This window comes from Nelumbo lutea, chromosome 4, assembly GCF_056320005.1.
Source record: "Nelumbo lutea isolate HS-2025 chromosome 4, American lotus-T2T, whole genome shotgun sequence".
In the NCBI taxonomy this organism is placed as follows: Eukaryota; Viridiplantae; Streptophyta; class Magnoliopsida; order Proteales; family Nelumbonaceae; genus Nelumbo; species Nelumbo lutea.
The window spans coordinates 38,416,442-38,482,768 of NC_142687.1; the positions used below are offsets into that span (position 1 = coordinate 38,416,442).

The 66,327-nt window shown below is 41.8% G+C and overlaps 2 protein-coding genes and 2 long non-coding RNA genes across 5 annotated transcripts; 1 reads left to right on the forward strand and 3 right to left on the reverse strand.

Moving 5' to 3' along the window:
• Window positions 1-1,262: 1,262 nt before the first annotated feature.
• On the reverse strand, window positions 1,263-1,874 carry LOC148855298 (uncharacterized). The gene is made up of 2 exons (XR_016095112.1): window positions 1,498-1,874; window positions 1,263-1,355 (listed from the first exon to the last, which is right to left on the reverse strand). It is a non-coding gene; the product is annotated as an uncharacterized LOC148855298 (long non-coding RNA).
• An 8,562-nt stretch (window positions 1,875-10,436) lies between these two features.
• Window positions 10,437-15,475, reverse strand: LOC148855299 (uncharacterized). The gene is made up of 5 exons (XR_016112268.1): window positions 15,078-15,475; window positions 12,979-13,043; window positions 12,830-12,891; window positions 11,757-12,077; window positions 10,437-10,873 (listed from the first exon to the last, which is right to left on the reverse strand). It is a non-coding gene; the product is annotated as an uncharacterized LOC148855299 (long non-coding RNA).
• A 12,280-nt stretch (window positions 15,476-27,755) lies between these two features.
• On the forward strand, window positions 27,756-33,800 carry SDS (Cyclin family protein). The gene is given in 9 exon segments (XM_088986702.1): window positions 27,756-28,259; window positions 28,261-28,947; window positions 28,949-29,182; window positions 29,276-29,443; window positions 31,146-31,312; window positions 32,043-32,171; window positions 32,668-32,848; window positions 33,351-33,395; window positions 33,591-33,800. Coding segments are annotated over 9 exon segments (2,022 nt in total). The 5' UTR covers window positions 27,756-27,881; the 3' UTR covers window positions 33,624-33,800.
• A 2,265-nt stretch (window positions 33,801-36,065) lies between these two features.
• Window positions 36,066-45,258, reverse strand: LOC148855301 (binding partner of ACD11 1-like). 2 transcript variants are annotated; one of them, XM_088982325.1, is made up of 5 exons: window positions 44,922-45,258; window positions 42,877-42,980; window positions 42,710-42,785; window positions 42,498-42,581; window positions 36,066-36,881 (listed from the first exon to the last, which is right to left on the reverse strand). In XM_088982325.1, the coding sequence occupies exons 1-5, from the start codon at window positions 44,925-44,927 to the stop codon at window positions 36,309-36,311; spliced, it is 843 nt and encodes a 280-aa protein (XP_088838451.1). In that variant the 5' UTR covers window positions 44,928-45,258; the 3' UTR covers window positions 36,066-36,308. The 2 variants fall into 2 exon arrangements, with proteins under 2 accessions (XP_088838451.1, XP_088838450.1); XM_088982324.1 differs by lacking the exon at window positions 44,922-45,258 and having other exon boundaries at window positions 42,877-42,989.
• Between the last annotated feature and the right edge of the window lie 21,069 nt (window positions 45,259-66,327).

Below are 66,327 nucleotides of genomic sequence, written 5' to 3' on the forward strand. Positions count from 1 at the left end.
AAGTCCTTCAAGTATTCTCTGGTTGCATAGATATTTGTTTTATTATTTATTCAATTTTGACAATTATTTAATTTAATGACTTATCTATACTATAAAAAGAAGCACCTGAAGGTAATAAAAGTTAAATTTTACAATTGCACACGTGAATGTGAATAGCAGGAGTACATGATAAGTCAAAATTTTAAATAAATGTCACAAGCTATAGAAATGGTTTAGTACTTCCTCTTGAGGAAGTACTTGGGAATTTCTTTATATACAAGTGCGGGTATGAGGCATAGGTAAGAAAATAGTAGGTACAGCCCATTGAGCCCAAGCCCAGCTTAGGCTATTGGCCGGGCTCTTGGATTGCCGTCAATTATTTACATATGGGCATCCAATGGTCCATGATAGAATTCGGTGTATGAGACTCTAATGTAATGTTGTAAATAACCTCTTCCATTTCTTTTTTTGGGAAAAGTTATAAAGCCTATAATCAAGCATCAAATTATTGGTATCGGGTATTGCATTAGATAAATTGAATACGGATATACTTTGGAAATATGCGGATACAAACGAAAAATATAGAAACACTTAGATATGCTAGGAAAATGCATACAAATTATATAAATAGATTAATAATATTAAACCAAAGTTAAATTATCTATGAATAAAATATAAACACATGATAATTGTAAAATAAAACAAATAAATCATTTAACGTAGATAAAATAAATTACTTTTAATTTCCAATTTTTATTAATTTTTTGGGGAAATTAAATATTAAATTACTCATTTCAGTTTTTATAATTATAATTTTCTGTTTTCCATTAATTTTGTTGGGAAAGTTTATTTATTTAGTATTTTATATAATAACTCTATTTTAACAAATAATAACTTTGTTTTCATTTTTAACATATAATTATGTGTAAAATAAAATATATAAATCATCTAAGGTAGATGAAATATATTATTTTTATTATTTTTAGTTTTTATTAATTTTTGGAAAAATTAAATCTTAAATTATTTATTTCAATTTTCATAGTACAATTTTTAATTTTTATTAAAGATTAAAAACAATCCAAAAGTAATCAGTATACAGTTTTGTCAAACTAGGCACTGATACGCCTCTATATCAATGTGTATCGGGCCGTATTCACCAATACAGTGCGATAAGACTGGATATAGAGGCGTATTGTGCCAATACACACGACTTATAGAATACGTATTCAATCGTGACACATCCTATATCCATGACCATGGATACGAATATGATACACCCCATATCGGGAAATACAATCGTATCGATACCTTAATCCTTAGTAATAATCCATTCCTCTGTCTTCTACCTCTGATGGTTTTCTTGATGTAGCTAAAACCTTGTAAAGGATGCAAACCAAAGCGTTCTGATCAATAATTCTAGTAGAAGAAACCAAGTACTAATTACCCATCAAACTATTGTCTAATCCTGCTGAACCGATTTCTACTATACTACTACTACAACAACAGTAATAAGCGTACCAAGACACTGTCAGGCTCGGAAGGCAGCATCAACAGAAACAACAGAGCTTGAATCAATCGACTGTGAAAGTGTGAAAGTACACTCAAGGTCCACGAATATGTTGAACTTGCCGGAATTGTTTCTGGGCAGCAATAATTCCTTCAATTGCAGCATCGTTTCCAGACCTGTCACTGGCATCTACATCTGAATCCAATTGAGAAGAACAAGGCAAAAGCCAACCCAAGATACGCTCTAAAAGGGGACAAGAGATACATCTAGCATCAGCCTCTTCCATCTCCATGGATGCTTCATGTAAAGGTTGCTTGACCATGGATACGTTTTGGCAACGAAGCTCTGTGTGCATGATGAGTATCAAGACTGAATTTCATGTGAAGACAGATGAGAAGTGGAGCTTATTTAATTACTTGTACAGAAAGACTTAATGGGTAATGGGCTGGTGGCCACGGTCATGGAGGACAAAAGGCAAAAGTTGGGAATACGTCAGATCCACTAATTAAAACTACTAAAGTTACCACATTGTGCTTCATTCTGCATGGTCTAACGGGGTAATGTTGCTGGGCCTTGACGTTTACTTAGTTATACCATTTACAACCATGATGGTGATTGGTGAGTCTTTATTTCTTCCTTTATAATATTTAGGACCATTATATATAAAAGGATGGATGGGAAATCGAGAAGGTGCCAGCTGTCCCAACACAGTCTTAACATGATTTATATCCGCACATCTCACTGAAATCATCATGAAAAAAATCTTTGTACTAAGGGGTTATTTGACAACAGCTGAAATGATTGAAATGAATGACATTGCCTTTGTCATTTATTCAATAAATTTATTAAGGAGGTTGTAAGCTCCTTGGTAGCTAAAAACTGAAATTAATTGGGTTTATCAAACACAAATATTTTCTTTTATTTAATTATTTTATCCATTGAAAATAGAACAATAAATTGTTCAATTCAGCAATTCAGCCACTTCAGCAATTATCAAATGACGCCTCACATGAATCCAATCCGCATCTGTTGAACTTGTCCAGTGCAAAAAAAGTGCAAAATTATAATACATTGGCTCTACTTATTTGCACTATGAATTTGAACCAAATCCGAATTTTGCACCCAAAAATCCAATTTTGCATCCATTTATTTATAATTATGATTTGTATTCATACTTTTTGCAAAATGTACACTTTTTATCTCATTTGCACTCATTAGCAGTGCAAATTTTACATCCTAAAACTGATGGCAAAATTTAGACCACTTTATTCTTGCCTCATTTCTCTCTCATATATAGTGAGAACTACATCATCTTGCTTTCTACCTCCCATCCAAACAAATAACCCTACTCACCTTCATTCTCTCTTTCATATAAGATGAGGGCTACATCATTTTACTTCTTACAAATAAATATGAATTCAGCCTATTTGCACCATTGCACTGCTAATTATCAAACTGAACCATGTCCCATGGTTTATTGCAACCACTGTTGTTATACATGGGTTCTACTGTTGTTGTGGGACTTTTCTTCTTTTGAGATAAAGAGGGTTTTTCTTTCTCTTCTTTCAATTTCAGGCATCACAGGCCAAGATAAAGAGGGTTTCATTGTTAATTGGAGTAAACTTTCCGGTGCAAAAATAAAAAAAACTAGAAGTGTCATTTTTCAACAGATGGACCAATCAGAAAAGAGAATTCAAAACCCTACTTTTATCCACTTCAAATAACCAAAGAAAACCCAACACGATGGAATGTAACATCAGTAGTGGATGTGCATGGCAAGTTCCGCTGGAATCAATTCGGTTCTCTGAATTGAGGTCAATTTGAGGAGGCGTGACTTTTCACTAATTTTAACGAGGCTTCTTGGGCACTGTTCTTGCTAGATAGATGTCATATAGCCCAACTCTCAGCATAAAATATGCCATATTCCTCTCTCATAAAATTTGGGCAACAGCATATATACTATGGAGCTGGAGGAAAAGCTTGATGCTTTATGTAGCGTTTATCCTCTTCTGGGTTGTGTCTGGGATTTTCTTGTGCTCCTTCGCTCCTTTCAATTTGATCCAATAGTGAACTCCGGCGAGACGCCGGGGAAGACTGAAGTGGATGCTAGCACTGAAGACCTTGTCGTCGCCGAAAATCATTTTCGGCAAGTTCAACATATCCGTGGGCCTTGATACGGTTCTCGTCGTCCCCTTTTATTGAAGCCCTTAATTGTGATGATGATGATGATGAATATGGTATTTATACTTAAAAGTTTTGTGCTTTTGTTCTGATTGGATTTTGTGTAGAAATTGGATTAGAATTGGTCTAGCACTGAACTGATCAGTACGATTTGCTATAGCTTTTACTTGGAGCGGTAATTCTCTTGTACAAGCTTTGGAACTGTTGAGAGTTAGAATTGTACTTTTGTTTCCAAGATCATTGTAGTTTATATCACAATCCTAGTGTTCTCAATTAGCTGGTAGTTTGTTGAAAATTTCTTATTGCAAAGACTAATACTTGTTAATTTGTTTGGATGCTTGCACTTGTTTGTCTTTATAAGTCAAATTGCCGCTTAATAGTAAATTGTTTTAATTGTTTTATACAAGAATGGTGAGTGATTCATTTTCTTCCAAACGAGGCACAGAAGTCAAGGATCCTTACTATCGTTTAGGCTCAGTTTGGAAGGAGTATAAATGCAAATATGTACAACATAAATATATATAAAATAATACAAAATATAAGGCTTTGTATTCTATATATTTGCATTTGTATTCCTTCCAAACTGAGCCTTAGGTCTTCGACTCTCTTCTACGAAAAAATAGAAAAGGTCATGGATTTGCTCCTGATCTTGGAACTGTTACCAAGGCCTAATTTGTTTGCAGTGCAATTTATTTGCCCTGGTGCAAAAGTGTGGGAGTAAATGATTCTAGTGCAAATTTCGATATGTTCTTATTTCAACTTTTACCTTATTTTGTTTGGCATCTTGGGCGAAGAAATGAAAGCCGGAGCAAGATAAAGTAAGAACAAAGCAAAAGTGGGTCAAATTTTGCATTTTTTTTATTTGCTCCCTCATACATTTGTACTCGTGTAAATGAAGTTCCACATCAAACAGAGTTAAGGATGTTTTTTTTTTTTTTTCACAAATAGATCAGTACCAGAAAACATAGTGGGTGTTTAGTACAATGGTGTTGGATTGCCATTGTGTTTTGAGTTGATCAATATAAATTTGTGAGAGATACCTGAAATGTTTTAAAAACCTTTTGAGTTGATAACTACAAATATGATTTTAATATAAATTTGTGAGAGATTTTAATATAATCATGAAATTTAGAAATTGAAAAAAAAGGAATTGTTTAAGATAATATTCTAACTCATGAATCAAATATCTTCCCTTGATTAATCTGGAACTGGAAAGATCCCTTTTTGCAAGGTTAGTTGTGTTTATGTATGGTCATATTTTGGAACATTGGTGAAGGTGTACACATATTTTTGAGAGAACGCCCAAAATGATATGAACCGAGAGAGATCGGATATGTTTGGCATCGATGCTGCAGATACAGCATGTGTGGGTTGGAAGTATCGTTTTATAAGAAAACGGTCTCTTTTTTTGGTTTGGAAATGTTGCTGCCAGGTAGGATATTTTTTGGAGCAACAATAATACTTTATGTTTGGTACCAGTGCTCCATGTTTGTTTTCAACATTGGTACCCATTATAAGAAGTCCACGTTACTGTCACATCACGTCCTTATTGGCAGCAATGAATTGTAATATGAGAGAATGTCAAATTTAGCGTTGCTCTAAACCATGCATTTTCGATTTCTAAGGCATGGCTTGGAGCACAATTTTTTATGGAAAAATGGTTCCAAACAAACAGGCGTTTCCTAGAGCACCATTTTTTTCTACATGGCGCTAATGTGTCATCATTTTTTGGAACAATGTCATCAATGCCAAACAGACGCCTAGTATATGTTTGGCATCGATGATGCATATACAACACCGTTTCCACTGTTTTCTGAGGAAATTGTATCTATTTTTTTGTTTGGAAATGTTGCTACCAAGTAGGACATTTCCTGGAGAAATAACAACACCTTCTGTTTGGTATCCAGTGCTCTGTATCAGTCTGGATTTCCTACTAACTTCTCTCTACTCTCCTCTCTACTAATCCAACAAAATGATTCCAGCTATTTTTAACATGGTTTTCAAAACCGGACTGGACCGGACGGTCAGACTGAAAAAATCGGGAACCAGTCAAGTGACCGGTTTTGATTTTCCCCAAAACTAGAAATTTTTCCAAAATTAGAAACTTTTCCAAAATTGTTGATTTTGGTTAGCAAACCGCTGACCCAGGCATTTAACCGTTTGAAACGTTCGAACGATTTTGACCATTTTTTATTTTTTTGAATTTTTTGTTAGAATGGATTGATCATTCGGTTCGAACAATCAAGCCGTTCAACCCAATAACTGAACCCCTGACCGCTTCTCCGAGTCATTTTTAAAAACCATGATTTTTAATCATGTTAGAGTCCAACTTTAGTGTAACAACTAACCAATAGCTTAACCCCTCCATTAAATACTCTTTTTAAAATATTTCGATTCTTCAAATATTAATTAAACCTTTTTAAAAAAAATAGATATTTTCATTTAAGCCCAAATTCTTCTTCCCCGTTCTCTTTTCTCTTCATCTCTTCTCAAAAATCTTTTGTTTTGTGCTTGATCATTAATATACAAAAAGCCCCTTTCAGATTTCTTCAAGGATCAAGAAAAAAATCTCTGTAGGCTTTGGCCACACTCCACACCAATAGATAGAAAAAGTTAGACAAATTCTCTCATGCTACCTATCAATATTTGAATCTTCTATCTCAATTGTTTGCCTTGCCTCTAGAAACTATCTACGTAGAACTTAAGATTTTCTATTTTATCACAAGTAATTCAAAATTTTCTCACAATCCAAAAACCTTCTTAATAAAGTTATACTCCTCCCAACATCTTCAACGACAACAAGAAAAAAAGTTCCAATGTATAGGTAGAAATTGAATGTGTACAGTGTCCTTTGCAAAAGAACTCAGCTTGATCTTTATATGTTTTAAACCCACAAATTGAAAGCTGAGCCAGTTAAAAATTATTTATTGATCTTGGAGAAATCGAAAACAAGCTTTCTTTTTTAAGCCTAGACAAATTCATGCATGGCAAAAGAGTTATAGATCACCGAAGATTTTTTTTTTTTTTTTATAAATAGCTAATGAATGCATAAAAAATAGGTATTTCTTTAAAAGAATATCTAACGGAGGGATTAAGGTGTTGGTCAATCGTTACACCAGGGGTAAGACTTTTTATTGGGTTAGTAGGGAGGTGAGTAGAGGGAAGTTAGTAGGAAATTCGGACTGGCTCCATATATTTTTTCAGCACTAGTACTCATTATAGGAAGTCCACATCACTACCACATCATGTCTTCATTGGCAGCAACGATCTTTAAATTGAAAAAATGTCAAATTTAGCATTTTCCCAGACCATGCCTTCTCGATTTCCAAGGCATGATTTAGAGTACCGTTTTTTATGAAAAAACGATTCTAAACATGTTACCACTTTCTAAAACACCAATTTTTTCAATGTAGTATTAATGTATCACCATTTTCTGGAGCAACAACATCGATGCCAAACACCACCCTAATCAGTTGATAGATAATGAAAGATAGAGGCAGGAGATCTAGTGGGGTTTACCTATGAATCGGATGGAGGGAAGTTGAGGTAGTAGTTGGGTAAGTCCTCCATTGCTTTCACTCTCTTTTTTCATTTTACAGACTAAGGGGGTGTTGTATAGCATAGATGAGAAATTGAGTAGTGTGTTTTCATCTACACCACGGGTGTAGTGTGGATGAAAACAAACCACACTCCAACAAGGTAGTTGTTCTACACCATGGACAAAAATGTGTGGACTAATCCACACCACACTTCCATGAGCGTTCTGCAAGGTGTGGCATATTTCAATCTACACATTGCATTTGATTCCATGCTTCTCAACTACAACATTTGAGATAATTTATGTCGTTAATCATTAAAAAACAATATATCATTTTTTGTAATATATACGATAAAAAATATTAGTAAATTGCTAAGGATTTTAATAGTTAATAAAAATAATATTTGTAATAATTAATAATATTAAATAACAAATAATGATATTAATATTAATTAAAAATGAGTAGTAATATTAATGATAATTGATAATATTAACAATAATTTTATTAATATTTAATAATAATTAATAATATCAATAACAATTAATATTAATAAAAGTAATATTTGAAACTTAATAATTAATAAAATAATATTAATATTAATTAATAAACATGAGTAGTAGTGGCATTCAAATAGAGAAGAGTAATATAGCATGAGAATAAACAAAGGATGAATACTTACTAGTTACCATTGATGATCCGATGCAACAGTGGTCGGAGGAGGAGTCGCAAGTAGTTCAAACTAGGTTTGTTAGTAATACCTGAAAATTCAAGCCTGGTGTCCAAACCAATTATCTCATATTCAAATGATGTATTTATGTAATCGGATCGAATTCGGATGTTACAATCTACATTCGATTAATAATCGGATTAGATTTGAATTTGACCACACCCGATCTGATTAAAATATGAAACCAATTATTATAATATTTATTAATTTTAATATATAAAATTTATATAATTGTATTTAAAATTATAAAAATATATACTATATATTATATTATATATGAATTTATATATAATAATTTAGTATGTTATATTTACATTAATTTATTATTTATAAAAGTTGAAAAATAAATAAATTTTATTTTTCTAGTATTTTAGAAAATTTATAGTAGAGTCGAATTAAATTTGGATCTGATCCGAGTCCGTTAGGATTTGAATTCAAATCCAAGCCAATTGGATTCAGATGTGGGTTATCAATAATCGGATTAAATGTGGATTTTGTTGCATCCAATCCAATTACAGTCATAGTTCAAATAAAGAAGAATAGCAATCACGAGTAGAGAAGAATAGGGGTGCTCGAGCTTTTTCTTGGACCGAACTGGTACTATCGATTTTTTGAAAATTGGTAACTGAAACCAATTGGTTAACTAGTTGGCTAGTTCGGTTAACTGTCGGTTTGATTCGTCGGTTTTTTGGTTTTTTAATTTTTATAATATATATTATAAAAATATATATATAATATTATATTTTATATTTATTTATTTATTTAATGCATATTTATTAATTTATAATATCTAAAATATATATAATATATAGAAATATATGTATACCGGTCAGTCCAGTTAACCGATTTTTCGGTTTGGTTTCGGTCCCTTCAATTTTTTCATTTTTTTTGCTCATCCCTAGAGAAGAATAACAACGGCAAACTCACAAAAAAGTGTTGCAGCAGTAAAAAGAAAAGAGGTCTTATACTAGGGTTAAACATCCATGCGAAGTATGGAATCGTTATTTCATATGCAAAATAGTGTAGTGTAGATGCTTCCACGAGATAAACCCGTGGATGAGAAAATGAACTATGGTGTAGACCAATCCATGAGATAGTATGGATCAATTCACACTACAGCCAATCGAATGCATGGCATAGGGGTGGGGTGGATTGAGACTAAATATATCGTGACCAATACACACCACCGAACACCACCTAAATAATCAAAAGATAAAGTCATAAGATACTTAAGCTTAACCTTATATTCTCATCTTATGGTCAATTTGAAACACCACTTGTACCATGATGGTAAATGACATTCCTACAGTTGTACCCCGTGTTTTTTTTTGTCTTTTTGCATATTGACCTGATCAGAATTTTTTTTTTTTTGATATTAATCACACGCCTTGTGCCTTCATAGGGACAGTAATTTTTTTTTTTTTTTTTTTGGGGGGGGGGGGGGGGGCATATTACAACACTTTTCTTTTCACAACAATTTAAATACTATTTTCCAAAAGGAAAATTGTCTAAAACTCACTATGAGTTTTCAACCTTTCCCTTAAACTCACCACAACTTTTCAAAGTGTCTAACACTCACCATGTTAGTAAGTTTTTATTTTCCAAAACTCACCTTCAGTTAGTGCATCATTAATACTTCTTAACAGAGGTGTCTATATCAACATAAATAACAATTTTCATGACCAAGTTGCCCTTGAATGGCAAGTTAAGAGGAAAAATGGTCTTTTCAGTTTTCAATTTTTTTCTTTTTTTTTTTGCATTTTTAGTGTTTTGCTATAATTTCCAATGTTTTTTATAATTTCTGTTTTTTTACATTTTCTATTTTCTACAATCTATAAATTTTCTTGTATTTTTTGTTATTTATTTGTAATTTCTGTTTTTCTATAATTTTTGGTGTTTTTTCTACAATTTTTATTTTTTGATTTTGTTTTTCAATTTCTATAGTTTCTATAGTTTGAAAAATAATTTTTTATTTTGTTTGCAATTTCTATAAGTTTTTTTATTTTTTGTTTCTATGTTTTTATGTGTTTTATATTTGAAAATATTTTTTAAACTTTTTTCCTTTTTTCATGTCTAAATATCAAAATAGTAATATATTAACACCCGTTAATTTATTTGTATATATTTTATATTTTTTTATGAAGGTTACACTACAACAAAAATGACTTTTACTGCCATAAAAGTCTTAAAAACTGCCGCTAGTTATAGTTTTAGCAGCAGTCGTGACTGCCGCTATAGAGATGCACCGACTGCCGCTAAATCTATTATATATATATATATATATATATATATATATATATATATATATATATATATATATATATATATTTTTTTTTTTTTTTTTTTTTTTTTTTTTTTTTTTTCGCACCTACCCAAATAACCTGAAATCCATTCAAAATAACCTGTAATTATTTTTAATTACTAAACAAGATTTTAATTTGCTTCAAATAACCCATTTTATATTCAATCATCCAAATTGAAATGAAATACAAAAAAACAAAGAAAAAAAAAACAAATTCTATTAATTCATTCATTCATTCTCACAAATACAAATTTCGTCCATTTATTCTTAAAAATGGACCCTCTGATGCTAATTGTTCTCATTCTCAATGATTCTATCATTGTACAAATACAATGTTTCAGATCACAAATACAAATTTCGCTCATTCAAAAGACTTTAACTCCAAGTAGGATTTCAGATCATCCTCAGTTTCAATGTTTCAATCTTTGTACTCTTGCAGCTTGGAGAACCTCCAGTAGTTTGACATCATAAGCAATCAATAGCCTGCAATCAATAGCCAGACCAAATTACTTAGACTGGTGCCTCCCGAGCTTCCTCCTCTTCCACTGCTTGGGGCTTGATCATGCAAATCTGGGCCTCCTTACTTTTGCCCCACAAGAGAATAGAGACCAATAATCACAAGAACAGATCCCAATACGCTGTCCATTGCAGTTGCAAAAAAACAAGATTAGAATAAAGATAAATATGGAATCAGTAATTTCACTGGAATTGTTGATCACTTATTTAGGGCCCCATTGGGAGGGCTAAAGCCTGAAGCCTTTGATAGAACGGGTTTGGACTTTAGAGAAGCCACTCAAAGAAGCTTAAATGCAAAGCCGTTTTCTCAGCTGTAGGACAGCAAAATTGGGTTTCCCGGAATTTTCACCAAACACTGTTTATACTTTATAGGCTGTCCTGGTGGGGCCCTCGCCCTACCTTGTGAAGCCAAAAGCCTCCCTATGACTTCCTAAAAATCTGCAGTTGCCTCCTTTCCATCTTTGTTCAAGTAAAGCAGCCTTCAAAGTTAGGAAATTACACTTACAAACTTATTAGGATACCTCTCAATATAATTCAAAATATCAGATTTATCCTTTTAAACTTCACCAGACCTAACGTATTTTTAGAGTAAAATCACTTTATTCTTTGAGAGTTTTGAACTGCCATCTAACTTAGAGATTTTTTTAATTAAAGGTGAAAAAAATCTTTTGGAGGTATTTTAGTAAATATCTATCACACAAGATTCTTTTTAATCCATCCATGACAATAAAAAAAAGGGAAATAACTGTAGGTTTTTTTCAATACTACAGAGGAGGTTTTTATGATTGTTAGAAACCTCAAGGGTGGTTTTTACCCATATGGGCCCCTGAACTAGCACAGCCCAGCCAAAGTCTGCCCTCAACTGACAAACCAATACCCGACTAGAGCCCACTTCATGTGGTTTGTCATCTATTGTATTGTTCTATATATGTTCATTTCTTCAAAAAGAGCCTTAAACTGAACTGCATTATTCAGATACTGTAGATGGGGATAAAGGGTACTTACAGCATACAAGACAGTTAAGATCGCAGCTTTCCCTCTCAGAACCCACAAGGAAATGTCTCTTTCAATGACCAAGCTCATTACAGCCGATTGAATTGCTCTGAAGAATGACATAATTGTGGTGCTAGAGTACTGACAGGGGTATTGCTTGCTAATCCGTGCTTGAATGAGGAACCATGAAGACCAGAAGCATCTCCTTAGTCAAACATTTCCATGAAGACCAGAGTACTGACATAATTGTCTTGGATGGGATGCCCCTTCCTCAAAAGCATCTCCTTAGTCAAACATTTTTCTAGTGCAACCACCCATGTGAAAGAATTTCACCTAGAAAGGGGCAGATTAACCCCATGATTAAATTACTTGACAACAATAATATCCCAGTCCACCTCAAGTGCCATGATTAAATTACTTGACAACAAGGGGTAAACAGGATCCTCCTTCCTAGGTACATCTCTGTTGTCCCATAGGCCAATTTGGCAAGCTGTGGTTATATCAAGGCTTCCATGTCAAGCCATATCAGCTCTTACAGCTTCCTGCATGGGATGACAGACTGCCATCTCAGGCTGGGCAGACCCCAGATCTGATGTAACAAGGGTGTGATAACACTAGTCCTTTAGTTCCATACTACTACAATAGCTGACCTACATTATTGTGTCTGAATTTTTCTATTTCTGCATGTATCTTTCCATCCAATAGCTGACCTACAGTGCTTGTATGTGACCAAACTATAAGAAGAACCAATGCACATAGACATTCACAGGAAAACAAACAAGGACCCCCAAGTCCCAAAATTTATTATCAATTCATTGATGCTGAACCCAACCCCCAATAAAGAAACATAACAAACGCGAACCAGAGGTCCATTCCTATTGTTAATGTTAATGTAAATGGACATAGAGCTGCAAACTGTAGCTGTTTGTTCAGGTTTTAAGTGGAATCTGATTAAGGCAATCTGAATTTGATCCCAAAATGGATCCACTCCAATATTGAAATACGTGTTTATATTAATATATATACATAAGGAAAATATATATGTCCTACAGAAATATGTATGTAAGACAAAGAAGAGAGCTCACGGGACAGTAGTAGAAGGGTAGCTGTGACAGGGGTATGTGCAGGTAAAGGAACTGATGGTGACCTGCCAAATGAAGAAAGTTAACCAACATATAAAGTACAATGGTCCAAAGGCCACTCAAATGCAATAGAAAGTAAATGAAAAACTCACGAAGCTGATGTTGCTGGCATAACTTGGGGAGTTGCTGTAGGAGGGGAAGAACTTGTTTGTGGAGCCTGCATATGGAAGGCATTATATTAAACCAGTTTAGAAAATGACTAACTTTAAACAAGATCATTCCCAACTTTTTTCCTTCCTTTTACCAAATCTAACAGCTTTCTTTTTGTGTTGTTTCTTAAAAGCTAATCCTCTTTCCTTTATCATGACCTCCAAAAGAGGCCAACCCATTGACTTTCCTATATTTTTTTTTCACCAAGTTATTCTGAACTTCAAGATGTCCAAGCTTTTAAATACTGTTTCTATTGGTCATAAATCTTGTTTCTAGATTTTTTTACCCAGCTATTCTGAACTTCAATATGTCCAAGCTTTAAAAGCTAACCTCTTTCCTAGATTTTTTTACCCAGCCATTGGTCGAAAATACTGTTTCTATTGCTACTTTCTTTCCTTAAGCGAGTATATTATTTCTATTCTTGTAGCTACTGAACAATCTAACAATCAGCTTCTTAAAACCAAAAGAAATGTTTAATTATGTCCTTATGACATGACTGTAGGGTGAACCAAGCTTCCACCTATTTAAACTTTGTTGTATGATGTCCACTGGTTCAGGCACTGATGCATTTGGTTCATTAAAGCTTTTGCATTTGTTGGTTGTAGGTTGCTACTCTTGAATTGGCTGGAGAAAGCTGGTGAATGGTGAATGCGTTATGGGCCAGAGTGGACCCATTTGAAATATAATGCTAAATCAAGCAAACCCAGAACAGGCGGGGAGCTTTGAATAATTCACAATCCACCATTACCCATCAAGGACTATTCTAGTAAAGCTACAGACTATGACATGAAAATCCCTGTCTATATATGCTCTTAACTTAAGTCTTAACAAGTGTTTTGGTTGATCCCTCACCCTCATAAGCATCAAAACCTGGGGCCCTGGCAAACTGCCTCTGCTTGGGTCACTATCAACAGTGGTTTGAAAACACTGCTCTTCTCTAAGTATGTAATTATCTTGAAAAAAACAAAAAGACACTTAACATTGGGCGATAAAGGCCTGTTTGGGAGTTCTTCAACATTGATTGAGCTGCGTTGACTGAAGGTCCCAGAAGCTACAGAAAATAGTTTTTCTAGCTCATGTAAATCTATTTTTGATTTTCTGTGTGAGGCCTACTTTATAATGCTAAAAGCCACTGCATGAAAGCCCTCCCAAACGGGCATTCCAAATGTGATGCAGCGACAGTAATTAGATGTTAATTAGCATTCCATGACCAAGATCAAAGTCATCAGACAATAATGCGCTGTTGTTATTAGGAGTGGAACCCAATTTCTAATTCCCAATTTATTCAACTTTTGTGACTCACCAATATCAATTAGCATTCCAAACCTGTATAGGCATAAATATTTTTCTAGTATTTTTTATGATCTCCATGAGACAATAACATGTTTTTTTGATAGACTCATGAGACAATAACATCCAGCTGCGCACTGAAACAGTGAAATTCAGAGATTTCTGCTTGGTAAATAGTTTATCCCAACCTTTCCACATGGTATGCTAACATAATCATTTAAAAGAGTCAAGATCTATAAAGTACATCAAACTATAAGAGTAGTTAATCACGTCAAATGGCTTAGAAAAATAAACAAAGAAAACGTAGAGGCTATAACAGATATCTCAAGTTATTTCAACTAAAAAATCAGCAGATCTACATCAAAAGATTTAGAGTCGAATAGAGTCTAAGCAAGAACCAAAATATTCATATGTACGCTGCTTAAATATCAGAACTAGAACAAATATTCTTAACTTCCTATAAGTGAAAGTATCGAATGAACGACACAAACCCTAAATCTATATGTTAAGGAAATGAGCTCGATTCTATCATGCTAAGAAAACAAACAGTAAATTGGAAAAAAAAATCAAAATATTGATAAAGGTTGGAAAAGGCAAATGACCGGCGTTCAGGGCCAACCCAGAGGTAAAAAAAAAACGAAACAAAAACAAAAACAAAAACAAAAACAAAAAACAAAAAACAAAAAACAAAAAAACAAAACAATAGAAATAAAACCTAGAATGCATATATTTTTCGAAGAACCGACCTTACCTCAAGTTAGGCTTTACCTAGGAATAAAACCTAGAATTCCAATCCGAGAAAAAGGCCTGAAGAAGCATCGACTTTACCTCAGAACACTATTTTGACAGAGACATCACTCCCTTGACAAAGCAAGAGAGAGAGCGAAAGAGGGACAACTGAGAGAGAAAGAGCGCGAAAGAGGGACAACTGAGAGAGAAAGAGCGCGAGAGAGGAGCGACTGTCAGAGAAAGGGGGAGAGAGAGAGAGACAGAGAGAGCGCGAGACAGAAAGCGATAGACGATTGAGCAAGAGTGGAGAGAAACGGCGGGAAGAGGCGTGAGGAAGGCAAAAATGAAACTTGCGCCTTTTTATGTAGCGGCAGCCATTTGTTGTGTTGGGGCAGTTTTAATCTACATATTAATATTTCTAGCGGCAGTCGTTAAACAGTCAAGTTTAAAACTGCCGCTAGAAATATATTTTCTTGCAGTGTTAAAATGGTTTTATATTAATAACCGTCGGTTTATTCAACGTCAAATTAGTGATGTGATGAGTTTTATACATTTAAAAAGTGTGATGAACATAATATAAATATTGAAAATTCACGGTGAATTTTAGACGATTTTTTATTTCAAAATCAGTGAGAGCGGTAAAGTGACTTAGACAAATCCATTTATATAATGATGGTGTGCAATCCGGTCGGTCCTAGCTGTCAACGGCCTTGTCTCTGAGTGAAGCTACAGGGAATTTGAAACGGAGAAGATGAGGGAAATCCGGGAGAAACCCAGTGAGATTGCTCCGAATCTCAAGTTAATATTCTTTCAAAAGCAAGATAAAACCAGATGGCGCAAAGTTCACATACTTTGTTCTTGGGGGGTAGGGAACCTTTTATAACCACTTCGCACACTCACTCCGAGGCTTCTGTCAGGTCGGGTATGATTATTTCTGTGCTTCTGCCAGTTCGGGTGTCATCCCCTCTACTAGGACAGAACCGCCACTGCTCCTTGTCGGAGTCGTCTCTGTAACTAGAGATGGCTGGGTCAGGTAGCGGTGGCAGGTGGCCGTTGGAATGCGACTGTCAAGCGTCAGATCCCAAGTCAGTCAGGTGCGCCACCCCTGGATATGGACTCCTTCGATGTCATGTACGGTTTGTTCAGTTCGGTGTCCTAGGCGAAGTGCTGGAGTGGTGTGCGGGGCGAAGTCTTGAGTTCGGAGAGAGGTGTGGCCCGAATTGCCATGGGGCAGGCCTGTTCGGGTTGTTGCCCTTTGTGTTCATAAGGCTCGGGGCCTAAGGGAGAGCTCGGGCTTCGTACTGGGAGTTTGGGCTCCTTGCAAAGAGTTCGGACCGCTAGTTCCTCCCTTCGGAGCTCGCGCCTTGGCGAGTTGTTATGCCGAGCTATTGCTTTTGCCACGTGTTGAGTGATTACAAGGTCGGGCCAAATCTTCCTTCATCAATTGCCCCCCACTCCTCGTGCTAAGGGTCTTGCCCTGGCGCAGGGAGTTCGCGAGGTGGCGGGTGGATTTGTCTCGTACTTCGAATTGGTTGAGTGATAGCGTGAGGTGCGTTGCCAGGATTCTTTTGGGTTTCTCGAGCGCCCAAAAGACGGGAGACGTGCCGATCTTCCTACAAATGCTGACTAATGTGACAGCACGCGCCTTATTTCAAAATTCAAAAAATGCGCCACTGGGAGACGTGACAGCGGCTCAGACGGTTCTTCAAGTGGGTCAGATGCAGGTTCTACGAACCGAGTTGCATCCCCTAGTGGTCTTAGCGAACCGGAGGTAGAGCTCGAGGAAGAGTTTGAACCCGTAGGCTGAGTCGCCTCGGGTAGTTTTGCGTCCACCTCTCGTCGAGGTCGGACGTTAGACAAGTTTGGTCCCTCAACCATAACGCCTGAGGGGCTCCAATCCCTTATTACCTATTACAACTTGCATGGGGAGTACGCCTACTTCATACCTTCGGGTAGCTTTCCTTGGGAACACGGTCCTGAAGAGATCGTGATATTCCGGGAGCAGCTCGCTGCGGGGATGCGACTGCCTTTCCACCCCCTTCTTGTCGAGGTCATGAACCACTTCGGCGTTACTATCGGCCAGCTTCACCCGAACTCCATTCGTAACTTGGTGGGGACAATCTCCCTATTTTGCGAATAGGGCTTTCCTTTAGACTTGGAGATATTCTCTTCTATTTTAATGCTTAAGAAGCAAGCGGGTCCCCTTCCCGGGCGTAGGCAGGCGTATTACCTGTCTCCTCGCCTGGGTTTTAAGCTCTTACATGAACTTCCCAACAAGGTCCCGACGTGTAAGCGGGACTACTTCAGGGTGTGAAGTGTACTGGGGTGGCTGTTTCAAACCGGGTGGAGGATGGCCGCCCCTAACTCCGATGTTACGCTTGATAAAGAGATGGTGAAGGGCCTCCAGCAATGGGCACGGCTTGGGCTAAAATGCCATTAGTATCTGACAGAGGGCAAGCTCATTGCGGTCGGCCTGAGTTCGGGTAGGTTTCTTACTCAGAGGTTTCTTGTTTTGCTTTGTTCTTTTGTTTTTTCTAATGTCAAACTCTTTTTTGCAGGTGTGATGGACTTAGAAAGGACTCGTGGTGGGCACCTATTTCAAGGCATGAAGAGGAGGAAGCGAGTCGCCAAGCGAACTCGTGCCGAGCTGCCCCAAGATGCAGAGCCCGAGGTACCAGACTACTCGTCAGAGGATCTGCCCAGGGAGCCCGAGCTGGCTCCTCCAATGCAAGAAGCGGCAAGGGCCCCTTATGCCGAGACTACTTACACGGGGGCTCCTGCCTACTCTGGTGCTCCCGCTTACTCTAGGTCCGCTTTCACGCGAGCTAGGCCCTCAGGCTCGGGAGCCCAAGGGGAATTCAGGAGCGTGTTGTCGCCGAACTACGCTCTTCAGAAGTCACCCGAACTCCATTCGTAACTTGGTGGGGACAATCTCCCTATTTTGCGAATAGGGCTTTCCTTTAGACTTGGAGATATTCTCTTCTATTTTAATGCTTAAGAAGCAAGCGGGTTCCCTTCCCAGGCGTAGGCAGGCGTATTACCTGTCTCCTCGCCTGGGTTTTAAGCTCTTACATGAACTTCCCAACAAGGTCCCGACGTGTAAGCGGGACTACTTCAGGGTGTGAAGTGTACTGGGGTGGCTGTTTCAAACCGGGTGGGGGATGGCCGCCCCTAACTCCGATGTTACGCTTGATAAAGAGATGGTGAAGGGCCTCCAGCAATGGGCACGGCTTGGGCTAAAATGCCATTAGTATCTGACAGAGGGCAAGCTCATTGCGGTCGGCCTGAGTTCGGGTAGGTTTCTTACTCAGAGGTTTCTTGTTTTGCTTTGTTCTTTTGTTTTTTCTAATGTCACTCTTTTTTGCAGGTGTGATGGACTTAGAAAGGACTCGTGGTGGGCACCTATTTCAAGGCATGAAGAGGAGGAAGCGAGTCGCCAAGCGAACTCGTGCCGAGCTGCCCCAAGATGCAGAGCCCGAGGTACCAGACTACTCGTCAGAGGATCTGCCCAGGGAGCCCGAGCTGGCTCCTCCAATGCAAGAAGCGGCAAGGGCCCCTTATGCCGAGACTACTTACACGGGGGCTCCTGCCTACTCTGGTGCTCCCGCTTACTCTAGGTCCGCTTTCACGCGAGCTAGGCCCTCAGGCTCGGGAGCCCAAGGGGAATTCAGGAGCGTGTTGTCGCCGAACTACGCTCTTCAGAAGTCACCCGAACTCCATTCGTAACTTGGTGGGGACAATCTCCCTATTTTGCGAATAGGGCTTTCCTTTAGACTTGGAGATATTCTCTTCTATTTTAATGCTTAAGAAGCAAGCGGGTCCCCTTCCCGGGCGTAGGCAGGCGTATTACCTGTCTCCTCGCCTGGGTTTTAAGCTCTTACATGAACTTCCCAACAAGGTCCCGACGTGTAAGCGGGACTACTTCAGGGTGTGAAGTGTACTGGGGTGGCTGTTTCAAACCGGGTGGGGGATGGCCGCCCCTAACTCCGATGTTACGCTTGATAAAGAGATGGTGAAGGGCCTCCAGCAATGGGCACGGCTTGGGCTAAAATGCCATTAGTATCTGACAGAGGGCAAGCTCATTGCGGTCGGCCTGAGTTCGGGTAGGTTTCTTACTCAGAGGTTTCTTGTTTTGCTTTGTTCTTTTGTTTTTTCTAATGTCAAACTCTTTTTTGCAGGTGTGATGGACTTAGAAAGGACTCGTGGTGGGCACCTATTTCAAGGCATGAAGAGGAGGAAGCGAGTCGCCAAGCGAACTCGTGCCGAGCTGCCCCAAGATGCAGAGCCCGAGGTACCAGACTACTCGTCAGAGGATCTGCCCAGGGAGCCCGAGCTGGCTCCTCCAATGCAAGAAGCGGCAAGGGCCCCTTATGCCGAGACTACTTACACGGGGGCTCCTGCCTACTCTGGTGCTCCCGCTTACTCTAGGTCCGCTTTCACGCGAGCTAGGCCCTCAGGCTCGGGAGCCCAAGGGGAATTCAGGAGCGTGTTGTCGCCAAACTACGCTCTTCAGAAGTCACCCGAACTCCATTCGTAACTTGGTGGGGACAATCTCTCTATTTTGCGAATAGGGCTTTCCTTTAGACTTGGAGATATTCTCTTCTATTTTAATGCTTAAGAAGCAAGCGGGTCCCCTTCCCGGGCGTAGGCAGGCGTATTACCTGTCTCCTCGCCTGGGTTTTAAGCTCTTACATGAACTTCCCAACAAGGTCCCGACGTGTAAGCGGGACTACTTCAGGGTGTGAAGTGTACTGGGGTGGCTGTTTCAAACCGGGTGGGGGATGGCCGCCCCTAACTCCGATGTTACGCTTGATAAAGAGATGGTGAAGGGCCTCCAGCAATGGGCACGGCTTGGGCTAAAATGCCATTAGTATCTGACAGAGGGCAAGCTCATTGCGGTCGGCCTGAGTTCGGGTAGGTTTCTTACTCAGAGGTTTCTTGTTTTGCTTTGTTCTTTTGTTTTTTCTAATGTCAAACTCTTTTTTGCATGTGTGATGGACTTAGAAAGGACTCGTGGTGGGCACCTATTTCAAGGCATGAAGAGGAGGAAGCGAGTCGCCAAGCGAACTCGTGCCGAGCTGCCCCAAGATGCAGAGCCCGAGGTACCAGACTACTCGTCAGAGGATCTGCCCAGGGAGCCCGAGCTGGCTCCTCCAATGCAAGAAGCGGCAAGGGCCCCTTATGCCGAGACTACTTACACGGGGGCTCTTGCCTACTCTGGTGCTCCCGCTTACTCTAGGTCCGCTTTCACGCGAGCTAGGCCCTCAGGCTCGGGAGCCCAAGGGGAATTCAGGAGCGTGTTGTCGCCGAACTACGCTCTTCAGAAGAGTAGGGAGGCCACCTTCCCTGAGGAGGTCGTGGCGTGGACCGATCTTCCTTTGAACCAGGTGGCCTGTCGTGCTGCCACTCATGCCATGGTGGTGAGTCAGATTTCTTGTCGGGCTTCTTTGCTTTTATCCCTCTCGCTGTCATTCTTTTAATCACTTGTTCTTTTCTTTTGGTATGTGAACTTTTCTATCCATGCCTTGGCGGCCCAGGTGGAGAGGAGCTCGAGGCAGGCGCGAGCTGCCAAAGAGGCTTTTCGTGCTGCCAAGGCGACTTCTCGAGTTGCTGAGGCGGCTGCTCGCACTGTACTGACCAGGCAGGCGATGTCTCAGAGAGATGCCGAGGCCATGGGAGTTGTTGTGAAGCATATGGCGGACCTGAGGCTAGATTTGCAGCATCATGTTGAATACCTTCAAGAGGACATTAGGAAGAGGACCGTCGGTACAGTCGTTCATCTATTATGACGTATTTGGCTGCCTGGCGCTACACCCTCTTGGCTGCATTGCAGTCTGCAGGGAGGGTTCCATCTAGAAAGAAGCTCACGAGTTGGTAGTTCCAGCTTGGCTCTGCTTCAAGGATGGGAGTGACCTCCTCTGCCCCATAGGCATGACCTTGTAGCAGTACAGGCCCAACTCGGTTATGAAGTTGGTTTTTTCTTCATCGGATTGGTCCATCCTAATTTGGTTGTAGCCCGAGTAGGCGTCCAAGAAGCTTAGCAACTCATGTCCCAAGGTCGCGTCCACTAGGCGATCAATTCTGGGGAGGGGGAAGCAATCTTTCAGGCAAGCTCGGTTCAGGTCGGTGTAGTCGACGCACATGCGCCACTTGCCGTTTGCCTTTTCCACCAGCACTGGGTTGGCTACCCAGCTCGGGTAATGAACTTCCCTTATGAATTCTGCTGCGAGGAGCTTTTCGACCTCCTTGTCGACCGCCCTCCAGCGTTCTGAGGCTAAGTTGCGTTTCTTCTATCTAATGGGTCTGACCACAGGGTCAGTATTAAGTTTGTGAGTTATAAGGCTGGGGTCAATACCGGGCATATCGGCCGCAGACCAAGCAAAAATATCTAAATTTTGAAGTAAAAAACTCATCAATTCGGTTCATAGAGGTTCCTTGACGAAAGCACCGATCTGTAGTGGGCGAGCTGGGTTCGTGGCCGAGGTTGGGATCGTGACCGTTTCCTCTGTGGGTGAAGCTCGTTCCTCGCCTTGCTCCGTAAGCCGCTCCAGTTCAAGGTCGTCGGCTGCCTTGGTTTTTCCCTTCAGGGCAGCAACATAACACTTGCGGGACTCAAGTTGGTCGCCCCGCGCTACCCCCACACCGAAGTCTATAGGGAACTTTATTGCCAAATAGTAGGTGGAGACCACTGCCCCTAGGATATGCGTAATTGGCCGCCCTATTATGGCATTGTATGGGGAGGGGGTCACGACCACCAGGAAATCGTGGTTGAGTCTGACCGCACAAGGCCATGTGCCGACTTCCACAAGTACTATTATTTTCCTGAGGGGCCTAACTTCCTCTCCGTTGAAGCCCACCAGAGGAGTGTTCGCGGGCTTTAGCTCACTTCTCTGCAACTGTAGCTAGTCAAATGCTAACTTGAAGAGGATGTCTGTCGAGCTGCCCAAATCCACTAGTACACGCCTGACCTCGAAGTCGTTGATCCTTAGTTTTATGACAAGTGCGTCATCGTGGGGGTAGTGGACCCCTCGCGCATCGTCTTCCGTGAAGAAAATCGGTTCTTCAGTCTTTGACCTCTTTGGAGGGTTTTGTTCTTCTCGGGCTGCTTCACGAACTAACGTCCGGGCCACTGCCGAAGTACACCCTGCTACCACCGAACCTCCCACTATCACGTGGATGGTTCCTCGAACTGGCCTCTCTTCCGAAGGCTGTCGTTGCAACGCTTCAACTGGTCTGCTGCTGGATTTGGGGGCATCCTTTCCGTGCTCCCCTTGCCGACCTGCCTTATTGTTATTATTATTATTATTATTATTATTATTATTATTATTATTATTATTATTATGCTATACAAAATTTCTCTTGTATCTGTGGCGGATGAGTCCCTTTATCTCGTCCCGGAGATTATTACACTGTTTGGTACTATGACCGTGATCTCTATGAAAACTACAGTACATATTTTTATTTCTCTCGTTTGGATTCCCCTTTAGGCGAGGTGGCCACTTTACGTATGGGGCGTCTTTGATCATCATCAAGATCTCGGTCCGCCTCGTGTTTAACGGTGTGTAATCCGTTCGAACTGCTAAGGGAGCTCGGGACGGCTGGCTTGGCTTCGCCTCCCAGGTTGGGTTTCTTCTGTCACCTGGGTTGGAGGGCTCGCCTTCTCTTTTCCTTTTCTCGACCCTGCCTTTGGTCCTTTGGTTGATCTCTTCCTCTGTTCTCATGAACTTGTCCGCGAGCTTGAGGAATTAGGCCACGGTCGCGGGCTAGCTGGCTACCATGTGCCATTTGAACTCCTTGTGCATTACTCCTCTCTTGGCCGCCGTGAGCTGTACTGCGGGGTCTAATCGCGGAATCTACAAGCACACTTCATTGAACCACTTGATGTAGCCCCGGATGGATTCTCCTTCTCTTTGGACTACTCCGAAGATGCTTTTCTCGGTTCTAGGGCACCGCTTGCTAGTGAGAAAGTGTGCGGTGAAGACTTGCATGAACTGGGCCCATCATTTTATCGACCCGGGGGCTAGGTTCCTGTACCAAGTGCAGGCTACCCCCTTGAAGGTGGTGGTGAAGGCCACGCACATGCATGATTCACTAACCCTAGCGAGGTGCATTTGGGACTGGAAAGCATCGACGTGGTCGTTGGGGTCAAAGGACTCGTCATACTTGTCCAACAGTGGGAGCTTGAAGTCTCTGGGCATGGGGACTGCCAGGAGTTCTGATGCGAGGGGGGAAGGAATTGAGAGAATTGGGGCAGCTTTTACCTAGTCCGAGTTCGTCTCTTACTTACCTCTGAGCTCGGGCAGGACACGGGTGGCAGTTCGGCGACTTCACCGGCGCCTTCGTTGTTGAGTGGGCCTGGTACTGGCGTTGCTGGCCTCTGTGTTGCCGAGCTCGATGGGCCCGAAATGTTGGTAGTCTCCTGCTAGGGCGCTGAATCGGTTCTCTGTGAGCGGGAACTCAGGCTTGGAGTGCCTAGGTGCCGACTTTGCGGGCGAGGTTCCCGACCCGCCTGCGAGCTGCGAGGTGGGGGTGATTCTTCTTTCCCTTCAGCCTAGGGATGAGGCATGCCTGTTAGGGGGGTTCTAGAGTTGGAAGGCTTCTCCCCAGTAAGGGCGTCCACCCTGAGGGGAAGCCTTATCCGACTTCGGAGCAAGGTGCCGAGGTGGAAGCAGTGACTGGTTCAGGGGCAGTTGGAGAAACTGCTACTGATAGTGATGTTGAGAGAGGTGGTGTAGTACTTGGTGCTGCTAGAGTTGATGCTGCTGGAATTGTTGCATTTGGGCTTGCTGCTGGTCTGGCAGGTCGCCAGGGGGACAACAGTTGGTTCAGCAAAAGTTGTTTCAATAGGGAGTAGAAGGGGGATGCTCATGGCAAGAAGGTTTACAGGTGCCACTATTTGTGGCGCATTCAAGCTGGGGATCCCATCCACCGGAAGAGGGATGGTGAACTGTCCGATGCACACCACGGGGACTTGGAGTTGTTCCCCGGTGGTGTTCATCTCTGAGCCACGTCTGGCATTGCTGGAAGAAGCCATGAGTGTTGGGGTTTTTGGAAAAAGAAGAGGTTATGAGAGTTTTGGAGGGAGGCTTTTAGAAGCGTTTCCCACAGACGGCGCCAATTGATGGTGCGCAATCCGACCGGTCCTAGCTGTCAACGGCCTTGCCTTTGAACGGAGCTACAGGGAATCTGAAATGGAGAAGATGAGGGAACTCCGGGGGTGGGAACCCGGTGAGATTGCTCCGAAGCTCAAGTTAGTATTCTCTCAAAGGCAAGATAAAACCAGATGGCACAAAGTTCACATACCTTGTTCTTGGGGGGTAGGGAACCTTTTATAATCACTTCGCGCACTCATTCCGAGGCTTCTGTCAGGTCGGGTATGATTACTTCTGTGCTTCTGCCAGTTCGGGTGTCATCCCCTCTACTGGGACAAAACCACCACTGCTCCTTGTTGGAGCCGTCTCTGTAACTGGAGATGGCGGGGTCAGGTGGCGGTGGCAGGTGGCCGTTGGAATGCGGCTGTCAAGCGTCAAATCCCAAGTCAGTCAGGTGGGCCGCCCTTGGATACGGACTCCTTCGGTGTTAGGTATGGTTTGTTCAGTTCGGTGTCCTGGGCGAAGTGTTGGAGTGGTGTGCGAGGCGAAGTCTTGAGTTTGGAGAGAGGTGTGGCCCGAACTGCCATGGGGCAGGCCAGTTCGGGTTGTTGCCCTTTGTGTTCATAAGGCTCGGGGCATAAGAGAGAGCTCGGGCTCCTTGCGGAGAGTCCGGGCCACTGGTTCCTCCCTTCGGAGTTCACGTCTTGGCGAGCTGCTATACTGAGCTATTGCTTTTGCCACGTATTGAGTGATTACGAGGTCGGGCCAAATCTTGAAAAAATACAATTGGAAATAAAACTTTAGCCCCAACATCATTGTTTGAAAGAAAAATAAAACATTATATCAACCGGTTTTTGTTGATAATATAAAGGTATGGCTTGTGAGCCCTACTTGGTTGAACCACGAGAAAAAATGCAATTGGAAAATGGGGTCTATAATTGGCCTCACTTGAAGGTTTCACCTGTTGGTTTCGCACATATAAGCCTCACATGTCAACCAGACTGCATTATCCCATGTGTGAGCCCTACTTGTTAGTCTACATGTGGGTCCCGCCTCTTGAACCATGTGTTGGCTTCGTGGATGGACCCAACTTATTCTAAAGTAAGAAAGTTTTTCTGATTGAATCATGGGGAGTTGGGAACTTTTCCGTTTACCGTGGGGGTCCAACCCTCTAGTGGTGTTAGAGGTGACTGAGAATTTATCAAATGGCTTACAGATCAGGTATATTTTTTAACTTTTAGAGTGAAAATTGAGTTATTTGGAGAGAGAAGGTTAGAAGAATCAATGGAGCTTTTCATTCTCCAATATATTCTTTCGAGATGTGTTTATTTGAAGGTTTTTTAAGTGGTCTTGATTTTAGGAGGTGTTATATATAAAGGGGTGATGGTGGGAGTGGTGGTGAAATAGGAGGGGAGGTGGAGGAATTGGACCTCGACCATTGCTCCACTTTTTCAGATTGGTTAATTGATCTTGGGGCATAAAGTTCAATGTCCTATATCTTTGGTTGGAAAATAATTACTAGAAATATAAATGGGTAAGAGCAAAATTGGCCAATAAAACAAGACATTAGCACTTTAAGATTCAAAAAATGGTTAATTAGCATAAAGCAATAAAGCTAAGAAAATATTACTATGTAGTTGATTTTTATTTGTTGTTTTAGTACAAAAGTGAAAATGAAAATGTTTGACAATTATCATATGATTTATGACATTAAATAAGTAATAATAAAACATAAATCAAAATTATAGAAACAAAGTACTAATAACAATTTGTCATTTGGATTAGGGCTTAAGAGTTGAGACAAATGAACATGATAGTATGTAGGAAGGCTATAATACTTATGTACAATAACAGTAGTAGAGTTGAGTTCGGGTAGGGCCGGGTTAGCAAAAATCAATCCTAACCTAACTTAACCATCAATCCAACCTGACTTTCTTTTGGGTTGAGTTTGGCTAACTTGGCCCAAGTTCAGCTCTATTTAAGGTATGTTGGAAGTGATGCAAATTTTGCATTAGTTTTTTAGGCTCAGTTTGGAAGGAAAACAAATATAAATATATAGAGTTTAAAATCTTATATTTTGTATGTATTTGTACTGTATATATTTGTATTTTTATTCTTTACAAACTGAGACTTGGGCTGTGTTTTGGTTGCAGTGCAAATTTATATGCACTAGCACAAATGTATGGGAGTGCAAATGTAAAAAATGCAAATTCTTGTTTAATTTTGTTTTGGATTCTATTTTATCCTACTTCATGTTAATTTACTTCATTTATACTGTAATCAAACAAAATAAGCTAAAACCTAAAATAAAAATAGGTCAGAATTTACACTCAAATCATTTGCACTGTTATGATTTTACATCAGCGCAAAATTATTTGCATTGCAACCAAACACAGCCTTAAGCTCAATTTGGAAGGAGTACATATGCAAATATGTGCAGTGTAAATATATATAAAATAGTACAGAATATAAGGTTTTACACTCTACATATTTGCATTTGCACTCCTTCCAAACTGAGCATTTGATGGAAAATTTAAACTACAAATGAGAACAAGTGAAAAAAAAGAATACAAGTGACAAAGGATGTGTGTAGGGAAAATTTACACTACAAATGAGAACAAGTGAAAAAAAAGATACAAAATTAAATTCTATCCAATTCAGATTTGCATGACAAACAAACGAGTCTTAATTTCATATATATATATATATATATATATATATATATATATATATATATGTGTGTGTGTGTGTAGGGAAAATCTATGATATGGAAAAGATACGGTATGAAAAGAGTTTTGACCGATCAAAAATCCACCCATGATTTTTTATAAATTGCATCTTATTTGTTTTCAGATATAATTATCTTTTCCATATTATAGTCGAACCTAAATTATGATAGATTAAAGGTTTGGTTATCCGTTAAAATTTGAAAGTGTCCCTTGCCTCTCTTTCTTAATTTTTTTATTTTTTTGTTTATTATATTTCATTTTAATTTGATTAATATCATTTATATTTTTTCTCGCTCTTATTTGCCTTTCTTCATGCCCGAAAGTCACCCTGCTCTACTCTACTCATAAGATGGGCTGGGCAAGTTGAAGGATGGTCTGGTTGGATGCAGGTTAGCCCAACCCAAAACCGAACACTTCTCGTTGCCGTCCCTAGGGTTGGGCTAACCTGAACCCAAATACCTTAACAATTAACACTGTTAACATTAAGCACAAGGACATCCGAGGGTTGGGCCTACCCAAACCGAATACTTCCGCTTGCCAATTGCCATCCCTAGGGTTGGGCCTAGAACCAACCCGATCTGGTCAGTATCTGGTCAGGTCGGTTCTCGCAGACCAATCTGCCGGTTTGCCACCCATATTTTCGTGTTTCGTCAATCAGGAGAATAAAGGCACAGCGAAAGGCGAGAGTCATTCACGTAGAGACGTGGCCAAGAACTCAAGAAAATGGTGGCATTTGTGGGTCCAACAGACTATAAAACTATGGCCACAAGGCCCACAACTCAACTCAGGCTCCAATCAATGTTTTTCAAGCTAATTACTCACAGATAAAGGTGGGGCCGTAGAAGTGGTGCTCCTGCAGTCCTTCTCCAGACTCCGAATCTCCCTCTCTCTCTGTGATTCTTCTTCGACCAACTAAACCCTAATCCTCTGCAACTTCCTGTCTGAACTAGGCAAACTCAATATTACGAACTTGAATTTGAATTTCGTAACTGAAAACTGGCTACGATGAATAGAGCCACGAGCAATGTTCTCCAACGGAGCAATTCAAGAAGGAAGCGGAAGATTCAACCAGCTTCACACTTCAAGAAGCTCCGGTCGAAGATTAATCGGAGGAAGCGCTCCCAGATATCTCCAATTCTCCGTAGATCATCGAATTCGATGTTTGTTGGTAAGAAAACAGAGTTCTCTGCTTTTCCGGCAGCTTCGAGCTCTGCTTCATGTTTCTCCGACGAAATTTCGTGCAATTCGAACTGGATTTCTGAAGCATCTCAGAATCTGAAGAAGAAACCAAGATCGATCAGGCGGAAGAGAGGAGCTGAGGAGATCAGAGGTCCTGAAGTTGAAATTCGAGAAGGTGAGCGAAGTTTCTGTCAACCGAAGAAGACTGATGGAGAACAATTTTCGTAGGATAACAAGATCGTTTTACAGACAGGAAGAAAATAAAGTGATCATGGAGAAGAATGGATGTCGAGATCGCGGCATGGAGTTATCAGAACTATCGTGCGTAGAATCGTTTTGTGGAGCAGATGTTCTTGATGACGGTAAATCACACGATAAAACACACGAGGTTCGAGAGAGAAATTTAACGCGGAAAAGGAGAGCTCGTAAAGGTGCCGAAAAGGCAGATGAGAATGAAGAAAATGCAGCTTCAGAAGTAATCGCGCTTTCGGAAGCTTCTTGCGATAAGCCGCTTCAGCAAGAAAATGTTCCAAGTCTCTCCAAACCCGGCGAATTTTCCGGTGAAGTTTGGAAGCTGGGAGCCAAAATCTACTCTCCTGGAATTCATGGCAATGAAGTTAGTTCAGATATTTCTTGTCTTGAATCAATTACTGAAGCGAAAAATCTGAATCTCTGTCTGTTTGTCGACAGTTTGCCAACGAAAGCAATGAAAGATGAGGAAAACAGAGCACAAATTATGTATGTAGAATCGAATATCACCGTGTCCAATTCAGAATCAAACGCAGAGCATAAAGCGAAGTTCTTAAATTTCAATTGTGACCTGACTTGTTCAGAAAAATTCACGTATGAAACCGATTCAAACTACTCAATTAGCCAGGATATGACAATCTCACAAACTCGAATCAGAGATCTTCCCAAGAAATTCAGATATAGATTTCTCAGATCTCAGTCCTTTGTTTAGTATTGAATCTTCAAGCGATTTTTCAGAACAATCGAATGAAAATTCGCCTCAGTCCGATTGTTTCTTATTGCTCCTTCAGTTTACAGAGCAATTCTCAAAGTTAAGCTTCCATCCGGATGTAAATGAACCATCGCACATTGAAGATGAGTTCTTCGATGAATTTACAGTGAGTCCGAAGTCTGTACGTGTAAAACAAGTTCTCTTTCATTGATTTTTTGTTTTAATTATTGTGACTTTCTTTTCATGTGTTTTGGCTCAGTTGATGAGGTTCGAAGACGAAGAGCAAGAAGAAAGTTACAAAATGTTAAGGAGAAGAGAGAGGAAACAAGCTTTTCTGCACGACTACGCCGAGGAGTATTGCTCGACGACGGAATACGGCGAACTCGTCCTCCGGCAACGGTTTCAGATGGTTAACTGGATAGTTGAGGTGAGTTGTTTCGGGGCCACGTTACCTACATAATCGCGGTGGTTGTTCACGGCCGATTCCAACAATCTCTTTTTCGCTTCAAACAAACTACAAAGCAAACTAAGCAAGTACGTTTCAGACTTTCAGTTCGATTTTCTGTCTCCTCGTATTTCGGAACGGGCTGTTCTCTACTCTAAACCTTATTGGCTAGTTGAATTTGATTACTAGAATACCACTATATTATACGTGAAGACGAGAAGTTAAAACTTGAGGGTACTTTTGCCATCTTTCATTCTTACTGGCGCCCATTTGCAACCTTGTAACTAAGGGATCTAGGGTGGCCGGTGCCCAATAGGCCAATAGAATAAGAGTTTAGTTAAATTCGCACAGTAACACCCGAACACCGTACATGCTTTTTCAAACTCATCCATCATCCATCATCACATCAAGGAAGAATACTGGCATAACTCAGTACTTTGGAGTAAGGGATTTTCACTGGGGCGCTTTTCGAACAACAGTTTTAACAGTTTTGTCCCACTTGTTTTTTCTTTGATGGGCACCGGATTTGCTCTAACAGAGTGACAGAGCACGCCTCACACTAACCTCACAACATTTGCAACCTTACATTATTCTTGGAAGATATTTTGAATGCTGAATTCACGACTGCAACATACTGTTTGGTTAGGGTGAGACGCGCTGGAGGAGCAAATCCGAATTCCATTTTATTGGGGCACTTTTATTAAGTTGGTATGAGCCACGATCTGCTGACCACTAGACGTTTTGCACAATACACTGCAGCCGGGAACATTTAGGTGGCTGCAGTGTGTTGTGCACAGGCGGTGGCCAGCGTTTTGAGGTCAATAGATCTAAATCATGGTTTTCAAAATTGGATTCAATTGGACGGTTGGACTAGAAAAACTGGGAATTGGTCATTTGATCGGTTTCATTTTCTCCAAAAACTGGATTTTTTCTGAAAACCGTTAAAAAAAACCGGGAATTGATCACTTGATCGGTTCCATTTTCTCTAAAAATTGGATTTCTCCTCAAAACTGTTGATTTTGGTCAGCGAACCGCTGAACCGAGTGTTTAACCATTCAAACCGTTTGAACTGTTCAAACCGTTTGAACGGTTTTGACCATTTTTTATTTTTCTGATTTTTTTTTATTTTTTTATTTTTCTGTCAGAACAGACCAAGCATTCGGTTTGAATGATCGGAACTCACCCAATATTATGCCTTCACACCGACAAATACCTAAACCTGGAGTCTGGACGACTCTAAAAAATAAGAAGAATTCTCCATGTCTTGAGGTTGAGGTACATGCAATCATGTATCACATGACCATCCATTCAATAGATTCTACGAAAAAGATATCTTAGATCTACAATACAATAGTTATCAGAAACATCAAATGGAACGATTTTTTTGTGATGTTAAGAAGCGGGAAGAGAAAAGAAAGTGAACTTGCATGTCATTAGAATAGAAGTGAACTTGCATATCATTTAAGACAAGGTAATGCAGCAGGCTTGACGTGCATGCAACAATGGCATTTAATTTCTTTTTCTTTCTCTTTTTTTTTTTTTTGGGGGGGGGGGTGCATCACGCAATGGGGGGGTGCATCACGCAATGCCTACGGACAGTAATATATTGTTTGTTGAACACCATTACCATATGATATCATGCTTTTCTAATTCCCATCTCATTGTTATCGATGTGCATAAGCAGCAAGCGAATGCAAAGAATCTTCAGCCCGAGACAATGTTTTTAGGGGTCAGCCTCCTGGACAGATTCCTGAGTCGAGGATTCTTCAATAACACAAGGAACCTTCAACTAGTTGGAATTGCTTGTCTCACGCTGGCCACCAGGATCGAAGAAAACCAGCCATTCAACTGGTAATTAATGTTGTACAATTTTTTAGTATTTATTTCAATTTATTAACATCCTTGACTATTTGAATTATAAGCTATTATGACCTTGAAGGCATCTACAACAGGTTGGTGGTACTGTAGTAGAGCTCATCAGCTTAAGCTTTTTAAGTATCTACCAAGTTTCTTACCAAAAAATGGTACTTGCCAAGCTTGAGACCGTCTTTTCTGCTGCAATTCTTTTTAATATTAAACTTATTCAAGCGTAGTTATAGACACAGAGCCCAATCTAGAGTCCAAGATTAAAAGCTAATAGAAGAGAAGAAATATAGAAATAAGTTATACTATTTATAATTTATAGTTACATAAGCTATACAATATGGTATGTAAATTAGTAGAGCTTAAACTGAATAAAGCCAAGATTGAGTTGAGGATTGGACAAAATTGATGTGACTAAATTTGAGATGATTAACTCCGCTCATTTATTTGGGAGATGGGCTTTAGATGTTGCCTAGTTTGATCATAATAAGCTTCTATATGATATTCACCAGTTGGCTGTCCATTGCCTTCATGCCTGACGATTGGATTATTAATTACCAATCTAATGGTAGTTGTTCGATTTTTGTTGTATTTTGATCGACCAACTAGAGTATAAATGATTTTGGTAGTTAATAGTACGATCATTATCTGATTCCAAACAATGGGATCTCCAAGAGGATGGAGACGAGTACTAATTCTGATTATTGGGGCTTTTCAGTGTGCGGCAAAGGGTATTCCATATAGGGAGCAATGCTTATACCAGGTGCGAAGTGGTGGCCATGGAATGGCTGGTACAGGAAACCCTCAACTTCCAATGTTTCTTGCCCACCACATACAACTTCTTATGGTATGTCCAGTTTTCAAACAACGCCAATAATTTAGGATGCTTTATTGTGCGTGTCAATGTTGCACATACATAAAAAGCATGAACACCATTTGGTGGGTTCTGTATATGCACGTATGACATGGTTATCTTAACCCACCCACAATAGTACTATTTCCCACAAATTGTAGCTAAATCGCTTTTTTCCATTAAAAAAAAAATATCTATTAACTCCGACCAAACAAATGGTGAAATTCATCTCATGCCTCGCATCAGGTTGAGAGGGTCACTTGATCGAATGAAATTAAATTTCATTCCGTTAATTGGAATCCAAGCTTAGAAAAATATGCGATGAAGATACAGATACCTTCAAGGTTTCAACCTCCATACATTGCTCCGAAAATACACACCTGATGAGATGACAATCTTTCCTTGATGTTCAATAATACTTGGTTTTGAATAATGTCTCACATGTTTCTGGCAGATATGAATTTGTATACACTTATTTGCAATGTTTTAGGTTCTACCTTAAGGCAGCAAGTGCTGACGAAGAGGTAGAGAGGAGGGCCAAGTACTTGGCAGTGCTCTCGCTGCTGGACCATGAGCAATTGTGCTACTGGCCCTCAACCGTCGCGGCTGGGTTGGTCATTCTCGCATGCCTTGCAGCCAATCGAGACTCATCTTGCCAATGTGTCATGGAGGTAATAATTTGTTCAAGTATTGTACCCATTTAGATGTACGTAAGAATCAGTCTTCCAAAGCCTATATATATTTATTGTCCGTTTGGTTTACAGTTGAATTGGAATTGGATTTGAAATTGAAATCTTTGGAAATTGGAATCAAAATGGTCTATTCCCATAATCTGTTTGGTTTAGACAGGAATAGAAATGAGAAATGGAATCAATAGGAATGAGATCTCATTCCCAAGGAAAGAGAAGGGAATGACCATTCCCTCAAATGGAGAAATGCCATTCCACCAAGAATGAGAATAGGATTTTAATTCCATCCAACCAAACAATTAAAATTGGAATAGCCCATTCCAATTCCAATTCCAATTCCAAACCCCTATTCCTATAAACCAAACAGGGCCTTATTTCTACTAGAATTTTATATTGAACTGTAAACGATGATATCCGAAAACTAATAATTACCTATAATCAAAGTGATTTGCTATGACCATCTCCATTTCCTGTGTTTCTGCAGACTCATGTCAGAAGTAAGAACGATGATTTACCAGAATGTATACAGGTATATGGAAACCACAGCTATGTAGCAAACCTGACTTGAGTTCAAGATCAGGGTTTCTATTCATGACTGATCCATTGAAATCCTACGTTCTCTTTGCTGTCAACCGGATCCAAATGTATAGGCATTCTAAATCTAAAGGTTGTTTTTCTGCATATTTCATTGCAATTATCCCTGACGCATATCCTGATTTGGCAGAGCCTCGAGTGGTTGGTGAAGTACGTTCATTAGATGGGACCGACTCTCCAACATCTATTTTGTATTTTTCGTTTACTAGAGGAATTTCTTCTCATTCATTTCAAGGACCTGGGTAATAAAACAGGCAAATCATCATAGTCTATATTAGTATCCAGGCAATTTTGTACCATGATCTTCCCTCTTTTAAATGTAATCATAGAAATGCTGCAAGTTGTGATAGTGCATCCATCCAACAAGCAAATGTCTGTATTTCATTATTCAAAACCACACAATTCGGAGGTCTGCTCAAGATATTTGGTGTCGATGACCACTGACCAGTAGTGACATCCCACCGTTTGAGAAAGAGGAAGAGCAGGTTCTCCGCGTCATGAATGCCAGTGGGCCACCGAGTTCATCATTGCCATGAGTTAACATTTGTGCCCCACAGAGCCCGCCCCACATGCACATCTCAGTGGGAGCTTCTCTCCTACGAGTTCAGATTGGTGGTTCACGGCACATTCCAATTGTGTATTGGGAATATCTCCCAATGACAAATACAGGGGATGTTCCCAATGCACACTGAGATATACATGTGGGGGCACTCCACGTAGGTGTGTCAATTGGACTGGATTTGGCCCAATCCGATCCCATCCAATGTGAGTCCATTATAAATGGATCAGGTCCAATTCAATCCAATGAATGCTTTGGATCACTTTGGATCGGTCCAATTCAATGTCTAGACCGTTTAATCTGTTCAAATTTATTTTGATTTAAATTGGTTTTAACCCAAGCTTGGTCCATTGACACATATATTCTTATCTTATATCAATGGACCAGGTATTGCTTAATCCAACCCAATCCAATATAAATTTATTACGGATGAACCAGGTTCAATCCAATCTAATAAATATTTTGGACCGGAGTCTTGTTGGTCCATCCAAATTGATTTTGGACTGGATAGGGTCCAATCCAAAACTGGTCCCCTGACACCCTTAACTCCACAGGCGCTGATATGATATTTTGATCTTCTATACTTGTCATTGAGAGATGTTTACAATACACAGTTGGGATGCGCTGTGGGTGCTCCTTGTCCCTATGTCTCTTTTCCACTACCCCATTTAGCCCGCTAACTGGGTCTAGTGCATAGCACCTTATCCCCATGACTGGAACAATTTTGATGAAACAGTAGTTAATTAACAGCTACTGCTTACCCCACTTCTCTCAGTTATTACCTCTCCGTTTCTTTTCCCAGTCTTTAGATGAAAGATCAATGACCTTTATTTTCTTTGTAAAAAAGATGAAGGATAACAAATTAGTTTCTTGGTTCTGACACTACTCAAAAGCCCACGCCTTACGCCTTTCAGATTGTTTGGACTTTATGAACCTTCAAAAGAGTGTTAGCTTAACCATCCCACAACTCATCTTTTAATCTGCAAGCAACCAGCCTGGCCCTTGTATACTTAAAAATGATAGAGTTGCTGCACTATATTATGTATCCTCAGGCTTGGATCCTCACTGCAGGCATTTCGTCAATTCTGCCTGGTTATGACATGTATGAAAATTACAGTGCACCACAGACACAGACAATCAGATAATGCAATGTAGGTAGGGCAACACCCCATGCCCTTCTCACAAGAATTCGACAGAAGACCTTGCTTAGAGCTTGGGAGCCTAAGTTTGCTAAGGCTGCGTTTGGTTTGAAGGAAATAATAGGGAAAGGCAGGGAAACCTTAACAAACCTTGTATAAGTTTTCCTGCCTTCCCTTCCTTTCTCTACCTTTTCCTCCAAACCAAACATAGCCTAAGGGAAATCATCAGCCCATGCGTCCTGCTAGGGTGGGGTTTGCGGCAAGAGCAGCATGGGATTTTACAAATTTTCACCCCTCACCCCCCCCCGTGAAAAAAACAGTTATACAGGAAGGTGGAAAGATCTTTATTCGATGGTATCATCTTTAATGAGACGAACTGGATAATAGGTTGTTTACACAGCCATACTCCATTTTGTTGCGATTGCTTGGATATCCAAGGTTATGCACGAGTAAATCTCATTTATTGCCTAAGTATATCAAATCGACCTCATTAATCCAACAATAAACCACCCAGCAGCATCAGTGACAGTGACTCTGCGGATGCAAAACGGATAAGAAATAATAAAAACAAGGCATGCATAAAAATATAAAATATGAAAAAGATCCTTGGACTTGGGAAGCTGACCTTTCTTACCCAAAAAAAATGGGTCTAAGATTGACATCTTGGAAACTGACCTTGACTACCTTCTGTCTCAGACTGAAGAACGTAGATTACAGGTATCGGACTAAGCGAATTTAATCTCTCTTTAATGGGAAGCGGCAATAGGCTAGTTACCAGTTCTTAGGGAGTAATAGCAGGGTTTGCACCAAGGTGTGTACCGCCCCCCCCCCAAAAAAAAAAAAAAAAAAAACAAACAAACAAAAAATCTTTAGTTTTCAGAGTCAAATGTACTACAAAAAACAAAAGGATAAAAAGTGGAAGAGAAAATGTTTCATTGGAATTCCATGTTACCATGAACATCCAACGTGAAATACAATTATAAACCAATCATGCAACCTACATGAAGCTCAATACTAATGGTAAACATATGGAGAAAACAATGGTACCATTCACACCAAAATAAATATATATATATATATATATATATATATACAACAAACTGAGGAAAATAAAATGAAACTTAGAAATGGACAAGAGTAATGCCGGTAGTTATATAACACCGAGCTTTCCATCATCAGCAGAAGCAACTGGCACTATAGGAGGCTCCCCTGCAGGAGAATCAAGATGGATTTGTGCAAAGTCATTGACAAGCCCTGTCCTCTCTCGATAAATGGTCTCCTTTTTCTCCTCCTCAGCCTTCTCAACTTTCTCTTTGGTCATTAAGGTAACATCCTCAGCTGCCTTCGCAACCATGCTTAAGGCACTTGACACCCATGATGCCCCTGTGGAGACATAACGGTTGCTCATGATGGCAGACCCTGCACTGCTTGCCTTCTGTTCAGCCAATGCAAGGGCTGATCTTGTCTTCTCAGTCATCTGGAACATCTGGTCCACTTCCCTCACCTTTTCACTGACCACAGAAGTACCAACACTAATCTTCTCACTTAGCCCTATCTTCTGGTCAAGGGATGCAACTTTTGCAGAGGCATTTGATGTTAAGTTATGCCGCCCATCAAAGGACTTGGCCTTTTTGAGAGCATCCTTCCCCAATATGAAACCCTTAGCAAGCATGCTACTCACAACATCCTCGGCCTTCTTAACAGCTGGATTAGTACTAGAAGGCTTCAAGAGCATTTTTAAGATTTTGTTAGGGGGATTTAATTCATTGACATATAGGGAACGGATAATAAAAGTTCCTGAAATATAAATATGCATATACAACAATACTACACACATCTGCATATGAGATTAGTGGTGAAATTTTACCAAAAATAAGATGATAGAAACATGCAAACATGGGTAAATGAAAAAACGTGTTTTAATTAACTAAGAAGACGTTATCTTCCAAACCTAAGGCATAGCATGGGAATGCTATCAAGTGATTGACTTTGACTCGTCTACAAGGCAAACAGAAATTGCATGCTTATGCCCTCAATTGTTTAAACTGGATCAAGAGAGAGGCTCAGAAATCCCTTCAACTTCAATAGCATTATACCATGCAAAATGTTAAAGGAAGGTAGCATAAGATTTTTGGGAGAATTTATATTGTGGTGTCTGATCTCCTAGAGAGGCTTTCCTTTTCTCTAAATACAAACGGTCGGAGAGAAGGATACAACTGTTAAGAGCCATTATGAATTGATTGCTAGTGATGTTGTGTTAGGGACTCAGAGGAGCAGCTAAGCAAGTTATGAGTATATTCCAGGAGGAAAAGAAGGAAGCCACGTCAGGTTCTTGAGCCAGCTAACTCAGAGATAGTTGGATTTTAACTAATCAAGAAGCCAGATGGCAAGTGTCAGTTACAAAGATAGCTGAAATAGTATGAAAGAAGCCTGTATTCCTGCTAAGAATAGTGAATTAAGACTTACCTTTCTCTCTCTTCCCATTTCTTCTCTTAACTTTAGTAAAAGAGGCTGCTCCACCCTCAAGAGGAGCCTTAGTTGGGCAGCTATGCAACATTTTGGTATCAGAGTGTATGCTGATTCCTTGAGAAGAATTGAGAATGCCAAGCACACGATCTAAGGCAATAGAAAATTGTGTGGATTGAATGGAAATCCACCTGCACAAAGTGATGGGCGATTTCCAGGAGTCAAGAAAACCTTGGCATTGGTGGTGGCACATCTGGAATGAAACCCTACTAGTGTAACTGCAAAGGCGACTAGGAAAGAACCAGCCACAAGCAAGAAGGGACAAGGCGCAGTGGATGGACAGCAACTAGAATAACAAAGTTTGACTTCCCAAATTATTCAAGTGACGATCCTATGACTTGGATCTTTAAGGCCAAGAGATACTTTGAATATCACAAAACTCCCAGCCATCAGAGGATCCCCATAGCCTTATTCCATCTTGAGGGAGAGCAAACCCTATGGTTTCAATGGTTTTTCTGCTCCCACCCTTAAGTTTCTTGGGTTGATTCCACAGGATCCTTGCGTATTAGGTTTGGAGCCATAGAGCTTTATGATGAAGCCCTGCTGGAAACTGGGACGGTGAGGGACTATCAGGTTGAATTCGAGAAGTTGTCAACGAGAGTGCAGGGTTGGCTTGAGAAGGCTCTCCTCAGCTGCTTCATTGGAGGCTTAAAAGAATAAATTAGGGTGGAGGTGAAGGCTCTTTAGCCCACCACAGTGCTTGCAGTTGTTGGTCTGGCATGGTTACAGTGCTTGCAGTCATTACTCGACTCTTCAGTTCAGGCCTACAACCACAGTGCTTGCACTCGTTATCCAAGGTTTCAAGAAGAGGAAATGGAAAAGATTGTCCAGGAAATGTTGGAAAAGAAGTTTATACAGCCAAGATCCAACCCATATTCAACACCTGTCCTCCTTATTAAGAAGGACGATACACAGCAATTTTGTGTCCATTACCAATTTACCAGACCTCAGATCAGATTATAGTAAAGGATCGTGTCCCAATCCCTCTTATCGATGAGTTGCTAGATGATTTACAAGTCGCCACAATATTCTCCAAGCTTGACCTCAGCTTGTTCTATATCATCAAATATGAATGCATCCAGATGATGTCCCCAAGATAGCATTCTACACACATAATGAACAAGGTATCTCGTCCCTACTTACATTGTTTGGGCTGACAAACACCATGTCTACCTTCCAGGCCATCATGAACAAGGTATTTCATCCCTACTTACATTGTTTCACCCCTAGTTTTCTTTGATGATATACTAATATGTAGTGCTGATTGGACATCTCACTTACACGGTTACACCATTTATGTTTCTTTAGCATATAGTTGTAGATAATCCATTTTGACTCTTGACCAACCCAAATCATTTTTGGGTTTCAACTAACCTGTCCAGTAGACTGGGTAGACTTAAGAGAGGAAGAAGGGGATGATAGGCAAGAAAAGGTTATTAAATCATATTAAAATAACATTTTGTTTTTTCTATGGAATTTTGGTAGGACATATAGCCATATGAATGTAATTATAGCTGTAAAATTGTACTATAAAGCTAGTGTGCCATGAATGATGTTTAATTTGCCAACGTGCTACAAATAATGTTAAGTTGGGTTCAGCTAGTGTCGTAACTGCTATCTCAATTAATTTGGGTTAAATGGAGTAGGTTGTGATAGTGAAAAACAGGTTCAGCTAGAAGTTTGATGGCAGTTTTTTGGAGTTTAAGACGAAGGAGCTGCTAGGGTATGAGTGATGGATATGGATGAGGGCAGATTTGGCCCTCCACTAACATCATGACACATGGAATATCAGAACAGCTGGACTACATCCCAGCATCACCTAGGTGACAACTTGCCTTAGCCAAAATGGGGTCCCAGCTGGCAACCTGCCTCTGTCGCCGACCTAGCGATCTGCCTCTATCGCCGACTTGGCGACCTACCTCTCTAGAAGCTTGCCAGTTGTCTCTAAACCTTTCGGGATCATGCCACGTAACCGTAGGCCTTATCCTCATCCCGCCCGAATCGGAGGGAAACAGTAAGCCTTATTAACCGGCACGTTATCCTCCTTCCAAAGCGGAACAGATCCCTACATCGTGGGCCGAGGATTCCGGGAACGTTTTGCAATACCCACGACAGCCCAACTATATAAGGGCGTCAGCCCCTGAGATCCAGGTAGATGCGCAATTTTAGTTCTCGCAGCTCTCCAACTCTCTCACATTTAGCTATCTTAAAATCTCTAATTCGCTAACTAAAGCATCGAAGTGCCCACCCCGGTTAAAGTAACCCAGGCACTCTGACACTGTTTCCTTGCAGGTCACATTAGAGCCACCTCTCTAGCTCGTCACCACTTAGCTAGGCATCAGAGCCACTTCTCCAGCTTGTCACCACTCAGTTAGGCGTCAGAGCCACCTCTCCAGCTCGTCACCACTCAGTTAGACATTAGAGCCACCTCTCCGGCTCATCACCATTTAACTAGGCGTTAGAGCCACCAATCCAGGTCATCACCACTCAGCTAGACATCAGAGCCACCTCTCTAGCTCGCCACCGTTTAGCTAGGCATCAGAGCCACCTCTCCAACTCATCACCATTCAGCTAGACATCAGAGCCACTTCTCCAGCTCGTCACCACTCAGGTGTTAGAGCCACCTCTCCAGCTCGCCACCACTCAGTTAGACATCAGAGCCACCTCTCCAGCTCGTCACCATTTAGCTAGGCGTCCAAGCCACCTTCCAGGTAGGAACCATTCAGCTAGGCATCTAAGCCACATTCCAGGTAGGGATTATTCACCCAGGCATCCGAGTCACCTGCCAGCCGAGAGCTGCCGAAATGCGCATCATCAGATATGTTTCTAAAGGTTTGTGTCTCAGAGGAGGAGATTAGGGAGCGTGAAGATTTTCTCCAATGATTTCTGATTGCCCAGTTTGCTGGTCAGTGTCCAACTGTTGATGAGTTTGAACAATGGGTCTTTCTCTCTTGGCATCTCTGATCTACTCTAAAAGTTAGGCACTTGGGAGGGAACAAGTTGTTGCTCATCTTCTCTTTTGAGACTAAAGCTTTGGGAGCCCTACAATTTAGTTTTTCCCAGTTCAATGGTCAATGATTGACACTCACAGCTGGTCTCATTTCGGTAGCTTTGAGAAACAAAGGTTTGGGTTTGGGCATGGGTGGGTTTAGGTGTTCAGGATTCCCCTACATGCTTGATGCCCCACTGTTTTCAAGGAAATCAAGAATGTTGCAAGGGGTTTTATTACTGCTAACCAAGCGAACATGTCTTCATGCAAGCTCAACTCTCTCAGATTGTTGGTTTGGGGCTGAGCGGTTCACAACATCCCTAAGTTTCTTGAGGTTGAGGTTAAGGGAGTCGATACAAGCTTCACCTCTCTATTAAGGATTTGGAGCCTTTATTCACTAGTTGGACCTCTAACTATTCTTTCCAAATGCAGGGGCCATCCGATTTTGGGGCTAATAAGTTATGCCTTGTTTGATAGTTTTCTTGCACCAGAAAATCTTTGTCCTACCTCTGGGCATTTTGTGGCACTAGTGTTAGAAGAAAATGCAAGAAACACCATAGGAGAAGGCTTCGTCATTGGCCTACGAGAAAGATGGGCCAATCGTCGATGGAGGTCACAAATTCATTATCCGCCATTGTGGAGGGTAGTGAAACTTTAGATGTTCTAGAGCCCAACCTCCAACTCGTTCCATTTTAGGTGCCACCTTCGCAGTTCGAGTGGAAGGTGAGTTTTTTTTTGGGGCAATGACCCGGGATCCTAACCCACTTTGCTCTAAATTTGTGGATTGGGCCACTTTTGTTCCACCCCTTTTTATTCTCCCACCAACTTTGGACTTGTCTTCCTCAAATGACTTGTCGCTTTGCACTAAGCCCACAGATCCTTCTTTGTGATCTCAAGGGTTCGACCCTTTAAGCACTGTTGGCAAAGGCTCAAAGTTTTAAATGGGCCTAGTAGAAGGTAGGAGGCCCTTCGTGGTCCTCCCTTGCAAGATGCCAAGGATGATCAGCACATTCTTTCCCTTTGTTTGGGTAGTGAAGCTAATACTCCTTGTCGGCAGTAACTTGTTTATAGTTCAGCCTCTCTGGGTGCTGTGGAGCAGCAAGTGGATCAATTAACTGCTTTTGGAAGCTTTGTTTGTGTGCATCTTTCAAACAGACAAGAAGCACAAGTTTGAGATTGGTTGAGGGACAAGGCATCCTCAGGTCAAGAGAACCCTACTTCGTCTTCAGCTCTAAGAACTAGCTTGGAGGATGAAGCAGATACAATTAGTATTGTGTCCAAATACTTTGCAGACAGTGCAAGCTTTCTTCTAGGCTGCAAAAGAAGCAAAGACATCACCACTCGTTATGATGTGGTAGTGGCCAAGCTGCCTTCCAGGGGGGTCCCTTAGCATGCGAGGGTAGGGTAGAAGGGGTGAGAGAGGAAAAGGAAGGTTGGTGAGGTGTTTTCTAAGCAGTGATTATAGAACAGGACTGGATCGGCCGGTTTGTTGGGTAATTTAGAACTTAAAAAAAAACACCTTTTTATTCAGGTTGCAGTACTTCCACCTTTCCATATATTATTGGTCACCTTTGTTACCATCTTAATATTCAGAAAAGATAGGGATTCAAGTATTCTATCACCCATGCCTATTTTCTCCACATCCCACAACTTATATGCCTATGGATCAAATTCATGTCCTGTTAATTCCTACAAGACATACTAGCCCCATATTTTACCAAAGATAACAACCAAGGCCACTTCCATATTTAAAGCGTAGCACTGAGCTGAATGGATAAAAAGCATATGAACATGATGATATTTGACTTTAAGTCCTAAACCTACCGAGTTTGGTTGAAAAGCTTCAGGAGGCAACTGGTAATTCTCAATAGGTGTTATTGTGACAGAAAGGTCAACAATGGTGGCTCCCTGCATCATGTAAATGCAATGTTTAGAAGGTTTCTAGAACAGGATAGCATATATTTGTGCATCAAACATCAGAGAGATTTGAGCATGAAAGTCATGGTAAAAGTTACTAGAGTAGAAAATACACACACCGAAAGAAGTATTGCTGTGTCCGCACCCTGTGAATCCTTGAAAGTAACATATGCAAGTTGAGTTCTTTCAGATTCTCTGCAATAACAGAAACAATGGAACTATGGAAGATCTAGTATTGTTTTGTAAGGAAACAAGGAAGTTAGCTAAAACATGAAAAGCAACCAACCTTTGCATTTCAACATATTGAATATTACCAGAGAAGGAGAAGAATTCTTTGATTTCCTGTTCAGATGCAGCTAGTGAAATATTGCTTACTTTGACTGTTTTTACCTGTGTCATGAGATGATAAACAATGGATGGAAATTCAAGCAGTGCCATCAAGAGTTTTAATGTAGGATGAATGTTGAACAGATTCAAACATAAATTCAAAGAAATAACACAAGGAAAACTTCAAAGACAAAACAAAAAGGTTAAGTTATCAATGCATGCTTATGGCACAACAGATAAAGAACATAATGAAGCAGCAGATAGAATTCCAGCCATAGACTACAGACTACAGAGTCAGCTAATTTCATTTTGTACAATACCCTCTATCTTTGTACATGAACAAGGAGATCTCATAGGTGTTGGAGATGCATAAGCATCTATCTCTACATTGAGGGATGGCATACAGATTATGTTGCATCACTAGCAGTGTAAATTACGATGGGAAGATATTGTAATGTGTACCAACTAAGAGAGTACGAAATAAGCTTATCCTCACATCTGTAACATCAATTGTCCAATTTGGTGATGGGGGTCTATTCCCATCTCATGATCACAATGGTCCATTGAGACCTGCATATGACATGGTCAATTAGGTTATGTTTGGTTTGATAGAAAATATGACATGGTCAGTTCCTTAGGAACTTTCCCTCAATTTTCCATTTCTCTCTTCTTTTCTATCAAACCAAGCACAGCCTTAGGTTTTATTCTAGGAGTAAAGTAAAACAAGTAGAAGAATTGAAGAGAAACAATGATAATGAGAATTGGCTCAAGTGACAGTGGTATACATGGTCAACTGTACCTCTAACCCAACACAGTGACAGCGAAATGTTGAGGCAAAAGGAAATAGGAGAGTTCAGATAAAAGTCAACAACAACTGAAGGTTCAAGAAAGAAGCCGGCCTAAATGACAATGCTAAATACTACAGCATATAGAAAGCACCCTTGGTTCTGGTTGCTTGCATAAAATCCACCTCAACTAGCCATCCAATTATAACTCAAACCTATCTCAAGACCCCTCATATAGCATGATAAGGTCAAACAATCTAACCTTAAGAAACTTAATCAAATGAATGGTGAAAGTCAAGAAAGTCACAACATTGAATATCCGAACATTCTTAGTAGAACATCATCATCAGCCAAGTCTTGTCCCAGATATATGGGGTCAGCAACATGAATCCTGTTCTGCCATTCTGATATGTTGGGTCCCAGAACATAAAATAATTCTGCTATCTGCAGTCATCAACCCTGTTCTGCACTTCTGTAAATAGTAACTAACCTCCTGGGTGCACCCTAATGTGCAAGACTTATAGTTTAATTCCCCTCTCTCAATTCTCGCTCCCTTCCCTCCCTCCCTTTCTGTTAATTGATTAATCAGGAACTTGAAATCAAATTGAACAACTAAAATTTAGCATCCCAAATATTAGAACAAATTTAATCTAATCTATCATATACTCTTACAAATCCTAAAACAAGCCAAGCGTCAGTGATTCAACCATTTCAAACATCTCCCTCCCTCCCTCTCTACTTCAACATTTTTTATTTAATCTGAAATATACTTAAACAGGCCATATATTGCAAACAACATACTAGTTCACCAATCCATTGCAAATCTTGATGAAGAAACCGAACCCGTGAATGCAAGACCCTTCAAAGCTCCCCCGTTACAGAACAAATGGCAACGCTTATTGTCCAAACAGTGCTAAACAACTGCACATGATATATATACCTGACTATATAGGTCTATAACATAATCATCATAATCGCCTGTGGTTCAGCATTAATTCCCCCGCTTCAGGAAACTCAGTACACAAATAAACTCGCAGATCTCTAACAACTTACATGCATAAACGATATATCCAATTCATAAACAACCAATTCAACAACAATAAATCCAATCTCGCATACTCCGCAGATCTAATTAGATCCCGATACATAGATCATTTTTCCAAAACATAGAACATCACCGAATCGAAAAAAAAAAAACATGCATAGATCAGTAGCTTACCGACATTTGAAGGCTATTTTACGGAATCCGCAGAAACAATGGCGACGTCTACAGGAACCGCAATCGAGATCGGAAAATGCCGTGAAACTGGGGCGAGAAATCTGAGAGAAGTTCAGAAATGAAATTCTTAGGTGGAAGAATGAGTAGCAGAAAACGGAGACGGCTTCTGTAACTGACGCCACGTCGGCAGCGACTTCTCACAGGTCACAGCGGCTATTTTACTCGCTGGCAGATTTTGATTCGTGCATAATTAATTAAATAATTCCTCCAGGCTCCAACCGACCGTGTACCACACGTTTGACTCCTGATTCGATGATTCCTTACTGTTTTTATTGTTGGATAAATTTTAGAAACCCTCCGAAATTTTATAAAATTTTGGAAAGACCGAAGGAATGCTCTAATGCTCTATCTCACCGACATCCTCTAATACAATTTCGTCCGTATACTGGCACACTGCCGATTGTGTTTTTCCACTTTGGTACCGAACTGTGTGGTACCTGAAAAAACTAATAACTAATCATGTCACGTACATCAATCCAGCTGTTTTGTCATCCTTACATGAATCTTATTGGTCAGATATACGGGTCAGCACCCAAACTTTAAATTACGAAAATTAAGTACCCAAACTTCCGGATTATTACTTTATACTTTGCCTCTACTGATATTTTGGTCCTTAAGCTTTATCAATTAAGCAGTGATAATCTAATATTTTTCATTAATTAGTTATTAATCAGTGATTAAGTGACATTTTAAAAAATATAAATACCTTTGAGTATCATCTAATTTTCTTTATCAATTAAGCAAATATTAACAAAAAAAAAAATAATAGTCCTAAATCCTTGCTTCTTCTATTCAAAAAAGTTGGGATCAGCAGAATGCCCATTCAAACGTAACTCCAATTTTCTTGAATGGAAGAAGTAAGAATTTGAGACTTCTAATTTTTTTGTCAATATTTAGATGATTGATGAAGAAAATTAAATGACACTTGAAGGACATTTGTATCCTTTTTCAAATGTCACTTAAGAACAGGTACTGATTAATGGCAGGTACTGATTAATGGCAGGTACTGTATTATCCGGTTTTGAAAGTTTAAGTAATGAATTACGTATTTTAAAATTCAAGAACCAAAGTGACACTAGGCACAAAATACAGGATAATTTTCTCTTCTTTTTTTTCACTTTGATACCAAAATGTGTGGTATCTGAAAAAACTATTAATTAATCATGTCACGTACATCAGTCCAGCTATTTTGCCATCCTTACATGAATCTTATTGGTCAGATATACGGGTCTGGTTTGGGGTTGGTTAAATCTACCACCTACTTTGTATATTAGGCTCAATTTGGGAAATTTGCATCTTTGGTACATATTTGTATTTGCAATTTTTCTCAAATTGAGACTTAGGCGAAAGGAGTAAAAAAAACAAATATATAATCTAAAACCTTACATTTTGTATTATTTTATATGCATTTGTATTATATAAATATTTATATTCCTTTCAAACTGAGCCTTACTAAAACACCTTCTTAGAACTATTTATATTTGTATTTGAGAATGATCATGTGATCTCTTTTAAACTTAGAGATGCAAACCAGTGGCCCCGAGAGGGTTCCCTTGGAAAAGTCACTTTTACGCTCAAATCAATAGAGGATGAAAAGGTTGGCCCAATCGAACTATTAATAAGGATGAGCTAATCTGGGCCGAGCGAAGCAAAAGAGCAAGAGAACGAGGCCAAGAGGGCATAGAGCACTAAGAGTGGAAGTGAAAGAGATACCTCGAGAGAAATGCCCCTTAAATACTTGATGCGTTCATGTTCGCTGTTTCCTAGGATACGTGGCATTCTATTAAAGAGAATGAGGTCAACATGTAGTGTTTTGTGTTGTTGACGTGGCCAAAGACACCGGATATGCTCAAGCCACGTTGGTACCCAAGTGGCAAGGTTTTTATTTTTATTTATAAAGATTACAAAAAATAAAATATAAAACACACATATATATATATATATATATATATATATATATATATATATATATATATATATATATATATATACGATCACGTTCTTTCAAATTGGATTGAGCAAGTTATCAGATTTTATTATTCCATCCAATTTGATCTGAAAATATGATAAAAGGATATCTAAATCCAAATATTCAATAAAATAGGATCATTATCCAATCCATTTGCATTCCTACTTAAATGAGTGGAAAAATATAAAAAGACATAGGTCCAATATTTTTTATTCCAAAAATACTAATAGTTTTCATATCAATCTTTTGGAAGCAACACCCCACCTCATAACTTTGTCTAGAGAAAGCATAGAGTGTGTGTGATATGAGAACTATTAAGGGTGTTTTTTAAATAAATAGAACCCTAGATATATCTACTTGTCAAATGACCATTCTATGATTCTAATACAAACGGTTCATAATGAAAAGTTAATTTAATAAGTATTGTAAATTATAAGGGATGTTTTAATAATATGCAAAAAAAAGTAAGTTTTAAATATTTAAAACTGTGGGAGGTGTATATGTGAATGACCCTTTATCTTTCAGGTCAGACCAGGTCTACCAATTTCTAATCGTTCTCTAGGGTTTTTCCAAAGGTTTATTTTCTCTTTGTTTATAGAAAGCCTTTCTCTTGAGGTTTCCTCGAATTTCTTTTCTTTGTCTATCTTTCGTTGTTTTCATCTTCTACCGTTGGTGGCTTCCTTTGGGGAGTTTCTTTTTTTGTGTCTATCTTTCATTGTTTTCATCTTCTACCGTTGGTGGCTCCCTTTGGGGAGTTTCTTTTTTGTGTCTATCTTTCATTGTTTTCATCTTCTACCATTGGTCCACTTTCCCCCCTTTTCCTTTTCTTTCTTCAATTCCTCCTTTTTCTCTTTTTCTTGTTTTCTTATCCCCTTCTCCCCTCCCCTCCCCTCACTCATCTCTCTCCCTCCTAATTCTTTCATTCCATTGTTTATGTTCTTCACCCTTCTCCCGTCCTCCATCATTTTTTGCCCTCACTCGTTATTCTCCTTTATTTTCTTTTTTCTTTGCTTCTGTTGTGCAAGGATTTCGCTACAGGGGGCTAACTCTTGATGCATTTGGTGTTGGACAGTGGCCACAATCGCTGCTTTGATTTGCCATCCATGGCTGTTTCCTAACTATTTTCCACCACCGGTTGCAGTTCTTGGTAGCGGTTGCAGTTTCTTCGTGGTGGTTATGGTTTCTTGGTGGCAGTTGCATTTGGTAACAGGTGTAGTTATTTAGGGATTTGCCGTTCTTTGTGGTTTTCTCCGGTCGTGCTACTTCGTTCTTTCCTTTGAGGGCCCCTCCTATCTTTTTCCCTTAGTTTTGGTGGATGGAGATGCTTCGGAATGATGCTTCTTCTGTTGGTGATTCTTACTGCTTGTCAATTGCATAAATCATTTATCTTCTCTTTTATCCACTAGTAATTATATGTATTTTGTTCTTTTTAAGAATTTGTTTTTGGGCTTTTGTTTGGTACTGTTATCAACTCTTTGTACAAGTTTGTTGATGGAATAAAATATACTTCGCTTCCAAAAAAAGAGCCAAATCTACCTAGATAAGTCATTGACATTTAAACATCCAATTGGTAACCATTCAACCGCTATTCATTCAAATTCTTGTCCGTTTATGATTATTTAAAGATTTTATTTTTTTATTGATTAAAGATTTTTAGGTACCCTATATCTTCAAGACCATAGATATTGCCTCTCATAACTAATGTATATTGTATACATTAAAAGGACAATAAATTGGTTACCAGGTGCTTACATACGAGAAGCTACCTATGTCTACCACATTTAGGGATATATATTAAATAACGCACACATTAGATTAATCATAATTTCAATTCCAAAAACATATGCCTCATTTTGTTTTGGTGGTTTTCCTAATTACAATTGACTGTTTAAAGTTGTACGTTTTAAAAGTTTTAATGCAATACTTTCTTATAAAATGTAGGCTTATTTTGTAAGTTGTGACGAAAGTGTGTTGGGCTTTTATTTTTGGAAAATCTATGGTGCTGGAAAAGATATGCTATCGGAAAAGTTTTGACCAATTAAAATTCATCCGTGAATTTTAACATATTTATTTATCTTTATTTTATATAAAAAGAAGCAGCTTTATTTACTTATTTATTAGTAAAATAGACATGACCTTCATTGTGAGGTGAGTAGTGTAAGGTTATATTGCCTTTATATTTGTGTAGGCAAAAGTATGAGCAGCAAGGTTCTGTTCCCTATTGAACAAAAAGAAAAAAAAAAGTGGAATTAAGGGTCTGTTTGGTTTACAGTTGGAATCGGGATCAGAATTAGAATGATCTATTTCCATAGTTTGTTGGTTTAGACAAAAATAGGAATGGGGATTGGAATCAACAGGAATGAGATCTCATTCCCAAGGGAGAAGGGGGGAATATCATTCCACCAGGAATGGGAATGGAATTCCAGTTCCACCCAATCAAACTACTAATTCTTGCAAACCAAGCGGAGCCTAAAAGTATTCAATAGTTTTCTATTGATTGTGCCCACATCCCATTATTTCCATGGGATTAATGGAATCTCCTTCAAATGATTGTGCCCACATCCAATTCTTGATTGGGGTGAATGGCTAGAATATGGGGGATTACATCATGTGTGAAATTTTCATAGAGAAAGGTGGGGATTCATGAGCCATCATCATGTATCAATTGTGAAACTGTAGTTTGGGTATTTGGAGAGAGGAAGGCTCTTTTACACCTTAGGCAGAATTTGGTTTGAAGGAAAAAGTAGGGAAAGGAAGGGAAAGGTAAGAAAACATATACAGGGTTTGTAAAGGTTTCCCTACATTTCTCTTCATTTTCCTTTAAACCAAACATAGCCTTGGATTTAGTTTGTTAAAGTGGAAATCCATGGGTCTAGAAGTGAAATGTTGGAACCGTCCTGATAATCCAAAGGAAGTGACTTTTGACGTTCTCTAAGTTGCCATATAATTGCTTCTGCCATAGAGAATTCCCTTTAATGGCCTTGCTCCAAAGTATGTTTAGGTAACGGAGAAGTCTCCAAGCTTGTTTGCAAAATATGCATTATTTGTGGCCATACTTTGCCTGATACCTAGTCCTCCATCAAACTTGGGGCGACAAATTTTGTCCCATGAAATGGTGTACCTATTTCTGTCATTGGAATTATGCCACCAGAAATTTCTTATATGCCGGTCGACATCTGAGTGAATTCTTGTAGCTTGTAGGAAGGATCATTGTTTGCATCTAATAGATTGGCATGGCTTGCAGTTCTGGCTTTACCAAGGTGGTCCGTCCTACCTGAGAGAGTAGTTTAGAGCTCCATGAATTGATTCTAGTCCTGATACGATCTATGAGCTCACAATGAGTGCACATATGCTTGTCATAGAGGCCAATTGTGTGGTCCCTATGTATTGTGATCCTTGTAGAGGCTTGTTGATCTTCAGAAATTGAGTGAAGAATTTTCTATGATGGTGAAGCACATTGCGACTAAACAATATACTTGATTTGTCATAATTTATCTTTTGTTCCGACAAGGATTCAAAAGTCCGAAGTGCCTGAATAAGCGATCTAATTTAATAGGGATCTGCTTTGCAGAATAGGGTACAGTCATCTGCAAAGTGATGGATGATGGAAGGGATGTTTGAGCAGAATTGTACACCCTTTAGTGACCCTGTTAAACTGGCTTGATGGAAGAGTTGAGTGAGAACTTCCATGCCAATGATGAACAGGTACGGGGATAGGGGATCTCCTGCTGAGCCTCGTCCCCTAGTTTAACCAAGGAGGGGGTGGAGATGCATTGATGAATTAGGTTGCACAATTTGGGAGGGAAGCTCTTCTTCATGGTTTCTGTTATGAATTGCCGGCCTATCCTGTCAAAAGCCTTGGACATGTAGCCTTTGCCTCTTTTTTGGGTTCGTAATTGATTGACTAATGAAACTCTCTTTGATCTCCCCCTAAACTTCTTGCTATCAGGATAACTTCGAACTTCCATCACTTTATAGTTGTTTCCTTATATAGCTCCTTTCCTGATCCTTTTGCTTCTTCTTCCTGTACCCCATGTGAATGCAAATTCCTAGCATGGTTTCTACCTCCAAGGTAAAGCTATTATTTCTGTAAGAGAGAGAGTGAGACACGTCTCTCATGATAAAGATGAGATAAGGATACAGTCCAGGGAGAAGCCCCAGCCGATATGAACTCTCCTATGCTGATCCCCTTCGAATGTAATGCTATTGTATTATAACTCAAACTCTCTGTACAAATCTATATATACCTGTACTTTCTCAGTTAATACATTAAGTCAATACAAGCCTTCTTCGAAACACTTTCATGTTTCTGTTTCTGTTTCAATTTCCAACCAAAGCTCTCAATATGATAATATCAACCTTGTGAATCAATATGAGCCTCTGATGAAGCATTAAAAGTATCAAACAAAATCCTGAAAGGAAGAATCTTCCCAAGACAACAAGTTAATGAAGGGGCACTAGAGGAATATCTCAAAGCACTATGGAACATTCAGACCACAGTAAAGGTAAAATTTATTGATGGTGGATGTATTGAGTTCTACTTTGAAGATATAAAGGAGAAATCTACAGTCCTAAATGGAAGCCTTTGATTTTACAAATCCAGCTGGGTTCTACTTGAAGAATGGAAGGACTCTTACTCAGGCTCAGTTGAAAGAGTTTGGTTGCAACAAGTATGGTTACAAATACACATGATACCTCGTGGCATGGTGGAGGAATCGTGGGTCTGTTACCTAGTTGGCTTTGCAAGTCAAATAGACTAAATCAAGAGAGAGCGCGCGCGAGAGAGAGAGGCCACCTCACCAAAGGTTTTTACGTCAAAAAGAAGGAAACCATTGACCTAAGAGAGCATCTCTATACAAGTCGTTTCATATTTTATGCTGGAAAGCCTCTGTGGTTAAGATATTGTTATCAACACCTCCCAAGAACGTGCGCTAGTTGTGGATTAGTTGGCCACGCTTAGACTAACTACAAGAGACACATCTTAGGTATCTAAGACTACAAGTAATACCTGGATGATCGAACCATCAACCACCTAGGGGAATGGCTATGAGCTGAATATAGACATGAAAGCCACTTAACATTCTTGAATTTGATCTTTCATTTACACAAGTGGAACCATGTCAGATCATGCCCAATGATCACAGTTTCAACGAGGAGGCCAAGGATGCCACAAATGCCAGTGTATCAAACAGGCCGGAGGTGAGAAGCTGTCTCGACAACTAGAATTCCAAGGCGAGTCAACTCGCTCTAAAAATGCCCTAATGCATGACGCGACACTTGGTATAACAGTGCTACAGCCACGTAGTAACCATGCAACTTTCTCTCTTGCACATGCACTTACTACTCTACCAACTGTCTCTCCTCCTCACTCTGCAACTATGCCACACATCATCCATGCAATTTTCTCATATATATTTTATAACTTATTTAATTAATCAACCTTTTATTAAGGAGTGTTTGTTTTACCATTAGGTCTATGACTTTTTATTCCAAAAATAGCTTTAACATTATTTTTGTATAAAAAACAAAACTGACCGAATATAACCAATAGAGTGGTTGCCCGTATCTTATTAGGGGCAAAATTGGTATTTTTTATTTTCTTTTGATTGAATTTATTTAATTAGCTCAACATTGTCATTTTCCACTGTTATTTAATGGAGATTGATTAAATCCATTGCAAATTATAAGTGGTGTTTTAGTAAAATACAAATTATAACTAGATTTTAGTAAATCTATGAAACAATGGGGGATATTTTAGTAAATGACACGTTCTATTATTTAGCTTTCACTTAAAAAAACCTACCTGTACACCGCACTGATTCCCGCTAATTTTTTATTACAAAAATGGTGGTCTTTGATGCATTGATTTGATTACCAAAAAGAAGAAACGAGGTAGACTATTCAAATATTTTCACGACTAAGTTACCAACATTATCATGACTATCGACAAGGGCAAGGTAGTGCCATATCTTCATGACCTCTTAGGTGCACCAACTAGTATAACAACGGCAATCTTCATCAATGATATCTTGCTACCCTAGCCCATGGACACCGACCCATTTGAGAATATATTAGAAGTTGACAATGTCTATATGCCTTTCGAAACAATCATTTGGGCATGGAAACAAACAGCTGAAGTGCACATGGATCTTCGTTTGGTTAGCCCGATGACTACTCCACCCAACTCAACACCAGCCTAGCAACCTCATATACTTCCTCCCACTCCCGTACACATTTTAATAGTCAGTCATATTCACCCATTCAATTATTCTTTTGAGTGTTCAATTATAGTTTTGACTACCCTCCTGTGGCTCAAGTTTTTTCCCTAAATGAACATAATCTCATTGAAACATAAGGAGCATTAACAACCCCCCCCCCCCCCCCAAAAAAAAATAATAATAATAATAAAAGAACTCATCAACCTTTGTAAGAGAGAAAAGTCCGACCTTCTCTTCTTATGTGAAACCTGTTTATCCTCACCCAACTCCCAAAAACTAGCAAAGAAACTAAAGTTCAAAAACTCTATTCACCATGAAGCTAGAGATCAATCCGGAGGTCTCCTTTGTTGTTGGAATGAAAACATCTGCCTAACAACACTATAGATAGGCACCCACTTCATCCAGCTACAAATTTAAAACCTCCCATCACAGGCCAAATGACAGCTCCTGCTCTTTTACAGCCATCCCATGTCCCATATGAGAAAGTACCTATTGGAGAGAACTAAAAGTTCTACTCTCTTAAGTCCAAATGTTGTGGGTGTTGATTGGGGACATGAATGACATATACTTGTAGCAAGATCAGAAAATTTTCGAAATAGAAAACCCAAGCTTTCTAAACATATGTGAAACTTCATTGATCACTTCGATCTGGTGGATATAGACTTAGTAGGCCATCCGTTCACTTGGACAAATGGTTAGCAAGGCCATTCTAGAGTTCTTGAAAAACTTGATCACACTCTCTCTACCAACTCCTAGCTCGAGCTATACCCTCACTCTTTCATTCACCTTTTGCAAATGATTTCCTTGGATCATGGTCCAATAAAGTTTCTCACTCACCCATCACCAGCTCATGGCAAATCTCAGTTCCACTTCCTACCATTCTGGTCCGAACACTCAGATTGCAAGCAAATAATTGCCAAAACATAGAGCACACAAGTTCAAGGCACAACAAGTTTCCGGATTTACTCTAAACTTAAGGAATGCAAGCGAGCACTATTGAGCTAGAACAAGGCCAAATTTGGCTATGTACACAAGTACATTCAGTTACTCTTAGACAAAATCTCCTTTTTATAGAAAAATCTTACCTCAAACAAAGATCAAGTTGAACTCCAACAATTGCAAGCACAATTCCACTACTGGCTTAAAAAAGAAGAGGAGCTATGGCATCTCAAATCCAAGGAGTTGTGGCTATGTAAAGGGGATAGAGACTCTAAGTTCTTCCACCACATGGCTAATAAGAAAAACATTAAAAACGACATCCATGGATGAAGAACTCAAAGGGCGATTGGACATCTGAAAAAGGAGAAATCACAAGAACCCTCATGAATTCTTTACTAGAAACTGTGGGTGTGCCAGAAAGCTTTGATCCCGCTTCTTTCTCATAGATCAAACTTCCCCATCTTGATGATAGTCAAGTCCACTCTCCTTTAACACCCCCTTTCCTTGATGAAATCAAATTGGTAATAAAACAAATGCATCCCATAAATCAACAAGGCCAGGTGGGTTAACACGCTTATGATATTGGTTGATTGGCCGCAATTCTTTTAGATATGATGTCTTTCTAGTATCAAGGTGGGTGAGAAGCACTTGGTCTTGAACTCTTAGATAATTTGCCAATTGCCACAATAGTATACTAAAAAATAAAACTAATTTTCCACATTAGGGTGTTGGCCATTATATGCAATTTTGTGTTTTTAAACACAATTGCCATGTAGGAAAAATACACCCCCTAATAAAATTCTTTATCATTTAGTGAAGCTAAGGGCTTGTTTGGTACTGTAGCTACAAAAAGCGTGATGCATTTTTAGGAATCCAAAACCCCACCATGATAAATTTGAAATGGCAGGTTTTGAAGTAAACAATGCAAATTTTGTGGTGTGTTTCAAAGCATTGGGACCTAAAATTCAAATGTTTTCATTAAAATAAATTGATTCAATGTTTTATTAGTCCTAATATGTGGTGTGTTATTATAAGTGAGATTTTGACATGGTTCAAAATACACAACTTTTTCAATTCCAAAAGCTAACTTAGCCCATCCCAAAACATGCCACAACATAAAAGAGTGAACATTCTCTATGGCACATTTTGAACCGAACAAAATTAATTTGTTTTAGGTGTAAATTCACTTTTACATTGTTGAATTTTATGATGATGTTATTTGGTAGTCATGGTGTAAAAGTGAAAGGCTTCCCACTTTGTTTCTGCTTTATCCCTACCGTTGAATCCAGTTGGACTCTGAAGTACCTAGATGGAAGGCTTCTGGTGGCTATGGAGGTAAGGAAGTCACCTCTGCAATAAGGCCACCTCTACATCTAAATCAGCCTTTATATTTTCCAGGTGCCAAGGGAGCAAAAGAGAAATGAGCTCCAAATTCAACAAGTCACCTATGCAACAAGCTCCGGTTTCAATCGCAAAACTAACTCCAATATCAAATCCCCCATCAAACCCACCAGCGGCACAGAGACCAACTCAAAACGCTTCTGATGAAGGAAGATTTGGCCCGACCTCTCTATTATGTGACACGTGGCAGAAACAACAGCTCGACAAAAGGGGTCAAGCCTAGGCGGGAACAAGGGGACACACTTCGCCGAACTGACCCTTGTAACAGCTCAGGATACACTTCGCCGAACTGACCCACCTTGTAACAGCTCGGGATACACTTCGCCGAACTGACCCACCTTGTAACAGCTCGGGATACACTTCACCGAACTGACCCACTTTGTAATAGCTTGGGATACACTTCGCCTCGGGATACACTTCGTCGAACTGACCCACCTTGTAACAGTTCGGGATACACCTCGCCGAACTGACCTGCCCTATAGATACCTCCGAGCTCAAGACTGCCTCGCCTAGCACTTCGCATCACCTTCTGGGCACCAAAACCAAACAAGTCGTACCATGCCTGACACTAGGGAAGTCCGTGCCCGAGGGCACCACGCCTGACTGACTTGGGATCTGACGTTTGGCAGCAGCACTCTAAACGGCCACCTGCCACCGCCATTGACACCGCCATCTCCAGTTAGACGGTTAGGCAGTGACGGTTCTGTCTCAGTAGAAAGGACGACGGCCGAATTGACAAGCATAAGGGTAATCATACCCGATCTGACAAGGGCCTCGGGACGAGTACACGAAGTGACTATAAGAGCCCCCTGCCCCCTGACAACGGAGGTATGCAAACTTTGCGCTATCTGGTATTACCTTGCTTTTGAAGGATTCTAACTTGAGCTTCAGAGCCTCTACACCGGGTTCCCCCCGGAGCTTTCCCATCTCCTCCATTTCAGGTTCCTTACTACCCCGTTCGGAAGCAAGGCAGCAGACAGCTAAGACCAGCCGGATCGCGCTCCATCAATTGGCGTCGTCTGTGGGAAACGCTTCAAAAAGCCTCCCTCCAAACTTTGATAACCCCTTTTTCTTCAAAAAACCCAACACTCATGGCCTCCTCCAACAACACCGGACGTGGCATGGAGACAAACGCCACCGGGGAGCAACTTCAGGTCCCCGTAGTGTGCGTTGGACAGTTCACCATCCCCCTTTCGGCGGATGGGATCCCCATCTTGAACGCGCCACAAGCAGTGGCACCCGTAAACCCTCCTACCACAAGCGTCCCCTTTCCTCTCCCCATTGAGACAACCTTCACTGAACCAACTGCCGTCCCCCTGGCAACTAGCCAAAACCGATTGGAGGACCTAATGCAGTGCATGCGGGCAATGCAAGCCCAAATGCAACAGTTCCAGCAACACCAGCTTCACTAGCACCAAGTGCTGCACAACATCTCCCAGTATCACTATCAACAGCAGTTCCCCCAACTGCCACTGAACCAACCACTACTTCCACCTCGCCACCCCGCTCCGAGGCCGGTCAAGGCCTCTCCGCAAGATGGGCGCCCCCACCAGGCGAAGGCCTCCCAGCCTCAGAACCACCCCAACAGCCATGCCTCGTCCCCAGGCCAAAGAGAGAAAAATGTCATCCCCGCCTCGCAACCCACAGGCGGGTCGGGAACCTCGCCCGCGAGGTCGGCACCCCGGCGCTCCAAGCCCGAGCTCCCACTCACCGAAAACCGATTCAGCGCCCTGGCGGCAGACTACCAGCATTCCGGGCCCATCGAGCTCGGTAACACGGAGGCCAACAGCGCAAGCACAAGGCCCGCTCAACGGCGAAGTCGCCGAACCGCCACCCGCGCCTTGTCAGAATTCAGAGGCAAAGACACGAGCTCAGACGAGGTAGGGGCTGCCCCGGCTCTCTCCGTTCCTTCCCCCCTCGCATCGGAACTCCTGGTGGTCCCCTTACCCAGAGACTTCAAGCTCCCACCTTTGGACAAGTACGACGGGTCCTTCGACCCCAACGACCACGTTGACGCCTTTCAGTCGCAAATGCACCTCGCCAGGGCCAGCGAATCGTGCATGTGCGTGGCCTTTACCACCACCCTCAGGGGGGTAGCCCGCACTTGGTACAAGAACCTGACCCCCGGGTCGATAAAGTGTTGGGCCCAGTTCGTGCAAGTCTTCACCACACACTTCGTCACCAGCCGACGGTGCCCCAGAACAGAGGAAATCATCTTCGGAGTGGTCCAAAGAAAGGAGAATCTATTCGGGGCTACATCAAGCAGTTCAATGAAGCATGCTTGCAGATACCGCGGTTGGACCCCGCAGTGCAGCTCGCGGCGGCCAAAAGAGGGGTGATGCACAAAGAATTCAAATGGCACATGGTGGCCAACCAGCCCGCGACCGTGGCCGAATTCCTCAAACTCGCGGATAAGTTCATGAGGACAGAGGAAGAAATCAACCAACGAACCGAAGGCGGGAACGAGAAAAGAAAGAGAGAAGGCGAGCTCTCCAACCCGGTGAATAGAAAAAACCCGACCCGGGAGCCGAAGCCGAACCAGTCCTTCCGGGCCCCCTAGCAGTTCGGACGGACTACACGCCGTTAAACACGAGGCGGACAGAGATCTTAATGACGATCAAAGACGCTCCGTACGTTAAGTGGCCACCTCGCCTAAAGGGAAATCCGAACGAGAGAAACAAAAATTTGTATTGTAGTTTCCATAGAGACCATGGTCATAGCACTGAACAGTGTAATAACCTCCGGGACGAGATAGAGGGACTCATCCGTCGCGGATACTTGAGAAACTTTGTACAGCACAACAATAACAATAAAGCATGTCAGCAAGGGGAGCACGAAAAGGATGCCCCCGAGTCCAGCAACAGACCTACCGAACCGTTGCAGAAGCAGCCTCCAGAAGAGATGCCAGTTTGGGGAACCACCCATGTAATAGTGGGAGGTTCGGTGGTAGCGAGGTGTACCTCGGCAGCAGCCCGGACTTCAGTTCGCGAAGCGGCCCTCGAAGAACGGAACCCCCCAAAGAGACCAAAGACCGAAGAATCAATCTTTTTCACGGAGGACGACGCGCGAGGAGTCCACTACCCCCATGATGATGTGCTTGTCATTAAGCTAAGGATCAGCGACTTCGAGGTCAGGTGCATACTCGTAGATTTGGGCAGCTCAGCGGACATCCTCTTCAAATCAGCATTTGACTAGCTGTAGTTACAGAGGAGCGAGTTGAAGCCTGCGAACACTCCCCTGGTAGGTTTCAGCGGAGAGGAAGTCAGGCCCCTCGGAAAAGTAACTGTCCCTGTGGAAGTCGGCACATGGCCTTGTGTGGTCAGACTCAACCATGATTTCCTGGTAGTCGCGACCCCCTCCCCATACAATGCCATAATAGGGCGGCCGATCACGCATATCCCACGGGCGGCGGTCTCCACCTACTATTTGGCCATGAAGTTCCCTATGGACTTCGGTATAGGGGTAGCGCGGGGCGACCAGTTCGAGTCCCACAAGTGCTACGTTGCCGCCCTGAAGGGAAAAACCAAGGCAGTCGACGACCTCGAACTGGAGCGGCTTGCGGAGCAAGGTGAGGAGCGAGCTTCGCCCACGGAGGAAACAGTCGCAATCCCGACTTCAGCTACGGACCCAGCTCGCACACTAAGCATCGGAGCTTCCATCGAAGACCCCCTACGAGCCGAACTGGTGAGTTTTTTACTTCAAAATTTAGATATTTTTGCCTGGTCCGCGGTCGACATGCCCGGCATTAGCCCCGGACTGATAACTCACAAACTTAACTGACCCTGTAGTCAGACCCGTTAGACAGAAGAAATGCAACTTAGCCCCAGAACGCTGGAGAGCGGTCGACGAGGAGGTCGAGAAGCTCCTCGCAGAAAACTTCATAAGGGAAGTCCATTACCCAAGCTGGGTGGCCAACCCAGTGTTGGTAAAAAAGGCAAGCGGCAAGTGGCGCATGTGCGTCGGCTATACCGACCTGAACCGAGCTTGCCCGAAAGATTGCTTCCCCCTCCCCATAATTGACCGCCTAGTGGACGCGACCTCGGGAAACGAGTTGCTAAGCTTCCTGGACGCCTACTCGGGCTACAACCAAGTTAGGATGGACCCATCCGATGAGGAAAAAACCAGCTTCATAACCGAGTTCGGCCTGTATTGCTACAAAGTCATGCCCTTCGGACTAAAAAATGCCGGGGCGACTTTCCAAAGACTTGTAAATAAGCTATTTCGGCCCCTGATTGGTACGAAGATAGAGTGCTATGTAGACGACATGGTCGTCAAGACTCAGTTTTCACAAGAGTTAATACAAGACTTAGATTCTGTTTTCCAAATCCTGCGTCAGTTTAGCATGAAGTTGAACCCCAACAAGTGTGTCTTCGGCGTCACCTTGGGCAAGTTCCTAGGCTACATTGTCAATCGGCGCGGTATTGAGGCCAACCCAGACAAAATAAAAGCCATTCTAGATATGAAACCACCTCGGAAAGTAAAAGAGGTTCAGAGGCTAAACGGCCGCATAGCCGCTCTAAGCCGCTTCTTGTCTAAGTCAGCAGACCGCTGCCTACCCTTCTTCAAGGCAGTCAAAGGCAAAGGGTTCGAGTGGACCCAGGATTGCCAGTTCGCGTTCGATGAACTAAAAGGTAACCTCACTAGTGTGCCAACCTTAGCCCGGCTCGAGGTGGGCGAGGTCTTAGAACTGTACCTCTCGGCGAGCGACGAGGCGGTCAGTTCGGTACTGATAAAGGAAACAGACCGGATCCAACGACCCATATATTATGTTAGTAAAATTTTGCAGGGAGCAGAGGCAAGGTACCCAGAGATAGAAAAACTAGCATACGCCCTAGTAATAGCAGCTCGGAAACTCCGCCCGTACTTCTAGGCTCACACCATCATCGTCCTAACTGACAAACCTCTTAGACAAGTTTTACTCAAACCTGAAGTCTCCGGTCGACTGACGAAATGGGCCATCGAACTCAGCGAGTACGACCTCCAGTACAAACCGAGAACCACTATCAAGGCCCAAGCTTTGGCAGATTTTATCGTCGAGTGCACTTTCATCCACGAAGCCCCACAGGTCGAGCCCGAGGTCCCCAGTTCGAACGAACCCGGAGCTCCTGAGCCCATAGAGTCCGAACCCCGTGAAGTAGCAGCCAGTGTGGCATCTCTCCTGGTCAGGCGAAGCGCGAACTGGGATGAGGAGCCCTGGATCCTTCACGTGGATGGTTCCTCGAACCGGCAAGGCAGCGGAGCTGGAATAGTCTTGTGTGGCCCGAGCGGCACAAAAGTAGAATACGCACTACGCTTTGAGTTTGCGGCATCCAACATCGAGGCAGGGTATGAAGCACTGATCACCGGGCTGGACCTAGCGCGAAAGGTGAAGGCAAAACACTTGGTCATCTACAGCGATTCTCAGCTCGTGGTAAACCAAGTTACTGGCGAATACGAAGCACGCGATCTCTCCATGATCGCATATTTGGCCAAAGTAAAAGAAGCCCTGCTCAACTTCCGGTCACACATCATTAGGCAAATCCCGAGGTCAGAAAACACTGAGGCCAACGCCCTGTCCCGGTTAGCCAGTACGAGTCACAACAATATGAGAATTGTGTACATAGAGGACTTACCCCGACCTAGTATTCTCGGGGGGACAGAGGAGGTCGCTCCCGTCTTAGAAGCAGAGCCGAGCTGGATCGATCCACTCGCGAGCTTCCTGATAGACGGAACCCTCCCTGCAAAATGCAATGCGGCCAAGAGGGTGCAGCGCCAGGCGACCAAATACGTCATAATAGACGAACGGTTATACCGACGGTCGTACACGCTCCCCTATTTGCGTTGCCTGCGACCTACCGAAGCCGAGTTCGTACTCCGCGACACTCATGAAGGCCTGTGCGGTGGACACTTGGGGGGCAGAGCACTCGCCCAAAAGGCACTTCGACAAGGATACTACTGGCCAACGATGATGGCAGAAGCTGTCGAGCTCGTTAGAAAATGCGACAAGTGTTAGAAGCACACTAACATCCACCATCAACCTGCCTCCGACCTCAAATACCTCGCCAGCCCGTGGCCCTTTGCACAATTGGGCATCGACCTCCTAGGGCCATTCCCACTAGCAACAGGCGGAAGAAAATTCTTAGTTGTTGCGGTAGATTATTTTACGAAGTGGATAGAAGCCGAACCTCTGGCAACTGTTACGGCTCGAAACATACAGAACTTCTTTTGGAAGAACATAGTATGTCGGTTCGGGTTACCTCGAGTTCTAATCTCTGACAACGACAAACAGTTCGAGGATATCAAGTTCCAAGAGTGGTGCCAGAACATGGAGATTTGGCAAAATTTCACGTCAGTCACGCACCCGCAGACAAACGGTTAGACGGAAGTAATGAACAGAGCCATCCTGCACGGACTGAAAGCATGTCTGGATCAAGCTAAGGGATTGTGGGCCGAAGAGCTACCAAGTGTCTTATGGGCTCACCGAACGATCGAAAAAGCAGCCACGGGAGAAACCCCCTTCAACCTCACCTACGGCACTGAAGCAGTGATCCCGACGGAAATCGAAATACCAACGTTGCGATTAGAAACATACAACGATCGGACGAACGGAGACGAGTTACGCACCAACCTCGACCTACTGGACGAGGTAAGGGACCTCGTGCACATCCGAACAGCGGCATACCAACAGCAGGTAGCTCGCTACTACAATAGCAGAGTAAAGCAACGAAGCTTCCGAGTTGGCGACCTGGTCCTCTATAAGATTATGGTGCCCGAACCCGGCATCGGCAAGCTTGGACCTAATTGGGAAGGGCCCTATAAAGTAAAAACAGCGCTCGGGGGTGCATACGAACTCGAAACCTTAGAAGGCAAACGAGTACCTCGAACGTGGAACATCGTGAACTTGAGGCGATACTACCTATAAACCACCTAGCGAAGTGGACGAAATCAGGCCCTATGTGCCACAAGGCAAACCGAGGAACTTCGGCGTAGACAACACATTATCAGCTCGGCAAAAAATCAGTTTGCGGCGTAAAAGACCACAGAAATTTAAAAACCCGACAAAGAAACAGCTCGGGGAAGATGAGCAAGGGGAAAAAGACACTCCATTGCAAGAAACAGTACATTGGCAAAAAAAAAATATTTACATGCCCGGATGTCACAGGTGACTCCTTCGTCACGCCATCAAGCACATATAGTGAGCCATCCGAGTGCCAACCGCGTGCCTTCATGGTGTCAACATGTGTGTCATGGGTGGGCTTTGCTTGTGTTTTGTAAGGGAGACCGCCAATGGCGTTATTGTAATTACTTAGTATGCTTTTCCATCATTTTGATGTCTCCTATTGTCACTCCTCCAAAAGCTTAACGTACTCTTTGAGGGGAGGTAGGTAGTCGAGTGAGTTCATGAGCGTATAAAGGTTAAGCACGAGATCCCCTCGACACTGTACTATGTGCTTGTGCTTATCATTGATTAATGCAATACAAATAGCCTTTTGCTAATTTGTGTGCCATCTTGTTGCCTTTGTGTTTGTGTTTGCTTTGTTTCGTAGGCTTTCTCGCCCATTTCGAGTGCCGCACGGGGCTCCAACGACTACCCACGTGACAGTTGGTATCAGAGCAGGTTGCTCCTCAACACTCATGACCCTTACATAGCAACACTAGTGGTGGCGCAATGAAGCACAACAAGGAACTCACCGACAGGATTAGGCATGGCCTTGCCCATGCAAGGGAGACTGATGAGTCTCTGGGCGATGAAGCTACTGCAGAGAAGGCCCCAAAGGGTTGCACATCCAAGACAAGCAAGCCTGACAAGTCAGTTGATATGCTTGCTGCCTTCGACACACGCATCCTTCGTTGTGAAGTGACTGTTGGGGAGATGCGGGATCCTGTAGAAGAAATCCACTTGAATGTGGAAACAATTGAAAGATCCATGGTGGAGCTAGAAGCCCATTTAAATGGCATTATGAATGAGGTCCAAGACGTCCTGCATAGAACCCTAAAGGAAGTCCTCGGAACAAAATCTCGACAAGAAGAGAGCTCATCTCGATCCGACATCCAAGACCAGGTGGATGAGATGAAAGCTGAATGGATGACCATGAAAGTAGCCATGGCCTCTCCTTCCGACATCCTGACTCAAGTGGATGAACTAAGAGGAGACATGTCGCTCCTCAAGAGATTGGTGGCTAGCACTCCCAGCCCCTCCACAACGCTGACCCCCGCTCATGTGAAGATTCGGGAGCCCACACCTTATGCCGGCTCCCGAGATGCTAGGGAACTTGACAACTTCTTGTGGCAGATGGAACAATATTTCCATGCCGCTGGCATTGGTGATGACCTAACACAAATTCGTACAGTGATCATGTATTTGACTAACATTGCTATGCTATGGTGGTGCAGGCGATGCCAAGACATTGAACGGGGTACGTGCACCATTGAGACATGGGTTGATTTCAAATGAGAGCTAAAGCGGCAATTCTACCCGGAGAACGTGGAGTACTTGGCGCGGAAGAAGTTGAAAGCACTGCAACATGGGGACTCACTCCACGATTACGTTAAAGAGTTTTCAGCCCTTACCTTGGAGATCGCGTACATGTCCGACAAGGATTTACTGTTCAACTTCATGGATGGACTGAAGCCATGGGCCGAGCTAGAACTCCAACGCCGCAACGTACAGGACCTCGCCACAGCAATGGCAGTGGCTGAGCAACTCAATGAGACTGGCTTGTCAGATGAAGAAGCTCCTAAGCCAGAAAGCCCGCGTTCCCCTAATTTGAGTGGGGGAGAAAGTCGCTCACGCCCTCCGTACGACAACTCCAGTTTCAACAAGCTAGCAAGACAAGACTACGGGAAGAAGCCACAAGGAGAGCAAGGCCCTTAGCACCATTACATGCCTAGGACCGCTGGGTCCCCAATTTCTTGCTTCCTTTGTGGGGGAAATCACTTGGTTCGCAACTGCCCAACCAAGAAGAAGATCAATGCCCTTGTTGCCAAGCTCAGTGGTGACGAGCAAAGTGATGAGGCAAAGTCTGTGCAGGCGCCAAGAGTGGGTGCCCTTCAACTCTTCAATGCCATGGTGAAGAAAGAGGCCAATCATGGAAGGCCAAAGAGAGCTCAAAGGGGGCTGAAGTATGTAGACATCCTCCTCGGCGGGAAGCCGACTCAAGCCCTTGTTGATACAGGGGCCTCCCACAACTTCATTTCAGTTTCCGAGGCCAAGCGACTCAAACTGAACACCGTGAAAGAGACAGGATGGATCAAGGCCGTGAACTCCGGGGCAAAGGCGGTTGAAGGCACGGCTCATGGTGTTGACCTCCAAGTTGGGCCGTGGACAGACAAGATTAATCTTTCAGTTGTACCCCTGGATGACTTCCGAGTTGTCTTGGGAATGAACTTCATGAGACAAGCAGAAGCCGCACTCCTGCCTCACATCAACTCTCTATGCATCTTGGACGAGCGCTGCCCTTGTATGATTCCTGTCTCACCAGCCTTGCAGTTGTACCAAGAAGACAACTCTACGGCAACAAGGAAGAACCCCTGTCAAGTACCTCACACTGACACTAGAACTGGTTGGGAAGTCGTCACCAGGACGAAGTCACCCCCCAGACAGTTCCATTTTCAGCGCCAACACCAATGCCAGCGCCCAAGTCAACACCAGCAGCAGCATCAGCTTCAATGCCAACCACATCAGTAGAAATCGACTTCGCAACAGAAGCCACAAGTGCCCGCAACTGGTGGGCCCAACAGAAGAAGACACAAGGTTGTGTCAAACCTTGCCCACATCTACTACCACAACCACCGGGGAGAGCGAGTGCCACCCAAGCCATCTAGGGACTGCATTCACATCATCCCTAAGGCTAGTTCCCGTAGTAGCCCAGTGAGTTACCCTTGGGGAAAAATGCATGGGAGTCCACACCTTAATAATCCAAAACACCATTTTGATACTTACCTGGCACAAACCTACCCCTTAACCAAACAGAACCAACCACTAACATACCTTGAGGCTGCCAGGAAAGGACTTAGCCATAGGAAACCCCAACAGAATGAGCCAACCCGACCATGCCACCAAAATATGCACATCGGCCTTGGACGACAGCCGGTTCAGGGAGCAGCAGAAGAACCCTCCTTCCGCAACAGTGACTCTAAGGGAACAGACGAAGCCGATCTCCGAGGAGGTAGATCGAATTGAGTGGGGGAGAATGTCATAGGTGACTCCTTCGTCGCGCCATCAAGCACATACAGTGAGCCATCCGAGTGCCAACCGCGTGCCTTCATGGTGTCAACATGTGTGTCATGGGTGGGCTTTGCTTGTGTTTTGTAAGGGAGACCGCCAATGGCGTTATTGTAATTACTTAGTATGCTTTTCCATCATTTTGATGTCCCCTATTGTCACTCCCCCAAAAGCTTAACGTACTCTTTGAGGGGAGGTAGGTAGTCGAGTGAGTTCATGAGCGTGTAAAGGTTAAGCACGAGATCCCCTCGACACTGTACTGTGTGCTTGTGCTTACCACTGATTAATGCAATACAAATAGCCTTTTGCTAATTCGTGTGCCATCTTGTTGCCTTTGTGTTTGTGTTTGCTTTGTTTCGTAGGCTTACTCGCCCATTTCGAGTGCTGCACGGGACTCCAACGACTACCCCCGTGACACGGAGCCACTTCTTCGCCATCGGAAGGCACTTCAACAACACCCGAAGGCCCTGCCTCTCCTTCAGAGTCCGGCTTGCCATCGGCAGCATTGGCCATCTCCTGAGTTATACGCGAAGTGGTTATGGCACTTACATCGAGGTCGGGGTAATTATTCCGGATCATCCATTGGCTCAACTTGAACCCCCTCCTGTAAGAGTC

Coding starts and splice junctions, on each gene's coding strand:
- LOC148855301 (XM_088982324.1), bottom strand. CDS start 42,989: ATGACACAGGTAAAAACAGTCAAAGTAAGCAATATTTCACTAGCTGCA. Junction 42,786..42,876: donor CAATATGTTGAAATGCAAAG/GTTGGTTGCTTT, acceptor CTGTTATTGCAG/AGAATCTGAAAGAACTCAAC. Junction 36,882..42,497: donor AAGCTTTTCAACCAAACTCG/GTAGGTTTAGGA, acceptor ATGCTCTTGAAG/CCTTCTAGTACTAATCCAGC.